The sequence below is a fragment of the Phalacrocorax aristotelis genome, chromosome 4 (genome assembly GCF_949628215.1).
Source record: "Phalacrocorax aristotelis chromosome 4, bGulAri2.1, whole genome shotgun sequence".
NCBI lineage: Eukaryota > Metazoa > Chordata > Aves > Suliformes > Phalacrocoracidae > Phalacrocorax > Phalacrocorax aristotelis.
In genome coordinates this window covers 26,827,603-26,899,691 of record NC_134279.1, presented here as the reverse complement: position 1 = coordinate 26,899,691, position 72,089 = coordinate 26,827,603, and the positions used below count along the sequence as shown (strand labels likewise).

Below are 72,089 nucleotides of genomic sequence, written 5' to 3'. Positions count from 1 at the left end.
TGCACTTGTAAATTCTTGTATCTGTGACCCTGATCTCTCTTTTCTCATCAAAATGAAATAATTGTATTTCACAAGCGGGTCAGCCAGCCAACCTTTCCTGCATTGTCCCACCAGTTCTACTTCAGTTTTGCTGTAACCTGAAGCTGACATTTTATAGTAAAATCAAGAACACAGCTATGAAGAATTGACTCCTGCCAGCAAGATGCTGGCTACGACCTTATGAAAGCGGAGATAAATATGGTTCAGTCATGTGCCACTCACTCTTGACCAAATCCTGTTGGAGCACACGTTCACCCACGGGTGGACTAGTAGTACTGAACACAATTTATCCTGGTCTTCACAGATTTTAGAGTGAGAGTGGCTGGCCCAACTCCAGGAGTCATCATCCAGCTCGGTGTTTTTGTAGGGAAAATTAGTTTTCCCACCTCCAGCCCTTTCAGTTACTGGCACCTCTGCTGAGGATTGAGTGACAGTTTTGGTTGTGGTTTTCCATCTGTGATGTATAATCGTATTACATTTCTGTCAGAGACACCCTGAACAGAAACGTGGGTGCTTGTGGTACGTAGGACATGAAAGGCAGCCTTTGTGTATCTGATGTAGATAAGAGTTATTGCATATGCATGACACAGCCTTTGTACATGTAAATCATCCCTGCAAGGTAGTTCTAATGAGTCCAACAAATCCAGCCTGGGACTGAGTCTATTGCACGCCATGCATGGTTGATTTTGGTGTACTGAGGAAGCTTAGCACACCTGGTGCATGCCACACTCCTTGCACATTGCAGGTTACCTTTGCATGAGCCACAGTGCTGGTCTGTACGTGAGCAGTAGTGATTTCTTTAGGGCTGAGTCTGACAGCCAAGACCCAGTCAATCACCAGTGTGCCTTCAGTTTCAAGCTTAATTTTTTGTCCATTCTGTAGTGTTTCACATTTATTGAAGAACAAGTAATGAATGGGTCAGAAAAGCATTTCCAAGCTACATGTGTAAGCAGAGGAAGAGGCAGTTTCTGGCTGATACCCATGATTAATCATAAAATGCAAAGAACCTATGTTCAAAACCCAACAAATTGTGGGTTGCTTCATTGATGTGAAGTAGATCTGTAACAGGGCACAGTGCAGGAACAGAGAAATATAAATTCTAGATTCATTTTTCTATTATGTAGGTTACTGGGAGGAAAAACTGTACTTGAGCTGGATAGAGATCTCTCATCTGTTATGTTACTATATATAAGACTTCTTTTTTTCCTTTTCATACTGTGAATGTATTTTGCATCATGACATAATACAGTTGTGTTGCTGTGGAAACACAATAATGTTATTTTCGTTGTCCTAGGAAACACAGAAACAACACCTGATAATGCCTGTCATACCAGTTTGGATGGATGATTGTTTTCTCTTCTGTCCAAGAAAACCTTCCATTCCCTACCGTTCCTGAAATAGCAGAGGTTCTTGTGATTATCATCATTATCTTTAAGTATCCATTCACACAAAATGGGATAGGCACTCCATGCATGAAAATATTCAGTCTCTGTGGTAAGGGCTTTTCAGTCTATGGCACTGGTCCAGCAAGTCACTTTTGCCCTTGCTTAACATCAAACCTGTGAGAAGTCCCATTCAAATCAATGGGAGTGCTCATGTGCTAGAAGTTAACTCCGCACGTAAGTGCTTTTCTGGGCTGATGCCGAACAAAAAGTAAATGACTGGCCCGTGGTTCTGAATGAGCGTTTGAGAACTTGAGAAAGTTTGTGGCTATTGATTTTGGTTTTAAAATGGGAGAAAGGATGTATTAGCCATCTGTGAGTTTCCATGTTTCCAGCAACAAAGTCGTGAAAGAAAGTTTTGTCATTGGGGGGTGGAAACTTAGAGAGTGAAGTTGAGGGGCAGATGTGCACAGGGGAACTGGAGGCCTTATACCATGGGAACGTGTGTGTGTTTGTGGGGTTGTGGTTTTTTTCTGGGTGTTTCAGCAAATGTTCAACTTTTGTCTTTTCTGTTGCTTTCCTGTGAAATGGAAGCAACAGGCTAACATTATTGTCATTATGTTATTTTATTATCAATGAAGCCTTGTGTGTAAATTCTGGCTTTTTGACCATGTGCACAGTTATAGACAGAGCTTTGATTTTTGTCCCGTGTCTCCATGAAATCTGTTTTCACAGAATCCTATGGCTGAATAATTATCTTTATTTTATGAAGAAACTCAGATTAATTTTATAATACTGCAAGCAAATGTCAAATGTGTAAATATAGCTTTTCAGTAAAATCAGGTTCATGCTCTGTTAGTCATGGTTAGAAAAAAATTTCTTTACTTAGACCACAGATTTCTGTCTCATACACTCTTGCTCATATGTCTATATATACTTACTCATGTTCATTCTCTTATGACCTTATTTGAATGCCTGTGGCAAAAACAAAAGCCAAGCATTTCAGTATGTAAGAATATCTTTAGTCTATATATATATATGGACCAAGGTTCCTGGAAGAAAAAGTTGATAGGTTCAAGCATGAGTCCAGTATAATGATAAATTTTGACTCCCTATAGATTGCTTAGTGTTGAAAGAAAAATATACACTGGAATCCTGCTGGCCTTTTTCCCAAAGGGCCTGACCCCAGTTACTCCCAGTTACTGGCTCCATATAGTACTGTCAGTAAGAATAACTGTTCTTTATCTGTGCAAAGCTTTGCAATTTACCCAAAATACATGAGAGTGTGTGTGTGTGAGAGATAGACGCAAGCAGGGAGGGAGAGGGAGCAAAGAGGAGCGGCTGGACTTGTAATTCAAGAAATGGTTTCTTTTTCTTTCTGGAGGTCACTTCTTCCCTTATTATTGTTCTAGCATTCCTTTCTCCACAACCATTGTCATTTCTTGCTCACTTTAAGATGAAACGTGTGCGAAACAGAGGACGGACTATGCAGTAGCCCAAGTGAAATTCTTGGAAAAAATGTTAAGTGTCTCCGAGAAGAAATATTTTTCATTAGAAACAGTGTTCAGTGGGGCCTTCCTTTGGGTAAATAGGCTGATCAGGAAGAAATGAGGAAATGGAGAAAGCAGTTAATAAAACCTGTAATTCTTACATGTTTTATCTGGTGGAGGAAGGGCATAGTTGTCTAATCTTCAGAGATGGCTTGGGTGTGGTGGACATTTCTGGCTTCATCCTCAGTGGACGTGGTGTTGGGTGTCAATAGCACGCAGAGCAGCACATCTGCATTTTCTGGCCTGGGATAGTTTATTTCATTACTATATCCATTTGGGGGGAGTAGAGAGAGAGTGAATCTGCTCCTTAGGGGAGGAAATCCAATGAAAGCTTGTGCCAGAGTTGTTCTGTGCTCACTGCACACACTACATAACGCTTGAACCATATAATTGAGAACTGACTGCTGTGCTCTTCCATATTAAGTTATGTAGGTTTCTTCAATAATGTGTTTTATTTTTATGGTAGGAGACTGAGAAAGTAATCTTCAGAGGAAAAGTGAAGGCATTCAGTAAAACCTGAGGATCTGCACGATGCTCTGCTACCTCTGTGGCTGTGCAAAGGACATTCCAAGGACATGGTGGAGGGGCTGCCATGCCTCAGTGCTGGTGTTTCCTGCAGAGTGGGATTCCTGCAGAGAGGGTGATTCAGACCACCTGAATTAAGGTCTTAGCTTCTCCCCGGGACTGTCAGGAACCCAGCTTCCTGATGTAAGCACTTAGTTTAGATGCTTTGTAGGAAGCATGGATTCCTCTGGTATTTTCGAACTGAAGGTTGATGTCTGAAACTGGCAGATCTACATCTGTCAAAAATCAGCATAGCTCAGCACCAGGTTTTATTCTGAAAGATGTTTGCTAGTGTCAACTGAGCAGTTTACCACCAAGGCTAAATATATTATTGAGCTCATGATGCACAGACGCAAGAGGAAATCTGGACAGCACTGAAGCTAAGGGCAAAGTTATTGGGCTTCAGTTACACAGAGATTAATTTAATCTCCTGTTAACTTCAAGGGGCTTGGGGCATACATCCCTAGAGAATATTTAGTCATTCTTCCCTGCTGACGTCCCTCAGTAACTTCTTTCTGATTTGTTTTCTCCTTTTCATATCTTTACATCTCTACTGTGCTGTTCCACGGGATTCCTAGTACTTTCAATTTATCAAGCATCAAGGAGCTCTCCCTGTGCCATTCAAACCTCTCCTTGAAACAACTTTCTCCCGTCTGAACTTTCCCAGTTAAACTGTTTTCATCTGTGGTATTATGCTCCTACCTCTTCGGGGTTTTTTTACATATTTATCTAGTGAGTAAGATGTGACAGTAGTTTAGATGTTGGGGTCCTGAATCATGTCTTTATCTTGTATCTTGGTGAAATACTAGATATTGTCACATTTCTTTACTTCTTTTGTTTCTTGTTTCTTTGATTTTCCATAAAAGCAACCTCCTGTGTTGAATCATGATGAAAATGAACACATAGACTATAAAGAAATAGTATTCTAAGAAAGGATTGATTCCCATTGCAATCAAAGGAAATCTTTAGTGTGGTGTATAGGCATGAATCAAGATCCAAAGATTTTTAGGATCTGTAACCTTCATAATAGTCATAGATGGTGTCAAAAATACTGTTTGATATGATAGGACCTAATCCTATGTATGACAACTCTCTTCCTGCATTGTGTGCTTTCTTCAGATGCTTGACTGGGAAAAAAATATTGAGTGACAAAAACAAGCTCAAGAACAGAGACCAAAAAAGCCTGAGAGAAAGGAAGAAGAAATTTAGTTCTTAATAATGAGGTGAGATTAAAATACATAAGGATTCAGTGATGATGAAAGGGTGATAGGTGTATAGCCTACGGATTTTGAGGGGATGTAGCACAAACAAGTGTAAACAAGAGCAAGATAGCTAAAAAAAGAAGCCTATTGGGGAAACTGCCTTACAGGAGAATTGATGGATTCTATTGTAGAAAAGGGTAAAAACATCCTACTCTGAGTGTATACTAAAGAAACTATAGAAACAGGTGAGAGATTAGCTGACTTAGAAAACTCTATCACAAAACTGAATTGTCCTTACAGGTGTTGCTTATTTCTTTGAATAAGCAGTAATGTAATAGTGTCTTTTTTCCAATGTCAATGTTTCAGGTTAGTTTTTGTGCAACATAAGCTACTCGTTAGTCTTCTTATTACAGTGTGTCAATAAGATTTCATTTCTTTCTCAATAAATTTGTTTCAGCAAACTAATTCTCCAAAGATCATTAAAATTGGGGACATTTTCAATGACCATGGAATTACCATTTGATTACTTTATATAATTTCCATTTATTTATGAAGTTTTCTTCTCTTTTTTTCAGTACTTCTTGGCATAACGTAACTGTCCCAACAGAAAAATATGTGTTCCTTTCAGTGGTCAATACTACTGTTGTAATCATTTCAACCAAACACTACGTAAGGTAGAGCATAAAATTTCTGCCCATTTATTTCAAAGACAGTACAAACACTCTGGTTGTTCTCATCTGGCAAAACTCCCACTTACTTCAAAAGGGTTAGGATTTAATCCTCTATAACATTTTGCGTTTGTTTTTCTTTTCAAGTGGATGACAAAGATTATAACATTGAAAAAAAGATGTAAACATAAAGCTGAAAAAAATGGTATCTTATTAATGGATAACCAAAACGTGATACCTAGTTTTGAGTTGCTGCTTAGGAGGTTTAGGTCAGAGAAGTTTGGTGCTCGCATTCTGTTCACTGAAATTACTGTACTTCTATATCATACTTCAGTGCATGCTGGTATTTTCTTTGGCTTCGTGAAAAGTTGTGTTTCCTTTGTAGATACGCATTCATCCTTGAAGTAGTGAAAATGAACAGTGCCTCTTGGGTAAATGATTTTAACCAAACTGTTATCCTATTCCCTTGCAAGCTTTTGCTCATCGCTGTTTCTTTCAGCACTGCCAAGTAGTGTGTCCAGTAGGAGTGAACTTGTAGAACAAAAGGGTGCTGAGGATCTGATGGCCACGTTTTAGGGAGTGAAAAGTTACTTTGGATAAGCTGTAATTTGCTGCTATAGACTGACTGCCCATTACCTGTTGGAGTACATCTGCTGCCTTAGTTTCATCCAAAAGGAGTCCAGGTTGTCCTCGAACAGGAACTGAAGCATGGGTAAGTGCTTCAGAACCCCACTCCTGAGCAAGACCATGTAATGTATGTGTGTATGAAGACTAGGCAGACACCCTTTTTTGCCTTAGAGAAGTACTGGCTGGTGGGATTTATTCACTTCTGTTTTGTCTGTCTTTTCACATAAAATTGTCATCTTACCCTTCCCTCATAGTTTTCTCTTTGCTCTGTGATACCTTCTCTTTCCTGCTTCTGCATAATTCTTTCACTGGTCTTTCCTCAACCCATTTAGGTTAGAGCTTTATCCTTTATCATAAAGCATAAAAGGAGGCATATGTTTTAACATATGGCAGAAGATACATGATATGTTACATCATTGTTGATCGTGCAAACAAATATTTCTAGTCTGTAAATTGGTCTTCTCAATTATGGTTATTAGAAAAACATCTGTTTCCATTTTCACATGCTCATTGACTTTTATTTCTTTTTTTTTAATGATGAAGATCACAATTAACGTGTACCAGCACTTAATTAGGTATTACACTGATGAAATACAACCAATTTACATGCACCTAAGTCTCACTGGCACTTGTTGAGGACCAGGTTTTGTTATTATGATAAAGAAGGTGGATGTTTTTGCTAGGAAAACACTTAAGAATACAAGACAGCCTAAAACTTTGTCAGATATTAACTAAAATTTGTGTAGTTTGAATAGTCTATAGTTTAACACCATTATAGTTTAACACAGCTTAATAAACTATAGTATTTTTATGTAATTTATGTAGTCTAAATGTGAGCACTGTACAGAGCAAACAGCAGATCTGCAATAAAATTTAATGGTGGTAAGCAAAGGGACAAGTTAAAATAAAGGAAAACATTATGATTTGCCCATATGAAAGTGAAATGATATGACCAATGATCTGAGAATATGAAGGACACCTTAGGAAAAGGCTGCTGCTGGAAGAAAATTTAAGCAAACCAATAGACCCTAGTGTCTCAGGCCTGAGACTGACAGAAGGGCTGCAGATCATCTTCAAGATTTCTCTGGCTGTCTCTGTCTTCTACAAGCTCTTGTTGTCTTCTGTTCTTCTCACAAACTGGGAGTCAGTAAATGAAGTATTATTTCACTCAAGGGAAAAACAACCTGAGATTATCTAAAATGAAGAAGAGGGGAGCCTGAATGAATTAACAGTGACGAGCTGAAGGTACGGTACTTGCAGATGAGTTTAACAGTTGGGCTGTGTAACAGCGTAGAAGTGTATTTATAGCAATGCAGCTAGAGGCATGATCACCTGGGGATTTAATGGGTTTTTACTCATAGAAGTTTGCACTGACAATAGGTTGGTCTGGATCAAGTATTTTTCTTGCAGGTAATACAGACTGTCACGAGTAACTCACGAGAGTGCCGATGACCAAGCTTGCTAATTGGAGACAAAGTTCAGAATATGGCAAAGTGCGTGAAGGCACAGGTCTACCATCCTTCCATCTCAGGGTACTCATCTTCATGCTTTGTGGTACCTTGCTGTGCTCCACCTAATAGCCAGGAAGCAGCTATTAGCTTATCGTTATAACTAAAATTAATATGGGATGAGAATCAACAATACACTGTGGGACTCATTATTTGTCTTCCAGATGCAGGGGGTGAAGAAAATATGGGAGTTACTGTTTACCTTACAATACTCGTATTCTGATGGCCACAGTCCAGGCCCTGACTAATGGCTTTGAAATGTTGAGGACAGAAGTTAAACAGGCATCTAGATCCTGGACCCCACTAGGGAACCCCTGATTAGCACATGGAGGGTGAAAAGCAAGGGAAGCGCTGAAACTTGAAACCTGTCCAAGAGCATAAAACCCACAGGGCTTGTGGCTATTGCAGGTAAAAACGAAGGGACAGTGTCCATAGGAGAGTAAAAGAGACGGTTCAGGGAAGGGCAAGTCAAGAAACCAGAAGACTGAGGAGGCAGATGGAGGGGTCTGGCATGAGAGGGTTTGCTGCACGTTTCGGCCATGGCTTAGGGAAGGCATGGTGACCGAGTAATGGATCTGCACTGAGACTTGCCCATACAGGCGCCTCGGTCGTTGCTGCATAGGACCATGCAGAAGAATGATGGCTGGTACAAATGGAAGCCCTGAAAAGCCATAAGTGCCTGTTCAAAAAGCTAATGGGTAAGAACACTATAAAACCTGGCAAACTGCTGGGAGTTTGTTTTATAGCTTTACTGAAGGAAGTTTCCCAAGTTTCCAGAATGCTGTGCTCTTCTCCTACTGTCTAATTTTTCATTATGCATCTTTCTTTTTTTTAACTTATAAACTGAACATAAACCAGAGATTTCTCCAACCATCTGGCAACCTCTGGTGACTCTGGGGCAAAAGCTGTGTAAGATTCTAGCGATCTTTGACTTTACCCCACATATCTTAAAAAGCAGCTTATTTTGAAGTTTCTGTAGTAGAAGCGTATGCCGATAAGCATATCCCTGGCACAGCTGAGATAATCTGAGGTGTTGCTATAATTGCATTACAAAGATTATCTGAATCTTGGTGTAATTATTCAGTTTAAAACCACCATTGAGAACAACATGCAGGAGTCCGGGACAAATGGATGTCTGGGTTGTATTTTTTGGATTTGTAAGAAACCAAGTATTGTAGCTGTACTATCTGAGTAGTAAGGAAAAATTCAAAGAGAAAAGGTAGTAAACATTAGAAATAGAAGAATCTTATTAGGCCAAGAGTGAAGAATTATAGCTTGTGCTAGGAGTGTAGACACCTCTCCATTTAAGTAAAATGACTAATGGTATGAATTTTCTACATGGTGAGACTATGGTACTTTCTGTCAGAGTTCAGCTTGGGAAAATATCTCATCACTGTCAAAAGTCCTGGGAGAGGAAGTTTCCTGGCTTTAGTTCTTGCAGAGGTTTTCCTGATTGTGTTATTTATGAGACCAACCAAAACCAGGCACAGTTTGCTGGACACTGTAAAAATAGTAGGGTAAGAGACAATCTCCCTGCCTTGAAGAGATAGTATATAAATAGACAGAATGGGAAGGGAGGGGAGAGGGGTAGTACATAGCTATCAATGTTGTGATGATAAATGACATGTTAATTCTCCCTTTTTGGCAGGGGAATATTATTCAGGGATTAGAAAGACAAGGCAAAGGGGAGATTTGTGGGAAACAATAGGGGAGGAGAGGAAGACAAGAAGGGCAGCTGTGGAGCACAGCAGAGGTGAAGGGACTGAGATGAGAGTGGAACAAGCTTGGATCAAGCAGCCAGTTGTCAAGGGCAGTTTAAGTCCAGTCGGAATCGAGAAAATATTTTCGGTATCAGCAGTCCCTGCTGCAGCTTTTTCTACAGCTGCTCTGCTGGCTTCTGTGCCTGGTCGTTGCCTCCTTGCAGTTTTCTTTTGCAAAGCTCGCGTGAATCAAGTCAGAGGAGACCACCTCTGTGGGACACACATTGCCTTTGACAGTGGGTTGTTCAAGCCCCTGGCAAGGCATGCTGTGGGGCAGGGAAACAGGCTGCGGCAGCTGGGACTCCCATCCTCTCCTTTCCTCCAGGCTGAACCTCGAGAATCCGTTCTTACAGTTTGAGTGAGAAAGCTCAAAGGTTTTAAGTGTGCAGAAAGTATCTTGCACGTGAGTTAAAAGTGTGGCGTGGTATGCAGGATTTATGTGTTACAAAAGTAAATGGAATCCTTTTATAGTCAGCGTATTAGAAGTTTACTGGTAGGATTTAAATTCAAATTGCAATTCTGAAAGTATGTCTCCTAACAATATGACAGGGCAACTGTTGCAACAGCAGTGTAATAATTACAGCAGTAATTAGAAGAATTTATTTAATGAAAATTGTTGAAAATTTAAATTCAAAAGCCAGGAAAATTGCTAAAAAGTCAGTGGCTCTGAAAATCTTGCTTGATTTGTTCTCATTAGACATCTCGGTCAAATGACAAACCAAAAGTGTCCCCCATTTCAGGACTGGTAGCTTAGGGCTTCTGAATGCATATTCCTAAATTAGGTGTTTAGTCTCTTCCAAGCACTTATATAGAAAAGAACACTGAGAAGTTTGTTTGTTTTCCTAGAATTGTAAATATAATCAAATCATTATAGCCATTTTAAAGTGATCTCATTCAGAGGCAAAAATATAAGTTCAGCTTACTGCATATATAGGGAAAAATACAGTAGAAATCTAGCCCTTAACATTTTATATATAAGGTTAAATTCACTTAAATGCTTAAGATTTTTTATGAAGTTCAAAATATGGATATTAGATTGATGGATCGGTATTTTTAGATTCTGACTAAGAATATGCCTTGCTTGAGAACGACTAAGTAGCGTAAAGATCTTTCTTCATCCTGTGCATTGTCCAGTATATTAAAAAAAATTTTTTATACATTATATTAAAGTGGATGTCTTTCTCTTCACCACCTTCACCAATCAAGACCAATTCCAAAATATTGTTTCACAAGTTATGTCACTAAATACAGATTTTTTGGAAATAAGTCCTTGGTATGATGCATTTGAAAAACAATGAAAAGGGCTCTAAGGGATAAAACTAATACAAGCAGAGCTGTACTTTTTTGTTAGAAATACAATGTAAATGTTTGAGAATTTTGAAAAGCAACTGAAATTTTTTAAAATTGTATAGAAGCACGGTCCTTTTCTTTTGAGGGAAATGAGCTTGTTAACAGAAGCAAATAAAAAAGGGAAAGTGGTTTTTAGGTTTTTCAGTGGGAAGAGTGATATAAACAGACGTGATGGTACAGTCGATTTAAAAAAAAAGTTAAGTTTGACATGATATTTTTATCTTGAGAACTGGGTGAATTACCTTAGGATTTGAAATGAACTGTAGATTTTGTCCCTCTGTGTATCTCTAGAGCTTCACTGTTTTGAAGACAGTGAAGGTAATAGACTGGCTGCAAAGAGTAAGGGATGATTCCAGATAACCTCTGTTATGATTCCTCTGATAGGAGGAATAGGCTTCTGCTAAGTGCTCTTAAAAAGGATAAGTTTTGTAAACTCAGGAATAGGTAAAGTATAATATGTAAAAGCTCAGTCTCCTGTTACTGCCCAAACATAGTTGGGTCCAGCATTTGTCCCAGAGCTCCAGACTCGGTCAGTAAATACCAGCAAATGAAATCCACTGGGCAGATGCAGTCTGTCTTCCTAGAAAATACCTGAATGGCCCTTCCACCCTAGCATCGACATTCCCAGTTCGTGGTCTAAACAGTCCTTCCCTTTCCACTGCAAAATCAATCAAACAGCAGGGGAAAAACTGTCCTGAGGAAAAGCAACTTTCCAAAAGCTAAAAATGAAGCAATTGAAATGAAAAAGATCCAAGAAACTTACCCTGAGCAGAAATATTGCCCCTTCAGGGGAAGGAGTGATATGATAGTTCTGTGAGACTTCTGGTTTCGATGGCTTGGTATCGGATAGTAAAGGAAACACTGATAGTGTTAGGAAGAAGGAGGGAAGTTCTTCTAAGAAAAAAAATACAAAACCAAACCCCAACATATACAGTCATATACAAAAGATGTTTCTGTGTCCAACTAGCCCTTCTGAAGGCTGGTATCATTTTATGGTCAAAAGCTATACAGTGTTCCCTTAATTTAAGGGTGGCAAGTGTTGGTTTCCTTTAGATCTCATTATATTTCATATAACATAATGAGCTCTGTATTACGAAGCTTATTTTGACTTATTTCCTTTTCCCGAGTTGGTAGATGAATGGCTTTTAATAACCACAAAAATTGGCCTGGCGCGCAGGGCACCAAATGCATGTTGTGGCATTGGTCAACAGGGCTGAATGTGCCCAGCCTCCTGGGCTCATGCAGAATCACACCCATGTGGGTCTGTCAGTGTCAGAGTTGTCTCTGAGCAGGGAGACACACGTCCATAACCTCCTCTAAAGGTGGCAGGTGCTAGTTCTTCTGCCCCCAGGAGATATGACCTGCTCTGCTGGACTGCACCACTTAGCTTATCCATCATGTCTCCCTGAGGGCTGCCTTGTGTTGGCTATGAATGAAATCACTCTGCCTTTTCACCTGGGATGTACTGTGCTCCTGGGGGCCTGGTCAGGGTTTTTTATAAAACCACGGGTGTGTATGGCCTCTCTTCCTTTCCTGAGGAGACCCCTCCTCATGGGCCGTGCAGTGGCCAGGCTCTGTCACCTTGCTCAGCATGGTGCACCTCAAGTTGATGTCTATGACCCAACTCATGTGGCCACGCCAGTGTGCAAGCAGGTCCTCAGAGAGGCACCTGTCAGGAGGAAAGAAAGAATGTGCCTCTCCAGCTTATTTCCACCTTGGGCCTCATTGTAACAAAATAAGGATTGCCAGTTGGACCAAAGTTGATCTGAGCTGGGAACTACTTCTCCGGGAATAGGTCCAAGACCACCAACCATGTCTGCAGAGTATTTTACCATCACATCATCAGGACAAGCTGAAGTCCCCTTGGTCATGGCTGGACTTGGACCAGGGTGCTTCAGGTGAAAGGTCATGGGTTTTAAAACTGGCTTCACAAAGTACCCTGTTCTTCCCCCCTTCCTAATTAATGGTCCTGTCTAGACCCTTCTCACAATCAACTCCTCCACCTCCTCCTCAGCTGGCCAAAGCCTGCACCTGTCCTCACTCCCCCTAGCAGGCTGTTTTTAATTCACAGCCCCAAAGTCTCCCTTCCATCAGTCCGGGGTTAGGTTGCTGCATTTTCCAGGCAATAGATAAAAAAATAAGATTGACAAATGAGTTTAGCATATGACTGTCACGCATCATTTATTAAAAAAAAAAAACCAACCCTAACTGGAAGGTCCATCTACTGCTTGTTTGCCTTGCCCGTCTGGGAAATGGAATTTAAATTACCGCATTGCTTTAGGAGTTGTTTGTAATCCCAGTACAGCAAAGTCATACGTTTCTCATGGGATGGGAACAGCAGATAATAAGAGTTTCTGCAGTTAGAATACCAAATGTGATGGCAAGATACACTTTAAAGTATTGTTGCTGTAGATGGAAATGTACAGCCACAGAAACTCTTCTACCACAAAAGCAGTTCTACCTGCCATCAGCTTGCTTGCATTTGCAAGGTGTGTATCTTCCCAGAAACGCGCAGCTTGATTCGCATTCTCGCTGAAAAGATGGAATAACTTCCCAGAGCCTGTAACAGGCTCATTTTTATGCAGAGTATGATGTTTTTCACTCTTGGTTTAGAACATTCTTTTTCTAGCCTCTTTTTGATACGCAAACTCCTAATTTTTTTTCCAACTTACTGACAACAGGCATGCTATCTAGCTTAAACTCCCTGAACATGGGGTTTTTGTGGACCATAAGCTGAAAACTGTTGTAGCGTGAGGCAGGACAGTGCTGTGTTTTCATTCTGCTTTAGGAATCATTAACAGAATAATCCCATCTGATGTTTGTGTTTCCAGTTACATACGTAGTAAAAATAATAAAGGTAATAGACGTTTAGCTGTGACCTAGGATGCTCTTGTGCTAAGTGCTGTACGAATACAGAACAAAATATCAGTCCCAGCACCAAAGAGTTTAGACTTCAAGTACAGAGAGATGGCTGCAGACCTTGGGAGGGGAATGGGTAAAACAAAACAATAGGGCCATGCTGGTGTTTCAGCTGCTGTCAAAGATGCTTGTGGGTGTCCTGGTTGTTTACAGGGAGTCTTCATCCAGAAACAAAGGGTTAACGAAAGTGAAAACTCTGGTTGAAAATTTAATGAGCAGTCAATGAGGGGGGCATCATCAGGCAAGGCACCAGAGCCAGAGGGAGGAAGGGTGCTCAGGAGGGCCTGAGAGGTGTCACTCGAGGGCCAAGGCAGCTCTGTATCCTGTTAGAGACATGAAGATCAGAGAACAGGAGTCAGATGCAATGAGAGGCAGTTTGTGAAGTGTTGATTTAGAGGGGTACAAAAACTGCACCATGCTAGGGTTAGCTATGGGAAGCTTAAATTATAGGTAGTGACAGATCTTCAAATATTGATCTTAGGTAGTATTTGACCCACTCTTCTCTTCCTACTGTCCGTACGCTACTTAAACTCCTCCATTCTGTGTACCAAGGGTACAATTACCTTTTCTGTCCTTACCCATCTGAAAACCATAGGTCTAGTATGAACTCAGTGCCAAAGACCTACCTTTACTCGGTGGAGAAACAGAGACAAGCAGCAGACAGTCATCTAACATCAGGCAGGCAAATTATTTTCTCAGCATCTCGTCTCTGTATGACTAATCTTGTCATGGCACCTATGCTTCAGACAGTTAAAACTACCTGAAAGGAATCCTGTGCCAGATCTCCTCTTTGACTAAATCCATTATTAAGTACCTATACATTTTTGGAGTATTAAAAAATAACAACTTTAAAAATGTAGTAAATTTCAGGTTCTCAGAGATACTCAAAACTACTGTTTCTAGAGATAAAGTATTTTCTGACCCTTGTACCGAACAGAAGAATGAAAGTTACAATCGATTTCCCATTGCCAATATTACCCTCCTAAGAACTGAAAACCATTTCTGTGATGGGAGCTTAGATAGGGAGGCTGCAGTGTACAGTTCTTGCTATGACCTGAGAAAATTTTCTAAATATTGATGTTGCAGTATTACTTTTGGCAAAAAAAAAAAAAAAAAGCAGCACCAATAATAAACACTTTGTTGTATAAAATGTATTTTTATCTAGAGATGACCAAACATAAAAATCCATGTTCAAAAATGTTTTCTACCCCCAAATGGCAGCAGTGAAAGAAAACAATAAAAATATCTTTTCCATAGGTTTTCCCACCAGCTCTAGTTCTGATGAGCTTTAAAATACAGCGTTTATTTGAGTGTCTCCACAGGTACTAATTTAAATGTCAACAAAGCTGATATGAGCATTTAACTGCCGATCACTTTAGCAGTTACCATGCGTGTCCTAAAATCCCAGACAGTCTCACCAACTTCCCTTGATGCAAAAGCCTCAGATATCCCCAGTACAGCTGTCAAAAACCTCCTGCTACCACTCTTCGGCTATTCTATAATGCTAACACGTGCTTTCAGCAAAAAGGACCGTGATATAAAGGCTGATAAGGAGAGTGAAATGTAAGTGGCTTTCAGTGTAGAAGTAGTTTGATGAGGAGAAATTAGTAAATACTAGATGTCTCTCTCATCTGGCAGAAAAAAAATCCAGATAAAAACACATGGGGATAAGCCAGATGTACTTAAATATGGAACAAGCCACCTCCTCTCTTGGTGACTTCAAATTGTGATTACTTTGAGGGAAATCTTGTTTGACACCATGTGTAAATTGTGCTTTAGGAAAGTGTTCACGACTTTTAAAAAGGGCTACGTGGGTAAACTATGGTAGCTTACTATGTACAGGAGTATTATGATGACCTACTGCTTTTTTCTGACATGAAGAATTTTAAATTCTTGCATCAGGTTACCTTCTCTCACAGAATGATAGGGGTTGGAAAGGACCTCTGGAGATCTTGTCCAACCCACCTCCTTGAGCAGGTACACCTACAGCAGGGAGCACAGGATCGCGTCCAGGCAGGTTTTGATTGTTTCCAAAGGGAAGATGACTCCACAACCTCCCTGGGCAGCCTGTTCCACTGCTCTGTCACCCTCAAAGTAAAGAATTTTTTTCTTATTTTTAGGTGGAATTTCCTGTGTTCTAACTTGTGCCCATTGTCCCTTGTCCTGTTGTTGGGCACCACTGAAAAGAGTCTGGCCCCATCCTCTTGACACACCCTTTAGATATTTATAAGCATTGATAAGATGCCCCCTCAGTCTTCTCTTCTCCAGAATGAACAAACCAAGGTGTCTCAGCCTTTTCTTGTAAGAGAGATGCTCCAGTCCCCTGAACATCTTTGTAGCTCTCCACTGGACTTGCTCGAGCAGTTCCTTGTCTTTCTTGAACTGGGGGGCCCAGAACTGGGCACAGTACTCCATGTGTGGCCTCACTAGGGTGGAGTAGAGGGGGAGGATAACCTCCTTCGACCTGCAGGCCACACTCCTTTTAAAGCAGCCCAGGGTACTGTTGGCATTCTTGGTCACAAGGCCACATTTCTGGCTCACGGTCAGCTTGTCCACCAGCACTCCCAGGTCCTTCTCAACAGAGCTGTTTTCCGGCAGGTCAGCCCCCAGCCTGTACTGGTGCATGGGCTTGTTCCTCCCCAGGTGCAGGACCTTGCACTTGCCCTTGTTGAATTTCATTAGGTTCCCCTTGGCCCAGCTCTCCAGCCTGTCCAGGTCTCATTGGACGGCAGCACAGCCTTCTGGCATATCAGCCACTCCTCCCAGCTTGGTGTCACCAGCGAACTTGCTGAGGGTACACTCTGTCCCCTCACCCAGATCACGAATATATTGAACAGGACTGGACCCAGCACAGACCCCTGGTAAACACCGCTAGTTACGGGCCTCCAACCAGACTCTGTGCTGTCGGTCATGACCCTCTGAGCTCTGCTGTTTAGCCAGTTCTCTATCCACCTCGCTGTCCACTCCTGTAACCCACGCCTCCTAAGCTTACCTATGAGGATGTTAGGAGAGACAGTGTCAAAAGCTTTGCTGAAGTCGAGGTAAACAACATGCACTGCTCTCCCTTCTTCTAGCCAGCCAGTCATGCCATCATAGAAGGCTGTCAGGTTGGTCAAGCATGATCTCCCATGGGTGAATGCATGTTGAGTACTTCTGATAACCTTCTTTTCCTCTACGTGCCTGGAGATGACCTCTCAACCTATAATTACTTTACAGCCCTTCATCATCATCTTCACAGTAATTTTCTTTCTAAAATATTCAATAAACCCTCAACCCCTGAACCAATCCTCCCTATTCTTCTCCATTAATCTTTTTCTACAACTGTTTTCCATTCCTGTGATGTTGTTGCTGCTGATCTCTGAAGTCTTTTCAGTTCTGCGTTGAGTGTTTTCTAGTTTTGCTTTCATTCTCCAGGAAGGTGACCTGTGCCATGTGGTGACACAAGGATATTTGATAACATTACTGAAGTGCTGCACCTCAGCTGCTGCAGATGACTTTAATAGGACTTTCTGCCTATTGGATCATTGGTAAGTCAGCCTTTATATACTCAAAGTGTTTGTGTTTGAGACATGTTTAAGGAAATACTTAGACTATACCGAAAGAAACAGGAATTTTAACATTTATTTCAAGCTGTTGCAAAGTCCATCTCAAGTTTCCTTGACAGTTTGTCTACTCAATTTGTTAGTGCTCAGTAGATGTTAGAAACAACTATTCAGTTCTGCTTTCTTCTACGTTGCATGCAATTAATTTGATTTAAATTTTGCAATTGGGCAGTTAGAGGTGGAATATTCCTGAAAGAGTCTATAGCCGTCTATTTTTTTTAAAAGGCAGAAATCTGAATTAATAACCAAAATTAGAATTAAATTTGAACTCTTGGCTGAAAACTGATTTCCTGTGTTGTTTCTAGGACACATTAATTTACTCTGATAACAGAGCTGAGGAGCTCATTAAATACATGTTTGATCATGTACAAATTAACCTCTTTGTTCAGATGAGGAAGACAACACTAGCAAAGTTGATGCTTATTAAGGGTAAGATCCGTCTTTTGCTAAAATGCATGCAAAGCAAGATTTCTTCATATGAGTGCCTCCCTGTTTGCTTATTCAGAGAGGCTGTGAATTCAGGTGAGGCGTACTAGAGCACTAATGTATTTTTAGTTTCAATTATTAAGATAGTCCCTGTACCATACAAGATGAGTGCTAAATGATTGTACTCTGTTGTGGGTGACTTTTAGTTTTCAGCGTTAAACTGCAGAAGGAAAATTTCTTCATCTGATTTCTTCTGCTTTTTGAAGATGTACTTATTCCGTGCATTGCACAATATGGTATGTAATTGCAATTGTATAACCATATATTTCTACAATAGCTTTTAATAAGCAAATCTCAAAATGTTTGAAAATTGGTGCTTGAATAAACATGAAGCATTCTGGATTCTTCTTCAAAGCCTCTGAACCTTTTGAATATATGTTTTGAGCTGAAAATCTCACTAAAACAGGCTCTGCAATGGGAATTATTGTTCTACTTGTTGTCAGGCTGGAGATACTTTGAGAATTGCATTTTGGCCTTTCCACATCTGATTATGCCAGAACTAAAAATCCAGAGATGCAGAGAAATGAAAATTAATCTGACAAATTCATAGTTTTTAATATATTTTGAGGTCTCACTGGATGCTGTGGTAGCAGAGGGAAGGCTTTTTCTTCACAATTATTTAGTCATCCTGATGAATTTCTAATGGGGATTGTTTATGACTTGTAGACTGTTCCTCCCATAAACATTGATCTCCATACAGGTTAGAAGGAAGTTCCAGGATAAAGAGCTCTATCTCTCAAGTAATTAAAAAGTTTTAATAACTTAAGCCAGTAGTTATCCAAACTTAACACAATATTGCCAGTTAATAGTGTGCTGCACTGGGAAAGGCAGTATCGCCCTCTTCTGAACTTAATTCAATAGAAGAGTTAGATGTTATTTGAAACAGAAGAGTTAACTGTTCTTTGACAGCACATCCATGAGGATTTTCTTTTATTGTCCGTTGTTCTAAAGAAGCATTGCTACGATACCCATAATTGTTCAGATAGTGACACAAGGACATTGCCCAAATAATTTTGAGGTGGATTTTTCTAAATCTTTGGCTGATCATTGGATTCATTAATGAGATGCATTCCAAAATTCCTGGCAGATTTCTTCCAGAACCATGTTATTCATTACTCTGTATGTATCTATATACTTCAATAGTTCCATTAGAAATTACTGCCATTAAAGAAAGAACCCGTATCTGTGAGCCCTATGCTTACTTTTGTACTGAATTATTGAATGGTTGAGTAATAGTTGATTTTAAAAGAAGTTTGCAAGCCTATTGAGTGAATATTTATGAATAACATACTTTCAGAAAAAAAGAATAGCTTATAAGGAATAGAAAACAGGACTATACATGCCATAGCAGCCATACAGGTATACATTTCTGATTTGTTACTACTCTTTGGCCAACTTTGATAATAGCAGTGGAGAATTACAGTATGAGTTTTTCCAAGGACTCAAAAACTACAATTTGTGTCAGGAAATCTTTTTGTGTTAACTATGTATTTTTCCTCCTCTTTTTCTAAATAGTTTTCTCTTAAAAAGAAAAAAAATAAAGCCTGTGCTTCTTAAAATATTAGTTCCTCTAAAAGATTATTTCCTCTGCTTCAGGAAGTTGGCATGCTGCAAACCACTTCTAAATCAAGCTGCAAACCAGTACTGTAAAAAACAAAAAGTTTATTGGTACCAGACATTTGTAAATAAGTAATTGACACTCATGCTATAACAATAAGCAATTCCAAAATAAACAGGGAGCTGCCAGAATAAACAAGTTTGCAATGAGCTCAATCCAATGCTGTATATCCATCAGGGTCAGGCCCATCAGTGGTGGTCAAAATAATAGCTCTGGGACCAGCTGGAGTTCTGCAACGCAGCAGCCGTCTCCTGCTTTTGTCTCTTCCTTCCTTCTCTGCAGTCTTCCAGTCGGATCTCTAGTCGTGGGCAGGCTGAGAGCTATAGCAGTGTTGTCTCAACAATGGGTCTGAGGGTTAGTGACAAATCCAAAGCCTTTGGAATTACTGGGAGTTGGATACACAGTGGACCAAGGTGAGAGGCATGCTGCTGCCAGAGGGACATAGGCTCAACGATTCAGCTTTTGAGGGACTAGAATCACTCAATCATCAGGCCTCCCCCCACTATGGGTCAGTTCACCCTTCCTCCATTCTTGGTAATCAGGTGGGATACATTATTGGGATGCAATAGCATCTAATGAAATTCTGAGGTAGATTCCCTCTTCTCCCCACCATTTCAAGCTTTTGGCTGGCTTGCTCCAGTCCACCCTCCCCATTTTCTGTGCTTTCTCCTCCTGCATTGCTCCCTTAAGCAGGTTTGTAAAAAGCTGGCAAAGCAGTAAGGTTAGAGGGGGCAGTAGCAGATATATCTGCCACATTTCAGCAACTGACAAGTCATATAAAGTTGAAGGAAAAACATAAGGTAAGAATGGGTGTAGGGTCTCTGTTGAATGGTAAGCAGTCTTTGACAGTGGTAGGCATGTTAAAAACTGTTAGATAGTAAGGCACTTGAGCAGAAAGTTTCTGTTCATCTCAGTGAAATATTATGATTTAAATGAGGGAGCGCAGACCTCTAGACAGGAGTGAAGAAACAGAGTTAGTCTAATGCATCATCAGAAAGATGCCAGACATCAGACTGGTGAGCTAGGTAAGAAAGCATATTAGTCTGATTTAAAAACAAGATTAATGATGGCTTTGGGTGGAGTGGAACTGCCTAGTGGGAAAAAAACAACCAACCAAAACAAAACCCAACCAAACACAAAACAAACCTGCGTTACCTTGGTCAGAGACCACTGGGGGGGGGGGGGGGGGGGGGGGGCGGTGTGTGACTTTGGGTCTTTTTTTTTAACCCTCACTGGGGACAGTGATTTTTCAGAACACTTGACTGATACTCCAAAGAGCTAGATTTCTTTTTTTTTTTGTAAGTGTAGTCTTATTGTCTACACAATTCTCTTAGCAGGTAAGTTTTTTGAACGGTAGAGAAGAGATTGCAAGACTCGTAAAAGCCTTGCCTTAGAGTATCTGCTATATGAGTTCCTGCTGGCTTTGGCCTTCAGGATAGGAAAGGAAAGTAAATGGGAGGAAAACCACAGACTTTCTTTGCCAGCATTTACGTTTCTTTTGGGGGTGAAGATGCTGGGCTCTGAAGCGAAAGCAGAGAGGGCTGGTGGGTTGGTGAATAGTATAGAAATGTCTCTTCTCAGCCTCTGACCAAGAGAGTTCATGGTGTCTGGTGATTTGGGGTTTTTTTTTTGGTTTGTTTGGTTTTGGGGTTTTTTTTTTTTTGGCTGCTGTTGAGACAAGTATGAAAGTCAGACTATGCAGATGATGGCTTGAATTTTTGGTGAATTGTGTTTTAGGTGTCAGGTGCTGGATGTATGCTGTTTAAAGTGTTGTTGTACAAGTAAGTGCATAAATCTACGTCAGTTATTTTCATTAAAACCGTTTAAAAGCATAAATACTATAGGTCAGAAACAACATAAAGCAACTAATATGGTAACAGATACACACCCACATTTTTTAATGCTGTAATTCAAAGACATGCTGTTATAGAGTAGCAATCCATTACTTATAGAAACGTTGTTAATAAGTGTTTCCAAAGAGATATTGCATTGCTGATGCTATTCTTGGCTAGTACAAAGAGTAGTTGAATTGTTCAGCAATAATCTCTTTAGTACTTGTGTCATGGCAGCATATTTCTGAAATGTTACTGAGCCAAAGTCACTCTTGATTCCCTTGATGAGTGCCACAGTGAGTGAGAGCAATTATCCCCAAATTTAGCTGCTCTTTTAGTCTCAAACTGATGTATATTCCCCAATCTATTAACTAACTTAATGGCTTCTAAACAATCAAAGTCAGTCTTGCGAAACTGCTTGCGTTCTATTCAGTTCAGCTATGTTGCTCGGTATTTGTGCCTATTGTTTCTGTTCCCAGATTTAAATCTGAAGACTTTGGCAGTCTCACGCTCTGTTGAAGTCATTGGGCTCTGAAGATGCTCATAACTTACTTTATTAAGTTGTTGTTAAAAGTGTGAGAATTTTCAAAGGCCTACCCACCAAATAACAGTAGCAAAAACTTTTCATTTTGTACCGACACTAGTGTGACTTGGAGAGGAGGCCATCCGCTAAATATACATCTGTTTGAGCAAAGGATTACCAGAAACAAGTAACAAGGATATTGAGACCATTGCTTAATAACCACAGCCATTATTTTGCAATATTTATTGAGCTCAGCAGGGGTTTTCTGGGATCAGAACTTGGTTGGGTTTAGTAGCAATGTTTTCAGTTACGTCATATGGCTTGTGTCATGTTATTAGAGCTGAATGTTGTTATTTGCCATTTCAGAATTGCTAGTTATAGATCTTGCAGCAATGCATTTGTATGTTGCAGCCTATAGCAAAATATTGTGTAATTTAAATACCAGCTTTACCCACTGTGAGGCTCTCGGGTGTGTATCACTATCCAGGGAATGTGTCTGGGCACCTTTCCTATTCAACCTGGCTGACTGAACATTGTGCATCCAGGTGCGTTATTTTCAAAACTTATTCTTGAATGTTTAGGTGTAAACTGTCCCAAAAGAAGCACAGATTGTTCCAACTTAAACCAGTTTTGTAGGAATGACATGTGGGGATTTTAAGATGACCTTCATCTGTTCTACTAAAACTCAGGCTACATAGTGCTTTGAGACACAAGTACAATCAGATACTTTGTCTTGTACAGCTAAAATATATGTATTTTTTAATAGATTTGTATATTTTTCTAGAAAGAACTACTCTTCTTAAGCAGCAGGTAAGGAAAGGAATATGGGTAAAATATTTGGGGAGGAAAGGACATTTAATATATTTAATCTTATTATACATTTTTCTACATTAGAGTCAACAGGCTGCAAATATATTCTGCTACAAAGCTTTGTGTAAGAAATATCTCTATAAGAAAATACATCTCATTAAACATTTCCTGTAAATAAATTATCCCAAATAACTATGTCTTGCAAGAGGAAAAGGGAGGGGTAGGCCAATGTTAAGAAGAGCTAAAAATTGCTGAAAGCCGATTTCTGCAACCCCGCTGCTCATGCTGGCTATCATCTTTTTTTAATATGTAGTCACAAGAGCAATAGAGTTCTTCTGCTGTGTATGTGCTGTGTCAGTGTAAATAACACTTGCAATACTGGTTCCTGTACTTTTTTAATATCTTGAAATTATGCTATTTCTGAGCCTTATTCCTGTTTCAGTTATTCTGGAAAAACTTTGAAATAAGCAGAGTTGCAATGGTAGGCCTGCAAGATAAAAATCTGACTGAGACTATTAAAAAAACAGAAGACCCTGTCTCCAAGCAGTCCCTCTAGGTCAATAAAAACTAACTCCAGCGGGGAAAGAGGGGTGTGAAATACTCTTCGTATTTAGACTCTTATGAAAGACAACGGCAATGCAGCTGAAGTCTGTTCTAAATAGGAAGTCTGAGTCAGGTGGTGTAGCTAAGCTCAAGCTTTAAAACAACTGCTGGTGGAGACGTGTCAGTGGAAAAAGGTGTCAGGTACGGGTGACAGGGTCTTCGAAGCTAAACTACATACTGGTGTACCCGCATTGTTCAGAACTGATTAAACAGAAAAGTCCCTTCTATTACAAAACATGAAAATGGGTAATTATAAATGGGTAATTACAACTTAGCAGTAGGTCAATTATAGAATCAGACTTCTTTAAAGAAGTATCAGTCTCTTTACCAATGTCTATACAAAGGAATACTTGCAAATAAGTAAAATGAAAAAAATTTTAAAAGACCTGGGCGACAAGTCATGGGATAGAGACTGTCCTTTTTTTAAACTAGTACACAAACAAGGTAGAGCTGTCAGCTGTTTCCACAGTACATGTAATTCCATCATTCCTGGCAGAACAGTCCAGGCTGAGAGGACATGAAGTTCCGGCTGACTACATGCTGGAGGCTGGTATGCTGTGACACCGCACGATGTTTAACAAGCCATTTGTGGACGTACACTCTTCTTACATCCTTTTCTGCAGGAATGGAGGTGCTCACAGGAGCCAACGTTTTCTTTGCTGCCTCTAAGAAACAAATCCATTATACTTCTGCAGAGTGCCATCAGTAGGCCATCACTACTAATAAAAGGTAAAATTTTGAGTTTGCAGCAGCGTGCTCTAAACACCTCATCAAATATCCGCATCATCTGTTATAACAGCAATGGTGACACAACTTCATAGTTCTTTGTGTTAGGCACTTCAACACTCTTTTGGAAATGTCTATAATGCAAGTGTGCTTAGGCAAAAAAAGAATATTTAGGACTAATGAGCAACTGCCTGTGTATAGATTCTGGCTTCAGCATGCGCATATTTGCTTCATCTGTTCAATCCAATGTATACTAGCAGTAAACCGAGGCAAATATAAGTGATTAAGAGCCATACTGTGACACTGAACTACGTAAAGCATTTCAGTTTACTTATTTATAGGAAATAAAACCCTGTTTATATGCCTCCTCTTAGGGAAACTGCTGCTTTCTTGAGACTGGGAGATGATGGTAAGTTTTCACCTCTTTCATGAGGACCTGCAAAACATAGCACTCTTGTCCTGCAGGAGTGCTTTCTTTGCTGAAGTGTCAGCCCTGAATGACAAGGGTGTGTGGACAGTCACAGTAACTATTTCCATTTCTCACACCTGCAATGTGACCAATAATGTGTCGACAGAAGAGTCGTCCTGGCACATTCTGCTTCCTATAGGAGTACAATGTATACAATGTATTTAGCAGTCATTACCACGCTAGAAACCCACTGTGGCCCTAACACTGGACCCCTAGAACATCATGGGACACCACAGCAAAGTAAGGGACATTAATTTCCACTGTACTTGTTTGCGTATTAGCATTTCCCACAAACTGTAGATTATATACAGAAGAGCTGCACAGTAGGAGAACTCCAGATGCACTTGGGTTTACTACCAGCTCAAAAAGAAATGTATTTGGTGTGACATCTACTCCTACCCTAACTGTTACTTTAGCCATTCTGCTTCCATTTGCAGTCCTCATTTCCCGCCATGCCGTAATGCATTAAATACATAAAGCCACAGTCACTTAATACTATCTTCCCAGTCTCATTCAGATTTTCTGGCACACGTGAAGTCTTGATTTAGAAGAGGAGGTCGCATCTTTCCATACTTTGCAAGACAGCCCCTTGGCACAGTCACATCGTTGGAAAATCTCCAGTCCATGGGAGCCTTTCTTGCGCTGTTTGGTGCACACCTCCCCCTGATGCAACACAGGCTTACAAATTTTGGTCCAGAAATGGCGAGCACAGCAATGTCCCTCAATACAGTCTGATGACCGTAGGCAGGGATCGCCTTCGTGTCCTAAAAAGAGCAACCAAACTATTTTACCTCATGGAAAAACACAGAAGTACAGATTCAGTGCAGACTGATGTAAATGAAGCTCAGAAAAGGAGAGATGGTATTTCCATCTGTGGCTAGCTGAACGATGTAAACACAAGGGAAGATATGAATTAGGAGCATTCTAGGGGTTAATTACTGAGGCCTGCCGTAAGACTTAGTAAGGAGGAATTCAGCTACAGGATTGTAAGTAGAATTACAAGTGCTTAATTACATGACTATTACAAGAGGAGGATCTTGCAGTCTTGCACAATTGAAAAATGGATTGCCAGTCCACCTCTGATACAAAGTAGAAAGCAGATGCTATTCCAATCACAGAAACTGTTGGTTGATGTTATATCACTCTCTGAGACTTGCTGTGAATTCTCACAATAGACATTCACTCCCTGTGAAATTACTGCCTATTTCTGATTTATTGGTGTATCTTAACAGCAATATCATGATTCATGAAGGAACAAAGCAGCGTAATACAAAAGTGATCTTACCTTTTATGTGTGACAGCTTGGAGCGTGACCGCCCTAGGTTTTGCCATCCCAAATCCTTGCTAGCATAATGACCATTCTTCTTGTTGCGTGGCCCTTCTAGAGCAGGGATGTGAGGTGTAAGGATGCTTTCAGTTACTGGTATGCAAATACCTGTGAGGAAAAAAGACAGTCAGGCAGAGATTTGAACAAAAGGAAAAGCAGCCAAGAGACATACACATACCAGGATCAGGACCAGGACCATGAAAGTGCTGGGCTTGGCCTCAGTGCTGTTCAGCTCTAATCACACCACTGTCCCTGATCCCCAGCGCCTAACTTCACCACAGCTCTACTTCACTCACTGTCACACAGTCTTGCTGTCACTGTGGCTTTGTGGTCTGACTACCTGGAGACTGCCTCGAAGATGTTTGTCTCCAGTCTCCAGAGGAGAGTAGGGGAATGCAAGCAGTACAGTTATAACCCCCCCAACCCCTCCCCCCACCCCAGCTCCCCACCTCGCCCCACCCCATGGCGAATATAGCTCAAGGGTTCATTAAGCCTCTTTTTCTTCCTTAAAAATATGGGTTCTGTGCAGTCTTCCAGTGAATTAAACCACATTGAATGTAGTGCTGTGATTTCAGTCAGCAGCAGCAGCATTTTTGGGTTTCCCCACCCCAAAATGGGAAATAGCCTTAAACATAGAAATACTATTAAAGAAAATGGAGTGCAACAACGTAGAAAATGAAGTCATCTTGGTTTAGAAAAAAGCACTGTCACCCAGGAAAAAAAATACTGATGCTGGGAAGACTCAGAGAAATAGATGTTATCAAAATGCTGATTTTATGGAGGAAAACCAAGAAATTACTAATGTACCATTGTTGCAGCGGTTCCCAGGGCAGCACATGCCATCTCTGTGGCAACGCTTCTTCTTCCTCCGGCACATCATGCATGCAGACGTTGCTTGATGAGGACTGTGGCAGTACCGCCCAACTTCGCATTCCTTATCATTGGTACAAGGATAGGCCTGGTGGATCAAAGAAAGATTTACAGTGACACACTGCTTTGTACAAGGCACATATGCAGCCCATCATTAAAAAAAAAACCAAAACCCCAGACAAACAAACTGACAGGTGAGGTACCATTCACTGGGGCCAGGAGACGCAGGCAGGGATGCTTCACTGCAGCCATATAGCAATCTTTAAGCTCACACTGCTGGTGAAGAGGTATGTCTTAAAGAATCAGGGGGACACAACAAGCTCCCTGGTGGTTTCATCTTTTCTTGCCTCAAACGTATGTTGGCACAAGATATGTCATATTTTTGTGGGTTCAGGCCTCTGATTCATAGGCAAGAGCTTAAAACTCCATAGTGAAGAATAAACAGAGCCATAAAACTCCTCTCTGCCTCCTTGCAGTTTAAATTGTTACCTATTGCAGGGTGTGTTTCAGGATTTTTACTGGCTTTTTCCTTTGACAGTTGTCAAACACACTGATGGATAACAAGTTCGCTGTTCTGACAGTGAACATCTACACCGCATTGGTACAAGCTCCTTTGCAATTGCACCACTCCCCACTGACCCACACCAGTTGGACTTCTTGGAAGTGAACAAACATCACTGGTCAGCATTTCACTTTGATAACCTTTATTTCACTTATGGACTTAGTATACTCCTTAACCTCGCCACCTGCTAAACAACACCCTATGGTATGCAGCATGGAATATATTATAGAGCACAAAACTGTCTTGCACATATAATTCCCTGGAAGTGGAGACACACATATACAATTCTCCTATATTCATTAAAACAAGCATTATTTTACAGGAAAACTGACTTCTAAAACAAGGCTCTGAAAGCACTGTATTGTCCCATAAAGAGAGAGAAAGAAATGTTTATTCCTACAGGAGGAAAAGACATGACGCTTGAAGGAGACATAACAATGTACACTGCCACATTCCAGGATCCTTTCCGCTGACTCTCACACAGCTACAACTATGCTGTCTGCATCTAATTTTGCTGCCTATTAAAGTAATCATAGAGTTTTTTTTAAATTCCTCAAAATTATACTTGAGTAAATTGTTTAGATAAAAAGATGAGAATAAATTTTTGAATTTCTGGAAAATTATGTTTATACTTCCTCAACCAATTTTCTCCAGTATAAGAAATAAATCAAAGTATTGCTTTTACTGTTTTCAAAATTACTCTTGCAATTAATTGTTCACCACAATCAAAAAGCTCGACTGACTAATTTTCAATGTAGGCAGATTACTTTTCTAATAATATTTTAAATCAAGGCCTGATTATATTTTTCTCAGAAAATAAAACCTTGGAGGCTACTAAGAATTTGCTCTGAAAATTGTTCTTTTAGATGGAGAACTTGTTGCTTCTCTTTGTGCCTTGCTGTTGGGAACTGCAGAAGAAACAAGAGAGCTGATAATAAAACCAAGCAAACTTCTGTCATGCCATTAGTGGGAGGGGAAACCGTGCCATTTCCCATGTGATTTCATTAGCTGTTCCCTTTGTCAAAATTCACTTTACAGTTACCAAAAGTGCTGGCTGGCTATTTCCCAAGTGCTGCTGCCCCATTAATTCTGCCCCCTGAATATGTGTCTTTGAAGAATGATTCCAGAGTGCAGCTGTTTGGAGTAATCTGATGTACGTGCAAGTCTTCCACCTTAAGAATAAACATTTCCTCTTGAGTTTATCCTCAAGAGGATGAACATCAAAGAAGGTCATATCTTTTAGCTTGGAGTAGCACTGAGACACAAATGCAAGCACTCACCTGTTTGGTACTCTTAAGGCATAAACGGATTCTACCTATTCTAGCAAAGCAGAACTAAAGTGCTCTCCCCTCAATCTCATCACTCTTTTCCCTCATTCTTTCCAGCAAGAAATCATTAACACTGACTTACAATTTATTATGTAGTTACCATAAAAGTAAGGCTTCCCTGACTAAAATGAGACCCTACTAAACCAAGGTTCTTGCAATGCAGAAAAGAGATTTTATATAGACCTGTGCATGGTTATACTGAGTTTGGAAAATACTAACACTACTAGCTGGCGGAAATGCAAATAAAAAACAGGTGAACTAGCTAAAACCTGGAGATGAAGGCATTTTAGACCCTTGTCTGTCATCAAGACCTTCATAACTGCATCTTTTTTCCAATATGGGCATGTGGTATACACCTGCAACCTGTCAGCAAGAAGCCTACTTGCAGTTTTCTTTTGGTTCCTCAAATGGCTTTTAAAAAAAAAGTTCCCTGATCCTGAATAGTGCTAATGAATGCTCTCACATACCATATCTAGTGTCTGTTTTACTTTTGGCTTTTAGGCTGAGTGACATGTAAAAGATATTTTAAGATGTGCATCTAATTGCTAACTCTCAGAGCTGTCTTTAAGAATGGTAAAAGTGAAACAAAAGATTATTTTGACATTAAAAATTGCCAAGGAAAGTAAAATAACTCAGCCTTTAGTCCCACTCTAGAGCCCCTTCCTAAATAAAGATTACACTTTTGAAATGAAAAAGTAAGCCAAAACAGTCACCTACCTAAGGCAAATAACTGCAGCACATCAAAAAATAGTTCTGTGGTACATGTAGCTCAGACAACAACTGGCAAGTCCATTCAGAACCCCAAAAGACCAGCTGCCAGCCGGTTATACAAAAAAAAAACCCTCTTTCAAATGCCTGATGCCATCAATTGCCTTGATCTTTCTTCCAAAACCACCATCCATTTGCTATCCTAACTATCAATCACATGGAGCTTGAAACAAAAATGCCTACATAACCTTGTGTCTGCCTCCTAGTCGCTAGACGTTCACTGGGATAACTCCTGTTCCCAGCAAAATAATTTCCAACACTGCATAGTATTTGGTATTAAAGCACAAATATAAATCAAAATAATACAGTGTGTACACAGCCTTGGCTAATGGGGGAAGATGTGTTCATAATTGTCCCATTGTTAGTAGTAACTGAGCCAATGTATGTATAAATATGTATATATTTTTAAAAATATAGGCTCAGGAAAACATAATTGTAAAAATGTACATGCTAACAATTGTCTATGCATGAATCAAGGTTTTCAAACTCTCCTACACCATGGTGCCTGAAACACAGCTCTTACGTTTAGAGAATTGCAGAGAACATTTCCTATATACAACTCAAAGACACAAATCAGTCCCAGATGGAGAGGGAAAAAGCAAGCTGTAAACCAGCTCTACTTCCCCAGCAATGATAACTAATTCTACAAGGCACACCATCCTTTCACATTCTTCAGCTATACATATCATTTTCTGGTCGTAAATCTCTATCCACTAAACACAGCTTTGATATTGTGGGAAACCAGATGAAACCGAGATAAAATACGTAGCACTCCCTGAAGCTGCATTTAAACAATCTTATTTAATTTTTTTTAGCCCAGATTACAGGCGATCAAGTCACCCGTAGCATGACATAAACTAGATTTGCCTGTGATGATGAGTTGCATTTTCAGAATGTGTTGCCTGATTAAGAGCACTGCTTGCTGAAATGTTTTTTTCTCAGTCATTCCAATTACTTCTGTAATCCTTGTATAAAAGACACTGTTGAATGCATGTCCAAAACCATACAGCAAAGATGTACTGGATTTTTTGCTCTGTTGGAGGATTCAGGCTAGGTATTTAAGTGGGTGCTGCTCATGCTGTGCCAGGATGTCCCCTGCATCAGTCCACCAACACTAACCTTTGCCAGTCAGGCCATAGCAACACATAGATGTTACACATTTCTTTTTGAGAGAGAATATGAATCTCTGTTCCTGCCCTTCCCGAGTTTATATTCAAAATGCCAAGGGCACATGATAGAAATACTCAAAAAAATTATGCAGATGATAGAGGGGAAAAGCTGGGGTGGGGTTTATAGCTGAACAAGTCCTTCCAGGAGTACTACTGAGGCTCTTCCTCTTGTATTAACTTCACAGTGAGGCTGAGGAAGGGTCTGGCTATCTAACTTCTGTGATTAAGTAGCTAATGCCATTCCCTTGATTTGAGGAGCGTGCAGAAGTAAGGTTTATCTCTACCTTTGCCTTCCCCTTTTGGCAGAGGAGATCTTAACTTAGCAACTTTTCTTAGTGCAATGTTTTCTTGACATGCTATCCTGCATATTTTATATGGTCATCCTGAACCACAGAATTTCACCGCAAGCTGGAGCAATACTAAGTGGTGGGACTGTTGTGCTATGGAGTCAGTCAGTCCGAGTCTCCCTGTCTGGCACTATAAAACATAATGGAGAAGCACTCCAGGGGGAGAGTAAGACAGACACTGTGATGTGCTGAAGGGTGAGTGAGTAGACGGGTGGCAGACACACTTTATTGAGCTTTGGGAGATAAGGGTTTGAATTTCAGCATGGCCTCCAGCAAATACTTGAAGACAATATTCCCAGCCAGTGTCTTAGTCACCAGGCTCTCATTTGCTTGTATTCTGATGTCTCATTTGTTTTTATGCTAAAGCTACTCCACACTGTACTAGCTAACTATGTCAGAGAAAGGCAGGAAGAGCCACTGGCATTTTTACCTAGGCTGTGTCATCACTTATCCAGCACAAGCAGGCCTAGACACTGCTGGCTTCAGACCCACCCTCAACACTGAGAGGAGCTGTGCCTCAGTAAGTGATTTGGTAGAACAGATATCAGTAGTGACTCCCTCAGAGGCAGTTAACTTTTTTTTTTAAGCGCATCATAAAGTCCAAGTGCAGAGTCGGTCCTGGCAGGAGATCATGGCTACTACCACTCCTAGAAGAAAAAAACACGTGGAGGTTATTTGTTACCCTCTTAGTGGGGGTGCTGAGCAGCACTCAAGAAGAGAACTAAAGTTTCATATACCACATAAATGACAATATCACTGTGGTTACTGTGCTGGACACTTGGCCAGTTTCTGTCTCATACAGTCATCCTGTGATGGTACTGGGGACTGAGCTGAAGAACAGGATAAAAGCCACAGCTAGCTGTACAGCTGGAAAGTAAAAGCACTGTAGAGCTACCAGGTCAATCCTTCATCACTCTGTCTCACCTGGCAAAGAGGCATAGTGATTGCAAAGGTGAGACAAGTGGCTCAAGAAAATGGATGCATACAGGAATGGTCTTGATTCCTAGGTACCAGTGTGTTAGAAATCAAATTTAGGCTACTACTCGCAGTCTTGTACATACAGAATCCCTAGTTATTAATACCCTATGCAAATACCTGTGCCACTAGATTATGCTATCACATCCAGTAGAAATGTCTTTTTGCACTATCAAAAGACTTCTCTCTTATATCACACCTATATAATCTTTTATATTCACACCATGCCTGTGAGACAGCTTACCACAAATGAATTGGTACTGCAACTCAGTCTATTACTCACTTGTTACTTAGGGAAAAAAAGGTTATTTTCTCTACTTCAATTCATTATACTTCAAGAAATGTAAAAAAAAAGACTAAAGGAGGTGGAAGCTGACCTCTCTACAGCCAGTGTGCTAACTAGATGATCAAAACTGGCCTGAACTATAGGCAAGAGGACAGAGTTTCCACCCTCCACGCAAGAGATGAACAATAGAGCTTGTTTGCCCTTTAGTCTTGGGACTGCACCTATTGCTTAATATTCCACAGCCATCAGGCACGATGAAGCAACCAACTGGCTCAATCATGGTGAAAGCCTCTCCTTCCCGTCCTGCTTTCTGAGCAAGGACTCGGTCCCCATAGAGCAAACATATGAAATAGCCACAGGGGTGCCAGGTCTGCTTTTGCTTTTCTCTCTCTCTGAAGAATTAGTTAGTCCAAAGTAAAAGCATGCCAATAAATTAGGAAATGCAAACATATGCTTTAACCAAATAGCCTGCTGTCAAGACTAATTACAAAGAATGCAAGTCATTGTTTGGTTCCTTGGTTGGGCCTGATTCTGAGTTGGGATCTCAAATTGGTTTTGGCTTTTAGCAGATCTACATTGGTGGGACAGTTGCACACAACGTGTGACCTGTAGAGTTAGATGAATACATAACACGTGGGATTTGTTCCACTTGTGTCTTTGGAGAAAGAATAAAGATCCTTTCTGTGAAAGCCAAGGAGAAGACCTAATGTTCTCACAAGACAAAAACCTATGTAACAATGGAAATAAGAGCTCTTCATTCAGAACCACATAATTTCAATAAAGCAAAATGAAGGGGGGAAGCCAAAGTTTTTTTAACAAATGAACAAACAAGCCAAGCAAACTCCCAGCTCTTCGTAGGTTGCTTTTTTCCCTGCAAGGCAATTAAACTACTTTCCAATAGCTTCTCAAGTGTATTCAGACAAGTCCACGTCTAACTGACTAACTTCAGCCTAGCTTCCTCCTAGCTTGCTAAGCAAACGTGTACATTAAGATGTGGATGGGAAATGACCATCATTTACTACTATTTTGTTTTTAATCCCAAATGAGAAAAGAGTTTATCAGCAGCCATCTGGAGCAATGCAGTTTTCCCACAGCACTGCTGAAGTTGCTTTTTTCTATTCTTAGCTCAACACAAGCATAGATGATAGCGAGGGATCTCACTGTGCACAAGCAGAAAGCCATGGTTAATTTATCCCACAGAGGAAATCATGCTGTGCTCTCAGACAGTTCCAGACATGGATCCTGTCTCACACTGATCTCACCAGAAACTCTCAACTCTCAGTGACTGCTGTGGCACAGACCATTCCTGAAAGCAAAATTCACAGTAGTTGCAATGAAACAGATTTACTCCGCTCAGTTGCCATGACAAGTTTAACGATTCAATTTTTCTCACCAAGCCTCTTTCTTGTTAAAATAATACATCTCTGCCCTACTTCTCTGCCAGACCCAGAGAGAAAGCACCATCTTCCACCTCTAGGTTAAGTACAGGCACTTTCTTCTGCAATAACTTATTTTTAACTCTTCAACTTAAAACAATGCTGTTCATGAGGTCTGATTCACAGAGTGCTACATCATGGATACATATACTGCAACCTCCAAAGATCATTCCTTCAAACCATGTGGCTCAGGGCCCCAGAAGCCTGCATTATTAAGACAATAAGTATTCATGTTTCAAAGTAATCCTCAATCCACTGCTAGACCACCAGGGGAAGAAAGTTTTTAAAATGTGCAGCGCTCATAATTTGCTAGAGCCAAAGAAAACTCAGATCTTAACAACCAAGAAACAAACCTCACTGAGGTCCCTCTGAACCGACAAGGCTGCAGGACTCACAAGGGTCCCGACTCAGGCTTTCCTTGACCCAGCAAAAGTGTCACGGAAAACAGCTTCCCGTTCTGAAAGCAGTAGGCAGTTGTGTGGGGAGCTGTGCTTCGGGGGAGCGTGTAGCTGCACCTGGTGGAGAGTCACCTTAAAATAAACATGGAAGCTGTGTTGCCCTGTTGCAAGCAGAGCTAGACAGTGTGAGTGGTGGCTCTTCTAATGCAGACAGAAAACCTCCAAAGACTTTTCCTGTATGAAATCTCACTCATACCGTGCCTCTATGTGATCTTCTGGCCCATGTGGTGGATTTGAACAGGCATTTTAGGTCTACAGCAGAACCTCTTATTCAACAGCTTACAATTCAACACCTTTTCTTACAGAACTACTTACATTTTGTGTCCTACTGGGAGGAGGTAGTGTCTGTTTAACAGAGAAGGTAAAGGTTACTTCAGAGAAGGTAATCTGAAAGACTGTAAATGGATCAATTAAATCCCTGGGTAGATACCATTATCTGAATTAAATTTGCCTTAATTTAGTGCATTTTATGTACATTATGAAAGTATAAACTCAAAGGTTTAAGGTACTTAAAGTAAGCCACTTTACAAGTTTATTCAACTCAATCACCTTCAATTGTCCTCTAGGTAAGACTTGGAATGAATTATATTGCAAAATCACTTAAAGGGCAGCACACTATGCCCAAAATATGCAGAGACATATGTTGTTTATACCACACAATGGCATAAAACTATCACCAGGACACAGCATATACATTGTAGTTCCCAAGGCAGCACAGCTATGGGTCTTCCTGTTCTATCACACCATTAAGACAAATTATCGACCTTAGATCCATGTTGGTGTCACTGTCTTGAATCACTCCATTTCAAAGGAAGAATACCGTGTTTCCTGCCCTACACACACTGTGCATACACAGGTGCTCAAGTTTTCCCTCCCCACCCTGTATTGTGACCATGGGATTATATAGCAGTGCTTCCTTCTTAACGTTTGGAGAGACCATGAGCCTCCTACACTGCTTGACTTTGAAGCAAGGTTCCTGCTCCATGGAACTGGTATCTTACAGAGGACATGATCAAAGCAAGTTCAAAAGTTTGGGGAACCATCAGTTTGACCCCAAATTTTATGGACTTTGTCTCAATGCGTATGATTCGTATTGTCTGGTGAACTACCAGCAGCAGCATTACAACAGAGATCATCAAAACAATGTTAGGTAATCTTTGAACTCAACAATGTAGTACTAAATCAATGTGACAGGAAGCCTCTAGGTCTTGATTTTATGTCATTTTCGAATGCATCACCAAAGACTGCTCAAAGAATAAAGGTTTGTTAATACCCACTTTGTTCTATGTCCAGCCTTTTCAGCAGGCTGTTCTTGCCCTTTTATCTCTGTCTTTTCCCCACCCCTTTTCTGATGGTTTAGCTTTTTAGCTTTGTCTCTAATTGGCTATTTATCATCTGTTCCAGAGTAAGATTCTTCTGGCTTTTTGATCAACATGTTTACTGTGATGGATGAACAGTGGGTTGCCAAAAACAGTTTTCCCTCTGGATCTATTAACTCTAGAAGTATGGAGTTTTTTATTAATCTAAGAATACTATTCAGATGGAAACAGCTAGCAGATCCTATGGCTCTCAAAGCATCAAGCATTAAACCACAGGTAGATACTCAGATATTGTGGTCGGGAGTAGAATAACACTGTTGGGAGCTGGCAGTAAGTTACTGTTCTAACACCTGGGTCTGAACATCCCCAAATCATGATGCACTTTCAAGGTGGAGCTTTTATTGGGAATGATCTCTGCAAGCATGCATTCAGGGCAAGAAAAATGAGATGACAGTTTTACCTTCTTTAGTATAGCTGTTAAGGAAGTAAACTTCCTTTGTTTTTAAACATTCACAAACTCTGGAAAAAGCAAGGGGGAAACCCTGTCTTATTAAAGTCAGTGCAAAAACTCCCTTTGTCTGCTATAGTGCCTGAAGACAGAATGCTTCCAGGTTATAAACATTTGTGCAGCATCTGCAGTCCTCACCCTGGAAATGACTCTTAGGTATTCCTTGCAGAATATGCTTTGCACTGCAGAATACAAAGCATTTAAGACACTGATTTTCAAAATGCAGTTTCTCTGGCCCTCATGTTTAAAAGGACAGCCCTGAAAACATGAGTTCGTGTCAGCTGGAGAGACAGCCAGATGCCGTATGTCTGAGAAGGATGAACCGCAGTCTCCACCTCAGCAGACTGCTGACTGCAATCTAACATTGTTACTGAATGTCAGCATTATTGTTTTTCTCCCTGATGGTCATTTATGTGAAAACACCTGGCTCATATGCTTCTTTCAATCCCCAGTTCTTTCTCTATGCATCAGAAACCACCACTGTCATCTGATATTCAAAACACCTTCCCCCTTTTCCTGCTCTACATGAGCCCCTCTGTGACTGATACATTGTGAGGGGAACTGAGAGGGACCAAGTCCTTTGAACTCCAAAACACCTACAGAGAATTGAAATCAGACATCAAAAATCAGTCAGCCAACCTTTAATATCAGAACAAACAAACAACACTGGGGCACCTGCACCAGCTCCCACTCTCCAGTCTCATGCACCACAGAGAATTCAGAGACGTGGCCACAGAAGTTCATGAGTTTTAGGGACAGGGAAGGGGTGGAAGGGTGATATTTCTTCAATTCTTTTTGCATTTGGTCTGCATGAGTGAGACTGAGAAACAGGACGAGTCAATATTGCAACTTGGGGCTTTCCCCTTCATAACAACAGGAAGAATTACAATACGAGAGCATGGCTCCTCATCCTGACTTATTCCAGGAGCAGTTATGTTTGTACGAGGAGCCAGCAGTGTGCATGCGGTGGGACTACCTGAGAAAGAGCAGCTGTCCTGGGAAAGGGCTTGGTCACAGCCCCCTGAGAGCACAGGCAACCTCTGTGAAGTAGTTAGATTCATACTGCTGTTCAGCTGACTCCTCAGTAAGAGTAAAAGGAAAATTTATAATACTAGGCTATTAAGGCAAATTATCACACTTTATTCAAAGGAGACCAAAGATGGCAGAAAAGGAAAGGACCCCTAACAGCCTCATTAAAAAATATCATTGTACTCTTATTATATGATTAATTTAGGGCTGCCTACCGAACTTCAGCCTGTGGTAAATAACATAGCAATCAAGGTTTCAACACTATTTACCCTTTTTTCCTTTTCCTTTTAAAATGCTCCTGGTTAATTTTGCACAAACAAAAAAAACCAGGAACAACGCAGCAAGGCAAGAATAACTTGTGAGTAAAACCAGATGAACACTAACATATTTACATAGTGTAATGACTTCACTATTAATTCAAACAAACCCAGGCCCCAATTCTCAGAAGAGAGCGCGGAGCACATGTAGTCCAGGAGCCAAGAACAGGGTGGCTTCAGACTACATTTATGTCTGCAGCCCCTGAGTTAGTAGGGACTGCTCTTAGTTTCAGTCTGCAATAGCCACTGAGGGACCATCTTTCATTCCAGGCATTGTACTCCGACTACACCCTCTTCTCAATCTTACGGGCCCCTTTCCATTTTCAAGCAAGACTTCCTTCAGTGCTACGCACCAGAACACAGAAGAGAGAGGACAATACCATTTCCAAAAATATCTAACTCATAGAAAGAACACCTAATGACATAGAAATGGGAGAAAAAAAGAGAGGGGCAAAAAAAAAATCCAGACTCGAGCCCACTGCCTCCAGGGGACAGTAATTTCTTCATAAAGGTACAAAAAAAAAAAAAGTCCAAAGAAACAGGAATAACCCTATGCAATTTCTGAATCAAGCCAAAAGGGACATTGCCCTAGTCTAGTCATTGTCAGCCTACAATTACCTAGGATTCTGCCATTTAACACTGAATTAACTATAAATCTGTTCTCCACCCTTAAAATAAGCCGTTCTGCAGCTGAAACTTGTATCTATCCTCTTCCCTGCTACGTTTTACTGTATCTTCTGAACTTACATTTTCAAGCACTCTCTTCTTATCTGAAAATAATATTCTTTATGTGGAGTTACAGAATATCTTCTTTGTTCCTAGATGTCTTGGATGTTGATCAACAAAAAGTCGTTAAAAAGTTTAATCCTCTATACTTGGCACTACATCAGTCTGAGAGCAGTTTCTTTGTAACCGCCTTTGGAATAAATTTCCATTAAAGATTTTTTTTCCCTTATACGGGTCACCCACACTTTATAGTGGGTGGCCTTTTCATATCCCGTTACTGTATTTCCACTTCTAAAGCTAAGCCAGGTGCAGCAACCTGACACTACTTTTTAGTTCACACAACTTTATTGTAATGAAAACTTCCGTGTATATCTGATATTTGTTAGGAAAGCCAAAGAAACAGGAACCATGGTAATATTGCACCACCTTCTTGACAACTTCTATTCTGCATGGGTTGGATTCTCCTGGGTACTGCATGCTTCGTTAACAAGCGTTTTTTGCATAGTCAACCCGTATTTGAACTCCTCTTGTTGGTATTATTTGCATTATAACCATGCCCAGAGGCAATATCTAGGTGCTATACTTTCTAATAATTCTGTATGGTCAGTTCTTTAACTGCTAGATAGTCTATATAAGCAAGACCAAACAAGGGCAGAAAAGATTTTAAGGGGTTTGTTTTTGGGGGAGTGGGGTGTTGGTTTTGGGTTGGGTTTTTTTCTTCTTTCTTTTAAACAGATGGATCCAAGGTAGTGGAGAATAAATGGCTTGGCTATGGCAACACCACATAACAAATCCACAGTACACAAGTAATTTTCTTCAACCCTCATCCATTTAACTGTACGACTTTTACCTTTTTCTGAACTTGTACCCTTCCTTTCAGATGTGCTAAATATAAGCGACTGTCTTTAACAATTATCTCCTCTAAACAGGGATACCAACACAAATGAAGGTGGCCACATTTACCAGCCAGGTATGAAAAAATGTAGATCTACTTTCTAGTCATACCCATGGAAGCATATTTTACATAAATTGATTGCTTTTAAGCATATTTTACAGATTAATTTACCCAGCCTATTTAACAACTGCAAACAGTTCTTAGAACGTGGATATGTGCAGAGCTCTCCTTAGTGAAATGAATCTCCACAGTGAAATGAATCATTGGCCACGGCTATGGGATTATGGGAAAGGAAGATTTCCTTCCTTGTTGCTAGAGTGTTTGCTGGAAGATGTAAAAGATACGTGATTTATTGTTTTTCCTGCACTTCACATGCCACTTCCAGAAAAGAAAAAAAAAAAACACAAAAGTTGTTTTAGTTAGGCAGATAAAAAAGTTTATCTTGGGTAGTTCAACTAGCAGCAGTGGGATTCTTCAAATGCTTGATGTTATTTATACGTTTATGCTTGTGAGAATATAAGCATATTTGTAATAGTTTGCTGTATGCAAAGCATGATTCACCTCTTGGGCAACAGATTATTTTCCTAGTTAGATCGCAAGGAGGCAGAAAAGCAGACTAGACTGACAAGAATGAAAAGTACTTCACCTCAGAAAAGTAATGAAGTAACGCTAGATGGCTTTCCTCAGTCATGAGAAGGGTATTTCCCAAGTCAACCAATTCCTTTTCATTTTCCCGCTCTTCAGATTTCCAGGAGACAGAACTGCACAGAGTACTTTGCACTCAAAACAAGAGAGACAGCACATTTCCCTGGCAAGGTGCTCTTTGTACCAAGGGTCTTCAGCACTGTGCTCTGAAGAGCACTCAGGCTTGAGGATTTCTCTGCACCTGCCCCGAACCAACAGTTAGGTCAGTGGCGGTTACACAGCTACTCCGCTGAAAGAGCTACAAAAGCCACTACGCAGATCTTTGCGTAACCAAGTGCCTAAACTCACCTGAGTGTTTGCATGTTTTGTGAAAACACGCAGAAAAAAAAAAAAAAGCAGGAAATGTGCCCTTTCCCACAGACCACTCAGTCCCAAAACAGGCACAATTCCCAACATGGTCACCAGAATACAGTGGAGACATGCTAAACATCAGGTTTTGCCATCATTTCCTAAGCCAGTCTCTTGCCAGACTTCCTACAGGCATAGGAAGGGAAGAGAGCACAAAACCTCTGTAGCGCTTTCCTCCTACGACTGCATTTTGATCCTTGTCCAGACAAGTATGAGTAAAAATGTCCCTCCCTGGAAATGCTGTTTTCATCACTTTCATTTTCCCTGATATCAGTGGCACAGAAGCTATCAGCTTCTACTGTTCAGCTTCTCCTTTACAGGTATAATGCTCCACATGCTGAGTGCAGAAGGAGGAATGACTCCCTCCACCCCCAATGCCTGCAGGGGAAGGAAGAGCTGGTACAGAGTCCCAGTTCCCCGCTGCAGGAAGCTGCTGCTCTAAACACTCCTGTAAAGCCCACTCCAAAGCCTGGACTCTCTGAGGCCACCCTAGAATTACGCCGTTACAGATTAGATATTTTTTTTATATATTTAGGCATGGTGTACAGCGAACATGGGTATTACTCCTGAAAACCCATATTTGGTCCCTTTGGTGCACTGTTCTCATTTTAATCAACAGAACCTCATTTAGACATGACACTTCAGACCTTGGCCCAAAGGCAAGACGTTGCTCTACCTTAAAGGGTTAACAATTAAGATATATACTGTAGAAAAGTAAGCTTTGTCACTAACGGAAAAACATACATTTTCATCAGTATAATTAAAATGATCAGTCAAAATCCTTGGTTTGAGCTTGTCAGACTATCTTGGGCTGCAGCAAAAGGGCATATGAATTACTTAATACTTCACGTAAGTATGGATAACACATAGCGTAGTCACAAAGATTTCATCTAGTTTAAGAACCTTTATCCAGGTTTATATAATAGAAGATATTTTTTTTCTCAATTCAACCAATACAATCATGCTGAAGCCTACAGGCTGAATGCATAAAAGAGCATTGGGAACACTGATATCAGTGTAGATACCGAGAGAAGTCCCTCAGCAAGCCATATCATATCAGTACTGCTCATCAGTTAGGCCTCTGTATACTTCAGAATATTACTTGAACATGCAAATACAACTACGTTGTTATTTTGACATTTTTCTAGTACATTCTGAGAGAACATAAACACTCTGCTCCAAAACATCCCTCTCCAAATCCTTTTGCATTTTTCCTCATCTTGTATTAACAAGATTCACCGTGCTTGATCATGACACCTGGGGAAATAAAAGCAGCAGCACATGCTAATGCACCTAGCCCATTTTTCTTTAAACAGAACACAAAGTCTGTCTGCACACACCTATGCAATCATTGACTACACTATTTCTCTCCTGTATTTTTAAGCCCTCATTATAAATCTCCATGAAAGGAAATCAAAGGCACTGACAAATATCAGCATTAACAGCCGTGCAACAATCTGTCACACCAAGAAAACCCAGCTGTTTGTAGAGTGATGGCCAGCAGGGACTGCAGGCTAGGAGCAAAATACAAATGCCTGGATCCTCCCCAGTACCTCTTCCAGCTATTTATACAAAACTTTGCTGACCTTCTTCCCTTGTTTCTTTTCAGTGTCAGCTTCTTTTTAGTCATGGCTATGCCACAGTTGGTTAGTATATACCAAAAATTTCAAGTTAATTATCTTAAAGTCTTCAAGTCAAAGTACATCTGGTTTAGAAATGAGAGTCTCTCTTAGCCTGCCTTTCATGTAAATAAACACAAACACACATCTGGGTAGAAAACTGCCTGGGTGTTACAGAGTTGCTGAGGAACGTGCAGTAGTACCCTTATCATTCCTATCAAGTGTAACTGAAGAAAGACTTTTGAAAAGTTCAAAAGAAAAGCAGCAAACTGTTGTTTTAATGAGACTCCATTAGGCAGAACTCTGTTCACGACTCTCCCGGATCATTGTTTTCATTAGCAAGCTACATGAATAACAGCAAAGCTATTTGTAGAGCGCTCAGTTGCTCGGGTGTAGGCTCCCTCTCTGCCAGAGTACTGTCTTTTAGATGTTCAATCCAGCGGTGCTGTTATCTGCTCTGTGAGAAACAAAAAAACTGATGCAAATGAATGGAAATTTGTGGCTGGCCAACAAAGGGGCTTTCTCAGCCAAAATCAGACCAAAGGTTTAAATGTACTTAGGAAATCAAAAGGCTGAAAAGGCATGATCTAGCAATCTCCCCCTAATGTGAGTAGTCCTCGTTGTGATATATAATCCTATGTTTTCGCTGGGCTTCACAATGGATTTACTCATTAAAGACTTAGCACACGAGTAAAGATTTGAAGAGCAGGTCACCCATACATGACAGCATAAGAATATTATGCAATGTAAATTACATGTTAGCTGGAGGCATTCACTTTAAGTTATTTTAAAGCAACTTGGACAAACTCTTGAAATGAGGCATACAAGTGGTCTGGTTTATTCACAGAAAAGCTAAGACTGTGTGTGTCAATTTTTCTGAAACACCACATCCACTCACCTATGCAGAGAGTAATGTCATGGTCTGACTATGTCCTCAAAAATCCATTTTGTGCATCTGAAATGAAACTCTTTCAAAGCTTAAATAATCCGCTTCTGTAGACTAGCCAAGACTATAAATATCTAAGTCATTAAACACATTTGCAAATCTAAAAATACTTTAAAAACCCTTACTGCATTCAGAAAAAGGAGTTGTAAAGCAGTCCATAAATCTTTTTCTGCTTCTTCTGAGCAAAACTTGTTCCAATTTCAGAGTTAAGACTCCAGTTCAATATTACAGAACAAACACATCTGAGAGAATAAAACAGATTACCTTTTGATCCTAAGACCTTCTCCATTTGTAATTATGGCTAGGCAGTGCTTACATTTAGGCTGCTCCATTCAGCCACGAAACTTACTCTAGAAAATGAGCTAAGTACCTACAAAGTGTCCAGTACATGCATGACCCATCCATTCTGATGGGATTACCGATTGAAGGTTATGCGGTAAATGAGGGGATACAGGAGCTCCCTCGTTTGAATATCAGGCTGCTGGTGGTGGAATAGAAGAGACAAGCATGTTTGCAGTCAAGTGCCAGCTGAGAAGGGTGGTGGATCTCTACCATCTACTGTCAGTTAGCCGGCAGTGCACGGTGTTGCTCCCACGGATCACACAGGAAGTCTGGACTACAAACCTTTTAGTTTTCCAGATTCTAGCTAAGTTTTGTCCAAAAAACCAGGGCCTAAAGAGGCTGGTAGAACTTTTGCCATAGTTTGGAAGGAGTTAGACCTACCCTTGTCCCCCAGCAGGGTGCTGCCCCTAAGGGAGCTCTGGAGCTGCTGCAGAGCAGGGTGCCAGGGCACAGGGCCACAGGCATGGGGCTTGCACTGGCAGGTGATACTTCCTGAGCATGCATGCAGCAAACACTGCTAGTAACACCTCATTTCCCCAGAAGTGCACAGCTATGGGTGAAGTACAGACACTCTTCCTTTGCTGCCTTTCAATTAACTGCTGAACCTTATTTTCAAAATTCAGGAACAAACACACTTCAGAAAACAAACACCATTTCAAAAAAAACCCCACCGCTTTTTACCAAAGAGTTTGCAAGAAGCAGTACTACTAAAAGGCTACCAACAGTCTGATGTGGACCCTCGGAGGAGAATCACGAAGCAGCACAAGCAGGAAAAATTTTTTTTAAACAAAAACCACGTACTTTTTTATAATAGCCTTGGAAATAACATATCGGCAAAAGGAAAAAAAACTCAACAAAAAGTGCTAAGAAGCAGATGTGGGTACCATTTACAGACTGGTCTGCATCCACCACCACGACTAGGGACTACCATGAGCCAGGCTATCACGGACTTTATATGGAATCTACTGTGTTCAGGATTTCAAGAGGAGACATACGTATGCTTTCATGCTTGAGAAACGTATCACTTACCTACACCACAGAGACATGCTTAAACATACATAGAGATGCATTGATTATTTCATCTTTAAAATTCCTTCACTTACCTAGATGTATGTCACATGACTGTATAGCAGAGATACAACATGCGGCCATGCTGGCATATGGCAAATGATAACAGAATATAACAAGCAGCCACATCATTTGCAAGTATTGCTCTAACAATGTTGTGTTTTTTTTTTTTCTACTGAGAGGCAGCAGAGGAACCTCAGTTACTGACAAGACCTGCATTGTTCTAAGCAAAATAGAAATAGGAATTCCAGTGTAAATGCCAGAAGGGTTCAAATCTAGCTCTGTAGTGGATTTACAAAGAACTGAACGAGGTCCAAAGTCTTTTAGGATATGTCAACAAATCAAATTGAAAACACAGCTATTCCAACAAGGGATCTGTATGTACTTACATCCTTCATATTGGTATAGCTGCCATGTAACAATTGGGTTTAGTTAACGTAGTTAGGAAACTCTTCATTTAAGTTTTATTTGCTTCTCCCTTTTGAAAACAGCTTACTATTTTCTCTTTTTCTTTTATGGGCCACCAAATTACATGTGACCAAATGTACCTATTTAGTGAAAATGGGTTCCATTAGTATGTAATCTTATCCTTGCATTGTTTTCTTCTGAAGAAAAATAATGGAGAACAGGTGGTGATGCTTAGCATCAGGCTCCTGTTTCTAGAATTACAATCTACTGGGAGCCACCAGCAATCTCTGAAAGCTGTCATAAGCGCTCAGGAACTACTATGATCCAGAGCACACTCAATACATTAAAGCGTCTTTCTGAAAATTTAAGTAGGTGTGACAGGAGAAAACTGGCTGAATGGTGCAGGGATTCTAACGTGTCCCTGCAAAGGGTCATGATTTCCTTCTGCATCCCACAATAAATAACTCAAGCTGGCTTCCATTTCCACAGCAGAAATTAGACATTTAAAAAATGCAAATAGGTACCATATGCGCTATAAACCTTTCTGGTTTAGCGTTCAAATGTAGCTGCATTGACATTGTTGGAAAAGATGGGATTTAAATTCTCCTAGAAGAACACTAAAAAGCAGTTCCTTTACACTTATTCTTTTCTCAGCACCGCTAAAGAACAGCAGCGTTGATGACTATCTCCTTGATGTAGTTTGAAAATCTACTAACGTCACACCACACAAATAGTTTTACCCTGTCAGTAACACTGCATGTCGAATGGACATTTCCTTGCTTTATCACCCCATCCTTACCTTACCAAGCAGGAAGTTGTTTAGAAAGAATTCTAAATAACCGACAACTGTATTTCCCAATGCATTCTCATGATGAATGTGAAACAGAAACACCACCAGCTAACAGTCCTATACAAGAAAACAAGCATCATTGCCGTGTTTTAAAACTTCGCTCCAAAGCTGAGGAGTAGGACAAAGATAACAGGCATATGCGTGCCCATTTCAACTGACACAAAATTTTACAAAACCAGACATCGAAGGCTGGCTGATATCCCTAACTACTGCTCTGTGTCAGATATGCCAAGATGCGCACTTACGCAAGAAAACAGTTAATTCAGTTTGTTTTGTGGCATTCTAGTTCAAGAAGGATAGGAATTAAAAGAAGATAAAGTTATTTGCAGGGCCAGATTTCTGTTGGTGGAAACTGACAATCTCCCACTGATTTCCACAGGAATACGTCAGGTTGCACCAAGTAGGTAGATTCTACTTCACACTCCAGGTTGCTTGCATAGCTATATGAGGGCGATGTTACATTTATTATTACTGTGGTTATTTCTCTTGGGAGACCTTAGTCAAAGTCAAAGTGATCCCTGCAAGTTCAAATCAGTTAACACTAGGCTAACTTCAACAGGCTTTGGGGCAGACTGTATATATTATAGCCATCTTCAGTCTCACCTCTATTAGCTTCCCTCTAAAACAGGAGGAGCTGCAATTCTACAGAAATCATATTCTGATTCAACACTTCTCAGAAAATTCTTTTACTGCTTACGGTTTTCCTCAAAGTCTTAAAGCACAGAGAATGTCGTGTTCTCCAACAGGTCCCAGGTAAGTGTCTCTACACTTGAAGCCCTACGGCTACGACAAAAGAAAACTGAAAGGTGCCCATTGCTTTGAAGATAGTCCAGAAGGAACTCCACCTTACAGAAGCAAGCCCAGCCCACAAAACCGAGAGAGATGGCAAGCCAAAAGTATTAGGGGAAAGAGAATGGCAAATATTATTCTTTCTTCTTGGCATCATACTAACAACAAAATTTTTCCAAGATGAAAACCACAACTGTTGCCACAGATTTTTTTAAAATGAGGAACACTGGCTTTTGTACTAAAAACCTCTTAGTCTTAATTAGTCTTTCCACCTGAAATCAGGTTAGCTGATTAACTCCTATTAATCCAGCTAAAGTAACTGAAAACTCTTCTAGCATGTGCATCACCAGCAAAATTCTTGACCAAAAGAATTTTGTTGAGTGAACCAGAAAAAGTGCACAGCCTGATCCCAGGAAAGGTTTCATCTCCAACAGATAAAATCATCCTTATCCTGTTTGTGAATTGACCAGATTTAAACACTGGAAAATAATACACATGTAAGTGCATTACGCCATTTTCAAAGAAACCGCTTTCACAATAATTTTACTTTAATTCCAAACTTCAAACTTATCTTCAAAAGATATTTAGAAAAGGAAATTTGCTATGTTTTGAGCACTGAATAAGACTGAATAATGAAAATTAGAATAGTGAACAATTTAGTTTTGAAGAGACCTAATTTCTAGGTTTTTCCCCTAACAAGGACTGAAGGCTCTGTATCTTTATCGAAATTTCTTAAGGAAAAGTTCTTTTATGATATTTTCCTTCTCCTGGTACTAGAGATTGCAAAAGCAGTTCTAATAACATCAGAGTATTAGCAAAAAACAGAAAATAAATCATAACTTTCCTGCTTAATCTATATACCATAGTTTTAGTGCATATATATATGCATATTTGTGCAGATATAAGTCAGATATAGTGTAAAAACTAATATACAGGTCCAAATTAGAATACACTATGTATTGGTTTCACGTGGCCAGGTTTTGGTAGCCGGGAGGCTACAGGGTTGGCTTCTGCGGGAAGCTGCTAGAAGCTTCCCCTATGTCCAACAGAGCCAGTGCCAGCCGGCTCCAAGACAGACCCACCGCTGTCCAAGGCCAAAGCCATCAGGAGCGGTGGGAGTGCCTCTGGGATAACATTTAAGAAGGGAAAAAAAACCCTGTGCAATGGCCACTGCAGCTGGAGAGAGGAGTGAGAATATGTGAGAGAGACAACTCTGCAGACACCAAGGTCAGTAAAAGGGGAAAGAGATGCTCCAGTCATCAGAGCAGAGATTCCACTGCAGCCTGTGGTAAAGACTATGGTGAGGCAGGCTGTCCCGCTGCAGTCTGTAGAGGTTAACAGCGGAGCAGATATCCACCTGCAGCCCGTGGAGGACCCCACGCCAGAGCAGGTGGATGTGCCCAAAGAAGGCTGTGACCCCATGGGAAGCCCATGCTGGTGCAGGATCCTGGCAGGACCTGTGGACCCGTGGGGACCACACTGGAGCAGGTTTGCTGGCAGGAGTTGTGACCGTGCAGGGGACCCACACTGGAGCAGCCTGTTCCTAAAGGACTGAGCCCTGGGGAAGGGACCCACGCTGGAGCAGTTCGTGAAGAACTGCAGCCTGTGGGAAAGACTCATGTTGGAGAAGTTTGTGGAGGACTGTCTCCGTGGGATGGACCCCACGCTGGAGCAGGGGAAGAGTGTGAGGAGTTCTCCCCCTGAGGAGGAAGGAGTGGCAGAGACAATGTGTGATGAACTGACTGCAACCCCCACTCCCTGTCCCCCTGCACTGCCTGGGGAGAAGAGGTAGAAAAAATTGGGAGCAAAGTTGAGCCTGAGAAGAAGGGAGGGGTGGGGGGAAGGTGTTTTGAGATTTGGTTTTATTTCTCATTACCCTACTCTGATTTTGACTGGTAATAAAATTAACCTAATTTCCCCAAGTCGAATCTGTTTTGCCCGTGATGGTAATTGCTGAGTGATCTCCCTGTCCTTATCTCTACCCATGAGCCTTTCATTATATTTTCCCTCCCCTGCCCAGCTGAGGAGGGGAGTGATAGAGTGGCTTTGGTGGGCACCTGGTGTCCAGCCATGGTCAACCCGCCACATGCTATTACAGTGAGAAAGCCAGCGACATTCTCCTTATGATACCACCCCTAAAATTATGTCCTTGACTAAAATCCTGAAAAGATTTTAAAGGTAGGAATGTTTTAGTTACCTTCTGAAAATCTTTTTCTACAACCTGACTGATCACTTGGTACAATGATAGCAGCACAAATTCACCTTAGCCTGAAGCACAAAGATTTTGGATTTAGCTCTTACAAATCTCACAAACTTACAAGTATTTTATTGCTGAAATTTCCTTTCAATTCAGAGGACTCACAGAGGTGGAACAAAATCAGTGCAATTGGGGAAGAATGAGGTTTTCAATTATAATAGCTTAGAGTGATTTTTTTTTTCAGAAAAAGCCCTTTAATTTCAAATATGCCTGGCTGCTTGAAGAGGCAGCAGAGTTATAACACTGCATTTTAATAGGATAACTGGCCATTAAGTCCCTACACTACTTTCTTTTCCTCCGTGCTTGGATAATATATTACTACTACTACTAAACTTAGCTCCATAGGAGAAGCAAATTCTTTCCCTTGTGAAAGGAGAATATAAAAGCAACAATGATTAATTTAACCAAGGAATAGCCATGTTAGAACAAAAGATAAACAGGGGAATGAACGCTTGATTTTCCCGAAAGTCTCATTTTATGCTCTATTTTTGTTGCCTTCCAGACATAATGATTTTACCATCTTTCTTCAAAGAACAGAAAGGTTCATTTTAAATTTATGTGTTGCCAGATGAATCTGTCCTGAATTGTATCATTCTGAACTAGCTGGGAGATGGCACATATAGATGAATTTGGTATATTCCACAAGGGATAGCTCGTGGTGCCGTGACTTCAACAGTTTGCTGTTAAACAGACGGTTTACTTTTTGCCCAGACTGCACTTCTCCATAAGCAGCACATTAGTACCTTGTGGCAACACACTTTGTAGACAAACCGCACGGCCCTGCAATTGACACGGTTGCTCACCCTTCTCAGTTTGTAAAATCTGGATCCAATTTTCAAATGAAAGATCACTTTGCTGAACATTTATTTTTTCTGTGGAATTACTTTACCAATGTTTGGTGAATAGGCTCTTTTCAACCTTGGGCTTTATTTATTTAGATTTTTATTATCTTCAAAATGTTGGTGGAAAATGTTTGTCTGCTGGAGGGGCACTACATGCTTCTGATCTGAAGGTTGACTGACTTCTACTGCCTAAAAAGCGACGAGTCAGCAAGTACAAATACAGACGGGAGGTTAAATGATCGTTAGGTATCTAAACGAACTGGGAATTACAGCCCCAGTTTGAAAAGTCTGTTAGATGAATTGAGTTCCAGTCTAATTCAGAGTCCTGGGAACTTAGATTTCTTTACACTCAAGAGTTTACTAAACTGAACAATATAATATCACAAAGAGATGGATGAGTGAGCATGAAAGCTGAGGAGGATGGAAAATGAATACTGATTCAAGAGCAAATGCAGGTTCCCAAAGCAAATACTTTTTCTATCGGCAATAAATTGTGATATTCTTCTGCTCAGAATCTGTACAAATTGTGAATACAGCACATTTTTTTTCATTGAAGGATTAAAAAGAAAAAAGCAACCTTTTATTCCAAGAATTTTTATGGGAAAATAGAGCAGTCCCAGTGAAATCTTGCAGTTTCCATTACATTTTTTTTCTGTTTCCTCTTAAGGGCTAAAAGCACTCACTAAGTTCTGATGTTTCCAGGAATCCCGGAACCTGAATATGTTGTCAAAAAATGGAGTTCCAAAAGTAGAAAATATGTTAGGTATGCACTTTTAAAAACAAATATTTCTAAGGCAAGTTTAGAAAAACTACCGTTTAGGGGAATATTGATTTACACGGTATCATTTTCAACCTGTGTACTTCTTATTAAACTTCATGAGATGTATTAATTTCGTCTATGCCTTTCTTCTCCGAAAATACTCTACTACTCACTGTGTAAATGTTTGGATTTGAGTTATCATCTTCCAAGTGTTTTGAGTTCCTTAAAATATCATACAGTTGTTTCAGAGAGGAGCATTTCCACATAATGGGGAAATCCAGATGGCATAAAATGACAAATTTTTTGAATCAATGCTATAAAAGTTTAGTATAACTGATGACTAAAAGTAGACCAAACATTAGGCTAAAAATGATAGGCTTCCACTTACCAGTGAATCAAAGGAGGGTTTTAAAAAATTTTTTTTATACTAACAATATTCACTAAATCAGAGTTGGTAACTGAGACTGCAGCTAGGGGGAGCAGCAGAGGGAGCACCATATTTTTAGGCTGTGCAAATCCCCACTTTTACCTGATGCGGAGGGAGATCTGGTGAAAGTGGGGAAGGTCAGCCCCCCAGCACTTGTAACACCATGACTTTTATAGAGGATCCCTAAAATCTCTGGTTGAATAGACAGACTGTAATCCTGACTTGCTGTTTCACCTCAGCAGTCTGTACCTATTTGTACATGGAGCCAACCAACCCTGCACTTCCCTGGTGTGACAGCAGTTTCCATCAAAACTGTAGCAACTTTGGAATTGTTAGACTTTTCAGAAAGCTGTAAGGTCCTTCTAACAGCCGAAGTGATAAATATAATTTGCACATCACTGAAATACAGAGTATATTCTGAGTTGCATATTTTCATTGTTTTAGAAAACACTTTACCAAGAGGCAGGAGGAACTATTTACTGCTTCTGCCATGAGCTCGTGAGGAAGTGACGCTTCTCTGCTGCTGGGTCTAAGTTTGCTGACCTTGTCTATGGTGAACTCTGCCTTCAAAGATAACTGTGTATACAGGAGGGCTGAGAGATAGGAGCAGGAAAAAAAAAGGTGGATCCTGAAGGCAAATTTAAGTCAATTCACTGACTTATACAGAATTTACCATAGAAGCTCACTAAAAAGATTACATGATGTATTTATGAAGTTTCTATAAAGCATGAAGATACTCAGCCCTATGTATAATGATAATTTGGGAGGGAAGAATTTACTCGTGAGCACAAAAGAACTTGAGGAAGTAACACAAGAAAGCAAAAAGAGCCCCTAAAACCAAAAACCTCCATTCTGAGTGATGAATGACTTTAAAATCTGACCCTTTTGTGGAAGTATTTACTTCTGTAGCGGACTAAATGGTAGCAAAATTCTTTGAAATGTCTCCCCCGACTTGTGCGTGCTACATACTTTGTAAATCTGTCCTAAGCCTCTTTGTCTATGTCTCCATTTTTCCATTTCCTTTTCATTATAGTCATGTTTTCCATTTGCCACAGCAATCTCTTTGGAATATTTAACACGTAGTCCAGAAGCCTCTCTGGATAACAAACCCACACTGAAGTTTGTGGTAGTGTTCACACTGATTTTGAAGGGCACTGGGGAGGATATGAAAATCAGTGCCCTCTATCACAGACCCAAAGATTGAGTCCAGCAAAGTATTTAAATATTTGCCTGACTAATATTTATATATTCACATCCTAACTGAGGTAAACAAGACAACACAATTTACCTTGAACCACATGCTCAAGCTTCCTGATACATTGAGGTAACAAGCTGGATTATTTATGATACTGATAAAATATAAACCGATATTGATTTATTATGTTGATAAAATAATAAATTATTTATAAACTACATAAGTACATAAAAGTTGCTCTAATGTATCAGAGCAAAATGGTCAGGCCAGTGTCCTGCTAGTCGCAAATACTCCAAGGAGTAAGAAAATAGGCAAGTAGAGAAGGATTTCTCCCAGATACATTCTCCCAGATACAGCCAATGGCAGCTTAGACACATCTGAAGCTGGAAGCTTTACCACTGTGTTTAGTACCTAGCACTGCAAAATGAAAAAATAGTTCCTGGCTGTCTGATAATTTCATACTGTCTGCTCCTGGCTTTTCTTCTACAGCAAATACTGAGTGATCGCTCCCCACTCACCTTTTCCTCACCCTTCATTATTTTATATCTCTCTGTCCTGTTCTTCCATGGGCATCTCTCTTCCAAACCGGTGCATTGTGTCCTATTTAATTTCTTCTTTGTTAAAGCAGTCTTACTACTCTGATCATCCCTGCTGTCCTCCTCTCCCATCTAATCCTGATTGCTTCTATATCTTTTTAATAGTTATTCAGCACCATGAACTTAGAAGTAGTGTAAAAATGCCCTGTTTTCTTCCCAGGTCCTGATATTCTGCTTGGCTTTTTTTTTTTTTTTTTTAATATTTAGCTTTTTTCTCTGCTGCTGCTTCACGATTAACTGATAGTTGAAGTGACTCTCATTTAGAGGTTATCACTGTATGTGCCTAACTGCCATCACATTACGCAATGTACGTTGCTTTATACCTATAGAAATGGAATTTTACCTGTGGGTTTTCTTTCTCAGATGCTCAGTGTGCTGACATTTACTGCAACTCTTTGTGGTCCGTTTGTTTTTACTGTTCTGAATAAATTTCATTACAAATTTCTGTGCCTCGCTATTCCTCTGTTTTCCAGACAATTTACCATAAGGTGAAAAACTTCAGTCTCTAAAACATTTGTATGAAACTTTGTTTACAGACTCCCTGCGTTATGAAAGCTGGCAGTTTAGTCCTGCTTATTTTTTCCTGTCTACTGATCAGCTATTATTTATTAGAATAAGTTATGAAATGGTTATCCCTTGGCAATTCAGTTTCTTTAAAGTCTTTGTACTTGAGCTATAGCTCCACTTGTACAAGTACTTGAAGAGCAGTGGTAAATTACTTGCCAGAAATGGTGTAGTTTGATTTTGACCTGTCATTAGTCTGGTAAGAGAGTGCTGTTTTGAAACATTAACCTTAATATTATCTTTACAAATACAATTAAGGCTGAGTATTAAGTGAGCATTTTGTGAGCCAGGCTGGAAGGAAGAAGGAAGCCTCAGCCTCGCACATGTTATCAGGACAGGAGAGCATCTGAGGTTTTTTGTTCTGGAAAATATTCAGGTGAAACATACTGTGAAAATAAACTTTAGAAGAAGAAAGTGTTCACAAAATGTCTTCTAGTAGCTACTGTTTAAGTTAATTTCCTGCCAATAGGGTCATTTAGGACAGAGGGGGATCAAAAATAAAAGCAGTGTGAAATTTTACTATTAAGTGGTCAAAGCATACAAGCACAAAGGCTTCCAGTGAACTCAACAGCACCAAGAGCAGCAGATCTCCTCATCCTGCGGTAACAGACACATGTTGTACTACTGAAAGCGCACAAACCATGCTCATGGCTGGTCTTGTCTGCTCCTGCTATTTCAGCAGCATGGATCACTCTGGCTGAAATTCAGCCCCATGCTACCTATGCAGGCCTTCAAGCCCTCCAACTGGTATCTCACAGAAACTGGCCTGCCCTTCAGTCAATGGGTAAAACTCAAATTTAAAGTGCTACACTGCAAAAATCTTGCATTTTAAAAAAAAAAAAAAAAAACAAACAAAAACCACACAACCCCCCAAAACCCAAAAAAACCACACACACCCCAACCTCTACAACTTGAGACCTGAATATTGACCAACAGCTGGAAGGAGCACTGGAGGTCAAACCAGAGAAAGAGAGGAAATCAAATCCAGAAACTGAGTGTCAGTCTCTGTTGTGCAATCTGTTTTCACAGAATCAGCTAAATCTGAATTAGTGAATTCCACTTCAGCTTTTGCTCCTACCACCACTATATCCACGGTATCTGCAAAATGACTTAGACACATCTCTGGAGAACAGCATGGGTCTGGTGCTTCCAAAAGGCCGAAGTCAATATGTTCATGTGTCAGATACATGTGCCAGGGTAGCCGTCGCAGCTGCACAACACATGATGTGTCAACTGCTTTACATAGGGTGGGTCAGGAAGAAGCTCATTAAAGAGAAACGTTACAGCTCTGCTTGCAACATCTCTGCATCCCTGTCCAGTTTTACACCGATAAGAAATTACACTGCTTTAAGAAAAGGGTTCCTCTGACGGAGACAAAAATCATACAGAAGGACCAGAGGAACTGTGTCAGGTTCATTAGATACAGATCCGTCAGCTATCTTTCACATAATTATTTCATCGTTGAGGGGACAATGTGAATTATTCTGATTTATATTTTTCTGTAATAATAATTGTAAAAAAATATTCTGATGACCATATTCTGACTGTCTTACAGAGGTGGTAAAAGACAAGAGAGCTCTTTCTCTCTGAGTACGTTTGCAGCAAAGAAGTCTCAGCCAGATACTTTCCTCTAAGCTGAATTTCTCTCCTGCGTGGAAAAGGCCACGACCCCGCTCCCTAAAGGCATGCAGAACCTAATTCCTACAGAAGACATTCAGGGAGTTAGGTACATAAATGCCTTTCACATTTGTCCTATCTATAAACAGGACCTAACCTTTGAGGTGGTTTTCTGCACAGAAGCATGTTGCACCTCTTGGATAAGACGGGCAATGAGATACCATGTTTTGCAGAGGAAGGAGCCAAAGTGTGGCATTTCTGGGCAGTGTGAGCTTGTGTCTGTGGCCACATTCTTTTTGTGCTTCTGCTGGGAAACAGTGCTGGAGGGGAGTGAGTTACATCACTTCTTTGGTACTGAACTGTCACCACCATTACGGACATTCCCCTTGGTGGACCTGAGAGCTGTTCCTGAACAAGTGAAGATATCATCACGTGGCTGTTACAGAAAACAACAGGTTTTGTCTCATTTTCCCCATCCTCGACTCTTCCATTCTGACCCTTTAGCTGTAAAATAGGCTTCAGTCCCATCAAATTCAGGAGCGACAACTGCACCCCAAACCTGGAACTCATACGCTGCTATCATACCTGTTTGTACAACATATACATTGGCTTCTGCTCATCTAAAACCTTTAAAGCAGAGTTAAGACAGTGTTATCCTGCTCTCCATCTGTTTTTTCCTATTGGAGGGGGACTTTTTGTGGGTAACTCACTGAGACAAGAGCCTGAAGGTGGATACTCCCTCCAGTGTCAAATGGTATCTCAGCTAGCCAGGCCTGTCTGTGGTACATGTCCATTCAGAAAAATGAAAGATTTTTGCAGTGCTAATCCCTGTTACACAGACAATCTGCAGTCCATTTGCTATTCCTTTTTGGCTTTATTTTTAACAGGGCCTTAAAACATATTTTTCCTTAAAATGACAACATTCTTTTCTGCCCTCTTTGTTCGTGGGGCTTTGTGTGCTCATAAACAGTTTAAGAGTTCCCTTCACACCTGCGGTGCACATGTGTGCCTGTAATAAAGGCTCTCTTATCTATCCTTCACTGATAACTTAAGAGGACAGAGTTTAAGAAAATGAACCATCCTTGTGACTGGGATGAACAAAACCAAATCCAAATTCCAAACCTACAGCAGTGACAGTAAGGTCAGCATGCCAGGGGAAGGCTCATTAGAAAAATGCTTTCCCAGGGATGGAGAGGTATCTCTAGTTTTGTCCTCTCATATTTGAACCCTCCATAACCTCAGTTCGTTGAAGGGCACCAATAACAGAAATCCCCACTTGCATTTTAAATGAACGTCATCTGCTTATCAGGCATCTCCACGTGTGAAGGGGCTTAAATATTTTACAAATGTTTTTTAATGAAGCCATCCAAAATCCCTGTCAAGCACAGGGCCATGTATGTGCTTCCCAGTTTGGCAAATCAGGAAAGCAAGCTAGGAAAAGCTATACATGAACCTTTTACTTTTAAACTCACTCTTCCAACCGCCTGATAACTCTCCCCCTTTCAGCAGTCAAGCCAGTTGTTTCTTCTACACTTCCAGTGAAATCCAAAGAGAAAAAAAATCTCTTGCATCTTTAATAATAACAATAATAATACTTATGAATTTATATTTTAACTTTGCCTGCCATTGTTCTTTAGAAAATAAACCAAGATTTTCTTATGCATATAGACAAACACATAAGCTAGGAAAGACTGAGTTCCTACATCTGAAATCCTTAGAAAATTTTGCACTACCCAGCGCATTTTATGTATTTGTGCAATACAAAAACTTAGAACCTCCAATTTCCCATGTAATAAAAGATGCATCTTCTTTCCCTTTCTAGTCACTTCTCTAGAGAAATGAAGGGACAGAGTCTTCCTTATCCTCCCTACTGGCCTCAAAGTGGAAGCAGAAAGGCTGAGAGAAAAGCAAGCAGACCTGCGACTCCTTTCCAGCTGGCAAACCCTGCTCAAAGGCATAAGGAAGCAGCCTGTACCATCCCAAGATTTTGCTCCATCCTTCCTGGACCTCCCTGGACTCCGCGTTGCTTATTTGGAAAATCATGCCAAAAATGCTTCTCAATTAGCATAATCTGAGCGATGCTAAAGCTATGCTGTACTCAAAAACAACTTGCTCAGAAAATGTCCCCCAGAGTCTTGTTTACACAGCAGGGAGCGGATCAGCACGCATTAGACTGCAGTGCCATGACTTCTCTTTTCGGCTGCCTCGTGTGGCTTATGCTCTGCTTGCGCTGACATCACTGGCCAGGCCCTGGCCCTGGCGCCGAGGTCTCAGTGGAAGGAAAGCCCTAAGTCAGCCTAACCACAGGACAGTTTGGGATCAGAAAGACTTTCCCAGCCCGTTTCAGCTTAAGCACTGGTACAAAGTCTGAGAGAAATTTTCCTGCACAGAAAAACCCTTAATCTTCTGGTTAGACAACACCACACTCTACAATTTGATAGTTAATAAATTGTCGCAAAGATATAATAAAAGTATTCACTTGGTCATTTATCGTTTTAGCAATAAAAACAATAGGGACTGAAGTGCAGTTGCAATTTGTTGCAGCTGCTGTGGCAAAGACCCCCTCAGAAAGTAATTTCCAGAGGATTCTTCTTGTTAAAAAGCCATTTCCTTGGCGAGGAGTGGGATGTCTGGAAGATAGCAACAGGGACAAAACGAAGCACAGAAGTTTACAAGCATTCCAGAAGAGCATTTTAAAAACCCTGTATTTATTCAAACAATTACAAAAACATTTTATGTGGCTTACAGTTTAGCCCCTCCACCAAAATATAAAGTAGAATTTTAAGCCTAACTTTTGATAGGCAGTTTTCCTCATTACCCCTAAGACAACATATGAGGCAGCATCAACACTTGGCTCCACCCTGGAGAAGGTGTGGAGAGAGAATGGCAACCTCCTGGGTTCCTGTTTTTCCCACAGCTGCCAGGATTTCCATTCTTCAGTTCTGACCCACACCCATTCTCTCTCCCCACCACAGGAGCTGGTTGAAGTACTTGGTCATGAATAATATACATTGCAAATTTAACGTTGTTGGGAGTAACAGGAATGGAAAGGGTCTGGAATAACAACTTCCAGTCTCTCTGGGCAGCTCCGCAGCGTTCAGCTCACACATTATGGCATATGGTTGGTTACGTGGGTCAGATGGTATCCTTATTACTACCTGAGTGGACAACAAACTGAAATTTAAGAATAACAAGTCTGGTAAAATTTTCAGGCTGTGCTAAATACGTGAAACAGTCTTCACATTTACTCAGAGGTTCCCATCATCCCATGGAGTTAATGAGATAATCCTCCCACAAAGGGAAGACTAATGGTGCAAGGCTCTTTATCTCCATAAACACACATTAATTTATCATCAGATAACACACCAGCCATGTCACCTTCTCTAGCCTACCAAATGGTCACCCTGTCCCCTGATGCAAACACAGACCTAGGGGCCAGCTTTTTCTTCCCATCCACTTCTTCCACTATTATTATCCCTTCCTGCTACTTACCATATGGTCTCTCTCTCTGTGAAAGCTATAGGTTAACTATCTAATCACAATTCATAACTCTTTCTTTGGTAAGGAATGCCATCGGCCTGTCTATCTCTAAGAGAGGAAACGGCCATTTGACATCTGCTCTCTCCTTCCCTCCCACCTGAAGAATGACAGGGGAGATGATGTTTGAAAAAGGAACTAGGTATCCACCCAGTTTTCCTCCTACCAAAGAGGAGACGTAGGAGACACAGCTCAGTCTCTGTGTCCTAACAACCTAATGCCCCGCCAGATAGACAGAAACACACACTTTTCTTTTTTAAGATAGAAAATAGGATCCTGAGTCTCCCAGGAAATTCACAGTGAATTGGATGGGAGGCAAAATCTACTCTCTCATTTTCAAGCCAAAAGAAGAAGCAAAGAAATACAGCCAGCTCTGCAGTCTGTACTAGCCCTGCCAGGTCAGGCCAACAGAAGCTTCATTTGGCCATTTTTCACTCAGCTGCTACTGAAGACACACTGTGAAGGCAAATTGTCTGCCAAGCCCAAGGCTCCCTAACACCATTGCCTGCTTGCAGCTCTATGTCCTGTTGGACAGAGGTTTTTCTCCTTTCAAACCCATGCTCTATAAAAACTCACCCTGAACAGAGGCCATATAAGCCAAAGCACCTCTGTGTAATTCTCCACATGAACACACCCACAGTAAGAAAATCAGGGAAAGCACTCAGGCACCCCTGTAAACCTAGCCATATGAACAGGTGGCAGGTGGATTCTTCCTTAGAATCTGCAGCATTGGGAAGCCCAAAATCAATTTTCGATAGTGACTTCAGAAAACAACCGAAGTTTATTTGAAATGGGACGCAAGCCCCAGTTAAACACAGGACCTAGGTTTCTATGGCTTCTTTTGAGTTGACGTGAACACTTGACACTGGCCATCCAGAGTACTGTGGCTGTGCTTCATGTAACATTAGAGTTTTGCTGTTAAAAAAGAAAAAACGAAAATACTATAAGGAGAGGAGAAAGTCATATGAAAGCAAAAAGGTTGAATATAAGATGGTAACACATCTGTCAGTACCTTGTTGGGTTTTTTTGACACAGTCCAAATCTTTCTGATACTTCTGAAAATGAATTGAACTAAGTTAATTCCAAGTAGATTAATTAGGCTTAGCATTTTGGTTAGTGGTTTTACATACAGTTCTCTCCCCTGCTTTCAGAGACCTTGTTTTATAGCAAAACGTCCAGCTTTAGGGTATTTTCAGGCTGTCAAGAAGAGGTGCACCATTTTCTGTAGGAACACATAGCACAAGACACAATTCTGGAAACTGCCCTGCTCTGTGCAAAAGAAAAGAAAAGAGCTTCTCCCCTATCAGATGCATTACTTTCCATGATGCTGTTCTAGTTAAGAATGAGATTCCAAGAATAAAAGTTTCCTGCTGCAACATAAACACATTCTGTTTGCAATTCCTTTTAAGAGATCTCTGCTTTAGGCATTTCAGACTTGCAGGAAAGGGATCACACTGACAGCAAGTCACTGCTTCACTCGACGCAAGCTGCCAAAACGCATAGAACTGAACTCTGTCCCCTCATTCACTGGACCGATAAATATGCTTTTAAAAGCGTGCGCAGCCTGGTTCACACTTACATGATGCATAGAGAATGAGGCAGAGGGCTTGCAGAGTGAAGCAACACCTCGTTCCCGAGCATGTGCAGAACAGTCCACCTTCGCTTGCTGCTAAAAATGCTAAACCAGTGCCATTTGCACTACATATGTGCAACATGCATGTCTCCAAGATTCATTACTGTGCATATGAAAATTCAATCATATCAAAGCTTAGCTTTAAGAAAGTCCCAAGGGGCTAAACTGTGTGCTTATGCGCTTTGAGGGAGATAAAAAAACCAACTACTCTTAAACTTTTTTTCTTTTTTGTAGCATTGTCCTTTGGTAAGAACAAAATAGCTGCTAAATGAGTGAGCCCTGTTCATTTTCATAACTGCAGTTCTGTTTGTGTGTACACAAACGTATAAATCATAGATGGACTTAGGGCCGATCCCAGGAAAACTGCAACTAAGATGAACAAAACTCATAATTTCTTTTGAAAACTGCTGTGCTTTGGTTATTTAGAATGACGATATGCATCCTTTTATGCATATCTCTCTCTAACACTACTTTCTGTAGCTCATTCTAGAGGAAATGATTCTGCAAGGAGCTTGGAAGTACCACAAATTCACCTTTTTTCACATTTCACTGCAATTTGAAAATAGCTTTGTGTTAATGAAGTTTTCCATGAAAATAAATCTGTCCTTCAATGAAAAAGGAAAAAATTATACTGAAGAAAAGTGACGGTTTGGGGACACATATGGTCATTGCACATCCTATACTTGATCAAAAAAGAAGAGATGAACGTTCATGTTCTCTAATGAAAATAAAGATTTTTGCTTGCAAAATTAATTTTTAAGTAACACAGCCTAGAACATAGTGCTGAAAGACAAGGATTTCCAAAGAATTATCCTCAATTCTCCAAAAAATACACTTGGAGTTTTACCAATGCAGAAGAAGCAGAGAGGCGGCTTCTGGTTTTCCTCCCCAATTCTGTAGTGTCATACAAACTTCATCTCCTCAAATCTATCATTAAGTGTCTAATGACTGCAGTGCCAATAAGGCCACAAATCTTCCCAGCCCGTGGCGGGACACGGTGTCAAGCCACATGCCAGCGATGGGCCAAGCAGGGGCTGCCAGCTCCAAGTCTGGCCCATCGCACCCTGACTCTTGCCAGCCATATGTCTGCGTGTGTGGGTAGCATGAGCTTGGCAGGGAATTCTGCAGGCCCAAGCAGGAAGGGAAGGTCTCTGCTTTGAAGATGTCCTCCAAATCAACATTTTTACGTATATATAAAACTTTTTTGTATATACTTTAAAAAATTCTCAGATACACAAAACCTGAAGAGCAAAGCAATACTCAAAAACCAAACAGAAGTAGGAGCTTCATGGGACTCCTCCTCTGCAGAGTTAAATTCCTCCTAAATGACATTTCCAGGGTGAGGCGTTTGTAAGTACAACTGTAAAAGGACCAAAGGCTCAACTGACAAACAATGAGATATGAAGTGCTTGCAAGATACATCCGGCGTTGAGATCATTAAAATAAAAATTAAGCTTGTGCTATATTTGCATCTGCAAAGCATCAGTTAATCAAACATAATGAGTTAATCAGACTCATTCTTCTGAGGGCAAAAATGTAATCATCCTTCATCATCTTTTCTGTTGTCCTTAGACTCTGACAGACTTTCCAGACAGCAACTAACTCTTCCTAAGTATTTGCACACTTGATAACACATCAGAGTCCTGGAAGTTTTCTAGGCATTGTTGCAAAATTAATAGGAAATAGTTGTAGTGAAGCCACTCTGTAGGAGCTTTTGCTCCTTATTAAGAAGTCAAATTATAAAAACAAATTGAAGGGGACACCAGGCATGACCAAGGAAGGAGATAATACTCTGCATCCCATTTTTGCAATCAAGAGACAAGCCACTCGGCTATTTAGCAAGACTGCTGCCAGTAAATCAGTATGTCTCCCAGATTCCTAAGAGCAAACAGCAAAAGCAAAGAATACATTTCTCTGGTGACCTCTGCAGATTTAGCAATTCTGTTTTGGTTTTTTGGTTTGGTTTTTTTTTTTTTTTTAAGATTAAAAAAAAGAAGAAGAAGAAGAAGCAGCTGTTGTTGGATGTAATTTCTAGGTATTGTAATTAATTTATTTTTAATCCCATGCAGACATAATTTATACTGTCTTGGTTGCTAGCTATTCAAGATATTGTGGTTACATTTTTGGTGTCTTTGGTACATTTTTTTGTAACATTCTCAGGGCACTGCAGTCAATTACTACATCTCATGCTGTTTTACTTGCTACAAAGCATTATCCAAGCATTTTCTATCAAGTCCTTGTGGGTAACTACGTCCTGTTCAAGAAACACATGTATGTCCATGCGCTGATAGGTATGAGATCAGTGTCAACTTAGTCATTTGGATTAATGCCTTTTTGTTTTGGCTTCTGTGGTCTCAAGCCTCTTAGCTCAAGCTGTGATGGAGTTTAAAAAAATATATAAATTTTTTAAATTAAACCAAGTGCATTTGGAATAAAAAGACTTAACTGATATTGGTCTATTGTGCCTCTGAAGTGTTAAAACTTTTCCCAGCCTTTCACTGACTCCTCTCTCCCTTTTTCCAGACCTCATTATCTCTTATTCAGCCCCACAGTTGTGCCGGTCCCCCCTCTTGGCCATCCTAGTTCTTCCCTTCATTGCTGCTGCTCCTGTCATGCACATGGGAGAAGCGGGAGGGATAGTCCCAGTGGGAAGCACAAACCCAACCAGCTACGCAGCAGCAAAGGGAATGAGAGACACGACTTGCTGGTGAAAAGAGCTGAAAGAATGGCTTTTGGCCAGGACTTGGAAAGGGCAGAAGATAATAGAGCTGTATAAAGAAGGAAAACAGCTGGAAATAAAGTTTGGTAGGTCTCAGCCTACCAGATCAATAAAGGCAGTTGAGTGCAAAGGACTGGAAGCCCCAGCACTGACAGAAGGGACAAACCTGTGAGGAGACAGGGTACTATAACCTGGAGGCAAGAAGTCAAAAAGATGGCGAAGTGAATTAAAAAGGCTACAGAGCCATCATCCAGGAATCTATAGAACAGCTACGCCTTTCAATCACAGCTATAATACATGGGATTTTCCCTTTCAGGTTGCATCCCTACAGCTGAGCGAGAGTGCTCGCACAGTGGAAGCGGTATCTAACGTGCAGAAAAATTCTACCATGCAAAAAACTACTATCATTGCTAGTCTGGCCTTTTTCATTTATGGCTCTATTCACTGTATTGTATTTATTTAGAGAATTGTCTAGAACATAGAGAGGCTACAGTACTGGGGTGTTAGCTGTTCCTAGAAGCCATTTCTCTAAATGAAGTTTTGAAAGGAAATTGATGGCAGACCATATATAGTACTGACTCCACAAAAAGTAACATAGTCTAACGTGCACTGTATGGTCCTATTTCTGAGCGTATTTTTCCCTTGTGCAAATGCTGTAGATACTTTCCGATTCTCTGTGAAATTGGGAAAACATTAACAGTTTGCAGAAAGGGGAAAACAGGAGTGACAGTGAGGAGCAGTGAAGACAGTGAAATCTCACCAATTTAGCACGTCAGTGCTTCTCATTCTCTCCTGATCCAAGGCAGTAAAGGGAATAAGAACAGAAAATAAATAATATTCCTCAGAAAGACATAAAAATGTAAGTCTTACTAAAATCTACATTTGCCCCGCCAGTCCCTCCAGCAAGCCGGATCAGCTTGCTTTGCTCATGTGAGTATTTTCCTTAATTTGAATTGGAACTTTGCCTGACAAAGGAGTGCGGGATCTTCCCTTTCTGGGCAGAAGCACTGTAACTACCAGCTGAAATACATCAACACTCCAGATAAGCCATGAACTATTGTATCCGTTGATTTATTGCTGATTAAAGGCTCCCAAGTTGCTCCTAGCACTGAGAATTAACATAACTGAAAATGTTCCATTAACATAGCAAAGAAACATTCTGAAGGTTCGTTAGTCTACCAAGCTGAATAAGTAAATAGGTTGCTGGCTGATGGTCCTTTCATCAGTTTTGGGAAGAGTTCTCCGATTTCCACTATGTGTGTCTGCAGAGAGTTGAATGCACAGCTCGGACCTGTCACAACCGCAACAGTAAAGTTTTATTAGTTTTCTTTAAGCTGCACTTCCTTTAAAACTATTTCCTAGTTTTAAGCAAGACACTCAACTCAGCATTTAATGTTACCAAGACATAAAAGGTACTGCTACTTTTGACACATTATAAATTCCACAAATTGTTTTTGAAAGAAGAGCATAGGCCTGTTCTGTCAGCAAATGACATGCAAATTTTCAGCACAAAGTCCCATAATCTAAACAAATCAAGTACTAACCTAGTAAGAGTACTTTAAAAAAAATTATGAAAATGTCATCTCTCAATTGGTTGAGATGTATGACACCACTGCTCAAACACGCAGCGGCTTACCAACCCTGCAACTGGAAGTATCGGCAAAGATAAAGCTTTATTACAAAAAGTAACTACTTTTTTTTTTTCTTTTCTTCTTTTTACTGCAATTGTGTGTTAATTGTTTTCCTTCGGGCAGATGGCTGAAAGTAACATCTACAATTATTGATAGAAAATCTGAGTCATTTACACGGACTACATTGGCGTGAGACCACGCAGGAGCCAGGGACAGAGTCCCAGAGAGACAGGGTGAAATCAGCATGGACAGCCCGTGATGGGAGGTCAGACTTTGCTCCCTGGCAGCCACAGTCACTGATTCTCCTGGGTTCTTTGCTTGTGCTACAAAGAGGACATCTTAACGTGCATGCCACCTCTTCTACCATTGCAGACACTTAAAGTGTTGTCTCTGACTTGAAGTGTACCTTGTGAGTTCGTGCCAGTAACTAGAAGTCCCCAGCAACCAATCCAGGTTGGCAAGTAAGGGGCAAATCTTGCAAATGCAAGCAGTGGGCAGTGCAACTTTTTCTCCAGGAACTGGGTGCATTATAATCAATCATTCTCAGCACTGCGCTGAATACACATTGAAGTGCTAAGGATGTTGTACATAGGGAAAGGTGGCAAGAATTGCCAAAAAGGCAAAAATTATATATCATGTTTGGGGCTGTAGAACGCAGGCCCACAAATACCCACGCTAAAACTCATGAGACTGAGATAACACTCAGTGGGAAAATATGTCCTATATAATGACCTTTTGTGAATACACCGAAAACAAAAGAAAACCTGAGGAGAACATATAAGAAAGTGTATCACACTCCTGTATTTCCTCAAGGTGATTTAACATAATAATTATTACAATGTGCGCTAGGAAAGAGCACAGTACTTTAGTAATATGAAACTTCAGCACAGCATCTGTTACCAAACTTTGCTCAGAGGTAAGGAGAGGCGACCAAATTCTGGGTAAATTATAAAACAATTGAGTGGCTAGGGAAATAAAGCTTGGAGGAGTTTAAAAACAAATTTCTCACACGCAAAAACCAAACCTACCACCACTGTTGTTATGCCTGCACACAAAACCAAATGATAACATTCAATTATTAGGAAACTGATGTGAAACACTTTAGCAAATTGGGTGGATTGCTTGAATTTGCAGCTTCTTTGCTGCTTTAAGGAAAATGTAGGCAAGATACAGACCCTTCAGGCATTGAGTATTTTGCCTTTTTAGTGCTGAATGTTGGCAGCTCCCTTGCTGCTACACTGTTGCTTATGAAAAGCAGCTGTATTTGGAGGTACTAGTAATACCCAATAGTATGAAATCTATATTTTCTGAAGAAGTCTACCTCCTTCAACACCACAATGCGCAACATTCATACCATCCAAGCTGAGACTTGACAGGGAAGTAGAGGACTGATGGCTTAAAATGCCCCTTTATAGTTTACCACAAAGACAGTTGAATGAAGATAATTTTCTATCAGACTTCCCAGTTTCCAAGCAGGGTAGAGAGGAAAGAAGACTGCATAAGCAAGTTGAGGACTCTTTTTCATAAATTTTTTAACCTTTTCTTTCTTCCTTACACTCAAACTTCATATTCAGGGCTGTTACTCCCTGCTTATCTCAACTGGACATAACCAAACAAAACTTCCACAACCACTGTAGCGTGTTCCAGACAAGATACCTAAAATATATTTTCTGTCATATTAAGCAAATAAATGTGCCTTAAACTATACCACTGTGACAACATGCTCTTTTATTCTCACCATGGAGGAAGACATCAGAGATCAATTTGCTAGGTGTGATTTTTAAAACCAAGTCTGTTTCACTGCTGTAAACACCGTTTTGACTTCATGCTTAAATTTTCCTCACCAATTCAAATTCAGTTCATTTAGTGTCTCAGAGTTAACAAGAAATTTCTTCCTTTACTCCTAGCAGCTTTTTGAAGGAGTCAAACTAAGAAATGCTGAAGATGATATTTTTTAGATTACTCTTTCTTCCATCAGTTATTAATCCTACCGAGAAAAACGGAAGGTTTAAAACCTTCCAACTCCCGCTTGCACAGTTCTTAACGCAAATTATAAGATGAAATTGTCCCAGACAACCCAGATGAAGTAAATTAATTCATTCAACACAGTAAAGCTTTGAAAACAATGCAAGGGGAGGACTAGCAATTTTTTGCATATAGCACACAGACAGACAGACACTCGAGCAATGAAGCAATGTCCTACCTCTCCTTGCCGGTGATAGTGCTTGGGAGGTTTTCCCATCTGCTCTAGCATTTTGCCCTTCTTACTGCTAGCAAGCGTCAGTCCCTGGTGGATGCCTGCAGATCTGTTGGTTGCCTGAGTTGGAGCCTCCCCCATCAGGGTGGACTTGATGGAGTTCACCTTGGAGCTGGAGCTGTCTAGCTGGGAGCTCTCCACGATCAGGACCGCGGCTAGTAAGAGGAGACAGCAGGAGCACTTATTCCACATCAGCACGATCATCTCCCCTCCCCCCAAAAGAACTATCTTTTTTGTTTCTTTTTTTTTTTTTTTTTAAGGCAATGAAAACAAAAGAGAGGAAAAAAAGTTTTTAAAAATATCTCCCAAAGTTGTTAAAAAAGCAATGGATTTCAATGCCACACACTCAAGGAACTGCTGTCCTGAGACAGGGGAGAAAAATAATGAAAAAAAAGAATCCTCCCCTAGGTAAAAAATGTATCAAGTCTATAGGCACTGAGCAACTATCGGGTCTGTGAAGTGATGGCTTTTTCCTCCAGGTCCTCAAGAAGTCCAGGCAATTCTTTAACAACTGAGAGCAATAAGCTGCGAGGCAACTGCACCCAGGGCAGCTCCCCACCAGTGCAGTCACCAGCACATTTGCTTAAGCTTCAGAGGAAGAGTGAGTTACTTCCCCCACTCCTCCTCTCCTGCTGCACAAGCCAGCAGAGAGGAAACTCAAACCAGATCCAATCCAAGCAGCACCGGCAAAAGCTGGGCTTAGTTTTCTTTCACTCTCTCTCTCCCCCCCTCTCTTAGCTTTTTATTCCCCTCCTCCTTTTTCTGTCTTTCGCCTCAGCCTCTGCAGCCAGCAGGAGTGAAAGCACTCGGTCTCCTCCTCCTCCTCCTCCTCTAGCCTGGCTGGTGCGGGGCGAGGGGCTCTGGGCTAGCCCCCACCCGCAGCAGGAGCACTGGACGTGGGCAGAGGGTCAGACCTCCTGGTGGCCTTCCTCCACCGCTCCACCTCGCAGTCGGGGGTCTCCAGCAGCCTCTCGCTGTCCCACCTGATTTTTACAGCCGCTGGCAGCGGGTGTCCCTTCCCCTGTCTCCAGCCCAGTGGAGGGACATGCCATGCCACGACTCTCACCGCCTCCATCCTCACCCAAGCTCCCACCTATCCAGAAGCTGCTCTCTCCCCAGCCTGGTGGGGAGACCCTCTCTCCAGCCAGGATCGGCTGGGGGCATGTGGCCACGCACAGCCCCAGCCACACGTGCCGCACTCTCAGCTGCACCTCACTGCCCCTCCGGTGTCATGCCCGGAGGTGGAGATTAGGTCTCGCCAAAGGGGTTGGGTGCTGGCAGGCTTTCCACACAGGCTCCCTGAAGCGCACTGCTGAGCTGAAGCATGTGCTGAGGTGCTCCAGCTCCCTGAAATGCTCAGAAGCACAAAGCATATTAGTCCTGCAGTGCTGTGGAAGTACGGGGCTGCTGAATTTCATGCCTGAGCCTCCAAAGCCCACTGCCTAGGTAAAGAGCATGTTCAGCCAGTAATGGTGTACTGCACCATTCCTAAACGTGACGTTTCTCAGTGCCACTGACAACCTGAGAGACTTATTATGTATTCATCTTCTCAATTTCCTCAGCATGAGAACACATCCAATTGCTGTGAGACATCCAGTTGCTACTAACTATACCCACATGGTCCAATGCACTTGCATCTCCCTGCCACAGAACCAAATCCACTGGATTTCAGAAAAAGGAAGGTAAACAGGGACACAGAGTACAAAATTAGCAGAACTGAGATAAACCTCACTCTTCTCTTTTCCTGGTACCTACAAAAGCTTTAGTACAGAGAACATCACCATGGGGCACTGCAGTGGAGCAGCTACAAGCTCTTGTTTTCCCCCTGGACATGTGAAAGTGCAGTGGAGGGAACAAAAGAGGGTGAGAGGAGCAGTCCTCTTGCTGTCCCATATGTTCATATACAAACACCACCACGTCTGGGAACGGTACACAGAATTTCATGTTTTCCCCTCTCCTGAGGGGTCCCTCCTCTAACCTATAAATCCTTTCCAGTTACTCTACCTCTTTACATAGCAGAAGGGGGGAAGAAGAAACGAGCACCTGAAATTTCATTTTTTCTAACTTACCAGCTGTGCTAAAGGAAGTTGCTAAGGCAAGAAATACCAGGCAGGAGTGGACCACTCTTTTGGCCTCCAGTGCTCCTGCTCCCAGGGAGCAGAAGCCCTCCTGGGGCATAGGAGCCCTCTGCAGGTAATACTCCATGAACCACACCACCTTGGGTAAGTGTTTTTTTTTTAAATATAGTCTATCTATCAATACTTGACTGCTAGCAATGTGTCCTAATATTAGGGCTCATATTGTATTAAACAGAGCATCTTGTAAAGAGTAGATTAACTTAAATCTTTTTCCACAGCCCAGACCTTAAAATTGTTTAGGAGGACTTAACCCCACCTCACAGGAAAGCTTTGGGTTTTTTTTAAGTGACAACTGAAATGACATATCAACCCTCAAGACCAGCTTTTAAACTGTTTTACACAGCATGGCATTTGCTCTGACTTGGGCTTCAGATGAGCTCATGTTTATTGTGTTTGAAGTTGGAAGCAGTTTTATTAACACTCGATTTCAGAAAATTAGGTTCAGAAAAAAAAGAAAACAAAACAAAAAACCCACAATGTTTGCCTTCTTCACAGCATTTCTTTTTTCCATCTTTATGTAGCCTTAAATAAGTTTAAATTACATTCCTGTCTCCATCCCTGATAATTTCTGAAGGCTTTGGTAAGGAAATGTTTCTGAAATATCAGAAAGGATCTGCAATTTCACAAGAAACTGATAAAATCCAATCCTTTTTGATTGTTTTGGACACCCAGCCCTCTTGGTGTTTCACCCCTCCCAAACCCCAAAGCAAACAGCTATCAGGGCCGCAGGAAAAGCTCTAACAGATAATTTCATAGAAAGTTGGCAGTGAGCCATATAAACACCACACACACACAAAATGGGTAAAAATCACAGCCACAGAGAAACACGCAATCTGCTCATACCTATGCAGCATATATACATACATGCACAGACAGCCTCACACACAAACACAGGAGTGCTGATGTCCACCCACCCGTTCACACAGGATCAAGCTGAGATGGAGAAACACAGACTGGTAACAGCTCCCTGATTTGTAATAACGGGTCAATCCTGCATTTCCTCTTCCTATTACCCCAGACTGCCCTAGTCACATTTTGTTTTCTTGCTGGGGATAAATACACTGCAGAGAACACTAAAGTTAAAATTCACATCTCTCTTCCTGGAGTTCTCCCTATACGCCACCATGGAGCCTTAGCCCTAATCTCTGCTGCTTTGTGAATAGTACCATATTTGTAGAAATATCAAGTCAGCAGGTTTTGCAAGATTACCACAAAAATTGGACAAGCAGAATGTCATCTTCTCATCCCTAAGATATTTGATAAAATTATAAGTGGGTCTGGACTACTGATCAAAATATTTGGGAGGCTGTATTAATTCACACTTCAAACAGCCCCTCCTCCAAACGCTTTACACAACTCAGAATTTATCATATATTTAACTGGGCTCTGATTCTACTGACTGACTTGTTTGTGAACTTTGGTGACAGCAATAGCAGCCCCCCTCAAATGATAACTTTTTTGGATGTTACCTCTTGTGTGCACTCAAGAAATACTTCTACACACTTGTCTTTTCCTTGACTGAGGGCTCTGAGATGGCTTATTGTGTCAGTGTTTGGCTGTGACAGATACTCTCTTTAAAAAAAAAAAAAGCGCACAAAAAAATCCACCTGTGTTTCTCTTACACAGGAAAGAACAGAAGTTTATAAGGGATTGGTGGAGTATTCTCCACCAGAGTTGCTTTGAATAATGGAGGGTTACAAAGAGAACAAAATAAACTGATGAGACGCAAAGAGAATTCATGACAGTAAAAAACGCAGTATGATGACCTCAACCAAATATCATTCAGCTCTTTGTGAAATAAATGGACATGTGTGGTAGTAGAGAGCACCTAAAGGACCAGACTGTAAGTAGACTCTGTCCAAATTAATTAAATGGATATCTATTAATATCTTATTAAAATTATTACTTAATAAATGTAAAAAGCAAGCCACATTCCAAGTCCTTTGAAGAAAACAGTAAAGTCCCCATAACTTCTAGAAGTTTAAAGAAAACTAGGTAGGAATGCACAAAGCTTTTCAGATCTTTAAGAACAGATGCCCAAACCCAGTTTTTCAAATCAGTCCAGATTCAGCTTAGTATGAAGGCAATCAATCAGCTGGATTCAACTAAGTATCCAGATATTAATTTAAATTTAGTGGGAATGGAAGCACGAATCTTTCCAACAGGGCAAGGCCTATCTTGCAACTCACTGATCTGAAGGTAAGATAGCCTGCAGCATCTCTGAGGAAATGGAAACTGGTTTTGCTTTGCTACCCTGACAGATGGTTCCCTCCAGAGGATGCAACAACCCACTTCACTGCAGGGCAACTGCTGTTCAAGACCAAAGAAATCAGAAGTAGATGGACAGGACATTAAACCTCTGTTGGGAGAGAGCATTTTTTTCCTCTTCTTCTTAACAGAAGCATGAAGGTAACTACAAGACCTTGATTTGTTACAACAGTTCTTGTGCAAAGGATAGAGCAAACTTGCAAAGAAATGAGCGATTTGGGCGTTTTTGTTGTTGATTTTTTTCTTCCCCCACTTTTAACCAGCATTCAGCCCACACCTTTGGGGGCTGGTCAAATACAGACTTCCAAACCTAGTCATGGATATCCTACATTCCTCATAGGCAGCAGCTCTTACATCCTTTGAAGACACAGATTTATTTCACAGTATCTACTCAAATAAGATGGTATGGAGGCAAACGTGCCAAGAAGCATCTCCATTTTTCAAATTTAGGACTGTGCCACTACAACCTAGGTTTTGAGAGACATCAAGAACTTCTAAAACTCTTAAATGCCATAAGGTGTCTACCAGAGGAGCCAGTTACAAAAAACAGTGGTTGTTAAGTACATGAAGTGCACTGAGCAGAGGCTGTCATACTACTGAAGATGAGGCAGAAAGAGAGCTTACCATTAAGTTCACATGCCTAGTTGGAAGAAGCTAAGGCCCCAGTACTTTGCGCGTGTGCGTGGCTAGTCAAATATTTCAAAGCAATACAGCCTTTTGCTCAAAACAACATTTTACAGCTAACTGTGCAGAATAATGGAAGAAGCATTACCCCAAAAATTGCCCCCAAAATCACAGCAAATGCTACATAATACATGGGACGGTCTCTAGAAATCTCTTAAGTACCGTATTGCAGAGACTGAAGCTGCTCCTCGACCACTGCATATATAACCACGAATCTTCCTGGGATCCTCCTGAGGTGGCACTTAATGCCCTAACTCAGGAGTCGGACTGTTTGAAACCCCCGTGCTCAGCTTTAACAGCTAATTTCTCCTGCAGATTTCCAGGAGGCAGAAGGAGAGGCTGTGCTGGTTACAACCCATGCACGTGCAGGGCGCCAGTCAAGAGGGCAAACATTCATTAAATACCAGTGAGACCTCCAGCTGCAAACACTGAGAACTACATCAGTGAGCCACAAGTACTCGGTTTTCATTTAATGTTTAAAAAATTATATATTTCAATACAGAAATATGCATTTTTATCTTTTTGGGTCTAAAGCAGTGTGCTTTGTGTAAGGAAAGTAGGTTTTCCTTTTGTCTTATTTGCACCCATAAAAAGTAAAGCCTGTATTTATTTCTAAATCAAGTGTTCATACCCTGAATAAATGTTGGAGGTTGAAATGCTCCATCCATATATTTCCGTTTTACAAATGCTTTGGTGTTTCTTTTAATTTACACTTGTTTATAAATTTAATGAAAAAAATTGAGTGGCCTTAAATAAACAAAAGTTTTTGTAGAATTTTTTCCAGTTTCACTACTTACCCTTGACAAAATAAAAAATGGCAAAAAAAAATTCAATTTGTATTTTCACTGAAAAATATCGACATAATAATTGCTTTTCTGCTTTTTATTTTTCTGTATGAATTCCCCCCGTGTATTCTTTCCCAGGGAGTTCCATTAGATTCATTGTAGCTCTTTTTTAATTTTTCTTGGAGGAGGGATGACTTTATAGGGGCAGCATGAAAGAATAACCCTTTTTTCCTTTTTTTTTTTCCCTTGCCTTTTTTTCCCCTTTTGTCTCTGAAACATTTTTAAAGAGGAAATCTTTGAAAAAGCCAGAGTCTAGCAGAAATCAAGACAAAGGCAAAGAATAAAGGAACACAAAAAATTAATATGTTCAGTTTAAGAACAGAAAGGAAATACAATGAAAATGGGCAGATCCTTTACCTGCCCTCCTCCAAAGAGCCAAAATTACACACTATGAATGCAAAATGTTATAGGCCAGATTATAATCCTGTGTATTTTACAGCATCTATATTTTAAGCTGCTTGACTTTATTTGAACCATTTTTGATTT

General features: G+C 40.7%; 1 protein-coding gene across 1 annotated transcript; it reads right to left on the bottom strand.

Annotated features, from left to right (window-relative positions):
• Nucleotides 1–22,365: 22,365 nt before the first annotated feature.
• DKK2 (dickkopf Wnt signaling pathway inhibitor 2) lies at nt 22,366–65,962 on the bottom strand. Its single transcript, XM_075090700.1, has 4 exons — nt 65,615–65,962; nt 26,373–26,523; nt 25,524–25,673; nt 22,366–25,002 (listed from the first exon to the last, which is right to left on the bottom strand). The coding sequence occupies exons 1-4, from the start codon at nt 65,870–65,872 to the stop codon at nt 24,752–24,754; spliced, it is 810 nt and encodes a 269-aa protein (XP_074946801.1). The 5' UTR covers nt 65,873–65,962; the 3' UTR covers nt 22,366–24,751.
• Nucleotides 65,963–72,089: the final 6,127 nt, after the last annotated feature.

Bases quoted from the DNA above. Each gene is read 5' to 3' on its own strand.
- DKK2 (XM_075090700.1), bottom strand. From the start codon at position 65,872: ATGATCGTGCTGATGTGGAATAAGTGCTCCTGCTGTCTCCTCTTACTA. The intron at 26,524-65,614 runs GTAGGACATTGC...TTGATCCACCAG, and splicing joins ACTATCACCGGCAAGGAGAG to GCCTATCCTTGTACCAATGA. The intron at 25,674-26,372 runs GTACATTAGTAA...TTTTCCTCACAG, and splicing joins TGGGAACCGCTGCAACAATG to GTATTTGCATACCAGTAACT.